General features: G+C 36.8%; 1 protein-coding gene and 1 long non-coding RNA gene across 2 annotated transcripts; both read left to right on the top strand.

Annotated features, from left to right (window-relative positions):
* Window positions 1-16,956: 16,956 nt before the first annotated feature.
* On the top strand, window positions 16,957-41,578 carry LOC131437201 (uncharacterized). Its single transcript, XM_058606381.1, has 2 exons — window positions 16,957-17,090; window positions 39,841-41,578. The coding sequence occupies exon 2, from the start codon at window positions 39,841-39,843 to the stop codon at window positions 40,921-40,923; it is 1,083 nt and encodes a 360-aa protein (XP_058462364.1). The 5' UTR covers window positions 16,957-17,090; the 3' UTR covers window positions 40,924-41,578.
* Window positions 41,579-48,165: 6,587 nt separating this feature from the next.
* Window positions 48,166-48,714, top strand: LOC131436567 (uncharacterized). Its single transcript, XR_009230646.1, has 2 exons — window positions 48,166-48,274; window positions 48,335-48,714. It is a non-coding gene; the product is annotated as an uncharacterized LOC131436567 (long non-coding RNA).
* The last annotated feature ends 15,699 nt before the right edge of the window (window positions 48,715-64,413 follow it).

Genomic DNA, 64,413 nt, shown 5'->3' with positions numbered 1-64,413 from the left:
GCATTAGCATCATCATCAGCATCAACCATCTGGAAATAAAACAAAGTCTTTTGTCTCTATAATCACTATTTGGTAAGGTATATTTTTTACTAGTTTTGCATTGCGTGTTGATATTGCGCAGCGAAAGCTGTAAAATTAACATTATCAATTGGATTACGATCCAATCTGATTATTTTCATAAAACCTTCATCTAGCATTCATTTCCGTTCATTTGGTAATCATTTTATTGCAATTAAACGACAGGTCGCGAAATAGAATACGGTTTGTATCCAAGGAGAACATGTGTTGAAACTTCGTGAACCGTGCCGTAACGAAACCGGCATTTTCCCCAACTCTGGTGTTAAAGAATTAAACGAGTTGATGTACAAACTTCTTCAATATTCCTTATCACCCATCACTAAACTTCTCAAAGATGCAAAATTCGTAATTTTCCAGTCTGATTGTTATCCTTAGTTAAAAATTACTGTAGGATTACTGGTGTCACTAATTTTCACGTCCCTCATTGGGATCAACGATTTTAGATGTAAATCTATCGGCACTCATGTTTGATTTTGCTCGTATGTGATTTTCTTCCAAAATGCTCAAAACTGACCGCATCGTACAGTACTTTGATCTTACAGGAATCAGTGATAATAGTAGTTCAAAATCACCACAGATTAGTATTGATTTTGATCGATGTGATTCAAAGATCACTGATCAACTGATCTTTAAAAAATTAGATCAGTGCTAATCTTTATTGGGAAATATCACAACTCGATAATATATGCATATTAAATTATTTTTCGTAATCAAAATTAATAAAAGTGTCAAAAATTATTTCAATTATCGATATTTTCAGGTTTAAAAGATAGATTAATATAATTAAAATGATTTATGTGATCAGTATATTTAATTCTAGATCGTATTTGAATAGTGTTTATGTATGACCACGTAAACAATTTTAAATAAATCTTGAGGTGATGTTGAGCAAGATCGCATCAGGATTATCAAGAAGTAGATAAAAAAAAAAACTTCAGAATGATTGAATAGTTACAGATATTTTCCCCCGCTTTTGAAAACCTAATTATTAACAATTGTGCCGTACGCCAAGGAAAGTAATTGAACAAGTCTAAGAAAACAAAATTGCCTAAAAATGTAGGATTAAATAATATAACAAAATTGTATGAATATTACTTGGCCGGAGAGTTAATTAGAACAAGTTGCTACACCTGTTCTCATGCGAATGGAGCACTCGAACTTCGTTCTTGGCTAAATGCGCTGAGAGCGAACGAAGCGTTGTACATCCATTTCTGCCGCGGTACTTAAAGGCGCGAACGTGTTTTTGAGAGCAGCCAATGCTCTTCGCCTGCACATGGTTGTCTTCTGAGAATGAGAACAAGTTTGTCTCGCAAATAAAAAGAGCGCGTATGGAAAAGGTCTGCCGCTACTCTGTGTAATATACAGTTCCCACCATTTAAAAACTAATCGCCATTTTAGTTTGGTTACCCAATTTTTTAATTCACGGTGTTCGGATTTCTGATCCACAATCGGAAAGCTTGATTCACACTTTCCTGCGCAAAATGGGCTTATTTCCACCTCTGCTTCATATGTTGCCTATAGGGGTACAAACAGCGAAAAAAATAAAATCTTAAATCAGCGTCTGACGCAAAGTAGAAAGTGAAGATAGACTTGCGATGCGGTGGTGTGTGTGTGTTTATCGTCGGGTGGGTGTCCATAGAGATAGGACTATAATTTGGTTCTTATAGTCAATTAGACTTTCTCTTCATGTGTTTTCGGTTTTTATGCAAAGTATTGATAAAACAATTTCCCAAGATAGCAGCTGGTTACGGGTTCGAATCTGCGGTAACATTTTCGCGGTTTTAATTACATAGCTGCATTCGCATGTCGTTTTTCCAATCTGTTTCCTTGTTAGATACTGATCAAATTTAAAACTAACTCAAAACGGCTCTTCGTCTTAACAAGGCTAAAACAAATCATTGAAGCCTAATATTGTTAAGATATAGTGCAGTAAATATGGCTCGAATATTATAACTACAGTAGAACTCACAGCAATATCATTTGATTTGAGAATTGTAGAACGTGAACATACTTTTTTAAGTTTTCATGTATGTATTTATATTATTTGTATGGTGCTTGGTAATTTTATAATTTGTTCTCAAAATATCTACCACCGTTTCGCACACAAGCGTCTGATTCTATTATTTGTCCCATTCTTTGAATATAGGCAAGCGCCTTGCTATAAAAATGTGGGTGGGTAATGTCAGAGGCCTAACTGGAGTACGTGAATACGGATAAAACTGACATGCTTTTCTACACATCGGAAAACACAGTCAGATGTTTTCATACAAAATGTAACGTTGATGTTTTCCAAATGAAAAGAGTAGCCGTGCTCAGTCCGTTCATCGTCTCTTCTGATGTCAATGGTCTGTCAGCCAGTGAATAAAAAATACACTTTCAAATTGATAAATGAATATTTTACAGAATCAAGAAAACATTTCAAGTAGTTCTCGTTTTCCAATGCCTACTTATTGCCTTCCCTTCATATAATCAGGAGCAGAAGGTTCAAAGTTCGGATAGAAAATTTAAGTTACGAATTTTGTGTGCAATTCATTCCTTATACAACACACTTTTGAAAATGATTAATTTCCATGGGAGAAGAACTATTACTTATGATTTAAATCCTTTTGATCATAATATCATGAACAACTATCATGACAACATGGGAAGTTAAAATAATTGGTGATGCTACTTTTGCTAGTATCAAAACAATGGATTCGAAACAACTTCGTGTGAGAATTTATCATTGCTTGTCGATTACAAAAAATCTGTGCAAGCTCAGCAAAGGCTTCAAAGGTGTTATCTAAATTCTGCTTTATCGCATCGTTTGTTATAGGTTGGCTGTATTTAAACGTAATCGTACGGACACCGATGATGGTGAGCAGTTAGTCCGACAAACACAAAAAGTCGACGAATTGCTTACGTCTAATGGTAAATTGAAATTGCAAGAGATTGCTGAGACCTTAAAGATATCGCAAGGCAGTGCACAGTGGGTAAAAAAAACAGAAAAATCGGGAACCATGGAAAAGGCAACAAACAAGAGTGTTTCTTATGTAAAAAACCTATTTAATCCACCTAGTGGTGTAATGATGCCTTTCTCATGTACATATAATATTGTGGTAATCTATTCAAAAATTTTCTCTTCGATTTTTGAAAGAAACCAAGTGATTGTTTATGCATAACATAAAGAATAAAACAGTGCTTTGATTGCGTAAGCCATCCTTAAGAGAACGAAATGGGTTCACTATTATATGCACTTCCGGCACCGCAACCCGAGAACCGGTATAATCGAAGTCGGTTCGTACGGCCACCAACTAACATGACACACAAACTCTTCTAGTACGCACCCTATAACTCCGGATTCGGAAGTCGGATCCGGATGCAATTCAGGAATTCCGTATGGGACCGGGAGACCTTTCATTTGAATCTGAGTTAGTGGAAATCGTTCAAACCATCGCTAAGAAAAGTGAGTGAGATCCATTTTGGTATATATGACCACTATTTCCGGTACTTCCGGAACCGGATACCGGGACCCAGGATAGCTTGAATCGGTTTGTTTAGTTGCCTACTGATAATGACTATCGGTTTGTGTTGTTTTGAGACCAGTTTAGAAAAATTTTCACGTTTTTTGTTTCGCCGGTTTAAGTGACGGTGTACAATATTGAACACACTTTACCCTATAATTCCGGAACCGGAAGTCGGATCCGGATGAAATTCAGGAATTCCGTATGGGACTACGAGACCTTTCATTTGAATCCTAGTTTGTCAAAATCGGTTCAGCCATCTCCGAGAAAACCTAGTGAGATTATTTGACACATACACACACACACACATACACACACACACACACACACACACACACACACACACACACATACACACACACACACACACACACACACACACACACACACACACACACACACACACACACACACACACACACACACACACACAGACATTGCTCAGCTCGATGAACTGAGTCGAATGGTATATGACACTTGGCCCTCCGGGCCAATTTTCACTAGTCGGTTTTTCAAGTGATTGCATAACCTTTCTATATGAGAAAGGCAAAAATCCAAGAAATTCAATGGAATGGTTTTTAATGGCCGCACGAATGCCCATCCTACTCGTTTTACCCCAAATGCCCAGCAGTTTTAGGGTTTTCTGTAGTATTTGTTCTGTAACTTGAAATGAAATTGAGTGCGGTCTACTGAAAAACCATTATTATATGCAAAAATGTCTGGAGAATCGAATGGAAGAGTGTACATTGGCCGCACAAAACGTTTTGGAGGCTATTTTACCCCATTTGTTTCATTTCATGATATCTTATTGTAAATCGTCCTTAAATCTCGGTAAAACTTATTGAAAGTTTACTAAATCTAGCTTTTCTTATGTAAAAAAGTCTGTAGAATCGAATGCCAGAACTTATACTGGCCGCACGAAACGTTTTGTTGGCTATTTTACCCCAATTCTTCCAATATATGAAATTTTCATCTAAATCACCCTTAAGTCTTAAGCGAACCACATTGAAAGCATACGAAAACTATCTTATATTATGTAAAAAAGTCTGGTGAATCGAATGGAAGAACCTACACTGGCCGCACGAAACGTTCTGGTGACAATTTAACCACATTTCTCCATTTCATGACATTTTATTGTAAATCGTCCTTAAATCTCTGTAAAATAGTCATCAAAACGTTTCGTGCGACCAGTGTAGGTTCTTTCATTCGAGTCTCCAGACTTTTTTACATAAGATAAGCTAGATTTAACAAACTTGCAAGCAGTATTACCAAGATTTAGGGACGATTTACAGTAAGGATCTCATGAAATGGAGGAATTGGGGTAAAATAGCCACCGAAAAGTTTCGTGCGGCCAGTGTGGGTTCTTTTAATCGATTCTCCAGATTTTTTTACATGAAAGTAGGCTATACCGCACTCGACTTCTTGTGAAGTTACAGAGTGAATGTTATAGGAAACCCCAAAACTGCTGTACATTTGGGGTAAAACGAGCAGGATCGATGGCAATGATGGTTAAACTGGACGAATTACACTTCGAATTGCTTTCTCATTTACCGTATAGTCCAGATCTAACCCCCCACTGACTGCTGGCTATTCGTTGATCCAAAAAAAGACGGGTGGGTAATGTCAGAGACATAGTTGGATGACGTGAATACGAATACAACTGACATGTTTTTCACACTTCTGAAAACTTTTCTTTAGTTTGAGTGAATTCTAACATATTTGTTATAAACACTTGGAGTATGTGATGCCAGAGACATTACCAAGAGGCTGACGTAGGACTGCATTCAAGGGGTGTATAGATATTGTTGATTTGATACCGTCTGACCGTTTAAGTTTTTGTTGTGCTGTCAAGGACCATTTGGTTTCGTAAGATTGCGTTTGTATTCTAGGAAGTAGGGCGTTAGCTTAGGACAGTTTTCAAAATATGTTTTTTACGTTACTTTTGGGGTCCGCAAAAAGCACTGTTAGTTACGTTTGTATTCTAGAAAGTAGAGCGCCATTCCAAATCATTTGTAAGTTTGAGCCTTAACCTAGAAGAAGTCATTACATACATTATAAAACAAGTTATACAATGTATCTATATGTTGAAGTAGTTGAAATAGCAGCGTATTCTATGGTCGACTTCTGAATATTAATGTAGTACCAACAGTTTCGTTGAGTATTGTAAAGAACCAGAAGATCTGCGTAAAGCTGTCATTATCGGAACACCTCGTAAAACCCATTCGATCCGAATGTAAGTGAATGCTATAAAATGTGAAAATAATGTCTTGCCTGCCTTGTATTCTTGATGTCTAGTATGTTTGGTTTATCTTGAGCTCAAAGCAACTCAGAAGACTTCTCGGTAGAAAAGATATGTGATCTGTCTATGCACGGTGATCCAATGCCGCACATAAAAATGTTTACTGGATAGGATCTTGAATTAATATTTTATTTCTACCGTGTAGGATTGAGAAGAAAATTATTTATTGTACTATTCCTCTCTATTTTATATTTGAATCTCAAGTTAACTGTAAAAATGCTGAATCGATTACCGTAGTATATTTTAATATCTTTTACTTGGTGGGCAGTAGAAAGAATAATATAACCTAAATGAGCACTCGACCAAAAAAGTTTGGGATCCACTGGTACAGTCCTTTTTATGAATATCAAAAGGACTTAAGAGTCGAAAGAGGTGAAGCTTACATGTACTTACATGTTCTCACAGGATCTAGCGATTTTGAATATTTTTCAATCGACATCCTTTCAAGAAGAAAGTAGTTTAGAACTGCAATACTTTTCCTCCTGGAGTTATCTCATATTGAAAAGAAATAGAGTTCAATAATTGAACTCAGAAGATGAAAAAAAACATTGGTTATTGCTTTCAAAACTTTTGTTTTGGAATTCCCGAGCTAGAAACACTTTATAGTCACCGGAAAAAGGATTGCATGTCGTAATTTAATTCTTAAATTACGTGGCATTGGCGTGAAGCCAATTTGTAGACCGCAATAAATTTTATGAGCCATGCAAAGCATGAATGAATCAGGTAAAGAAAAAAAAAGCTAATGGGGATCTTCCGGGACTGTAAAAGAAAAGGAAGTGCTAATGAGTGTTGAAGAAAGTGTGAAAATAACTGTATTAAGTTGTAGGTGTGGGAAATAGCTCAATCTTGCTCAGTATTCAGCAAGAGACTGATAGCTTTGATTGTGGCTAGAATGAAAAATGTGAAAATCCATTTCACACTACTGGGGTGATGCAGGATGTCAGGTCATTCGAAATTGCATCGTTAAACAACAATAAATGTACGCTTCGCAATCCGATAAAAACTGATGATGTCTTGATTTTGCTTCTATAAATAAACTCTCTTATGATGTGCGTTCTATTAATCTTTCATTTTTATTTGCTGTCAGATTGGTCGAGAATAATAAAATCGTATATTGCACTTCTACGACGGTCATTTATTTTGCGGTTGTGTTTTATCTTGCTGCGTTCAATCTTTTTTTCCCCCTTCTCTTGGCAACATACAAATTCCATGAAGGAGTTCAGTTGTATGATTACGGGCTTGATATACGTCATCATGGAGCGCATCCAAGAAAACAAATTCTGCACAAGACGAGAGATGGGCTGCAAAACCGGCTACACCGCTTTTATGTTGAGGTAAGGTTAGTGCTGTTCGAAAACATCCACCTCTCGACGTTTGTTCAGAATGTTGTAAGCTTGTTTAATAAAGACCATTTTCCTTCTTATCTATTTATTCTGTACGAGTTCTCAGTCAAGGTTTCTTCAGTACTAATTTGAAAAAAATGTTATTCTTATCGAAATTTGCCCCAAATGCGAGAAGGCCATATTTCAAATGTTCCGATACGCACGACGCATGAAAATGTTTTGTTTTATGTATTTTGTGATGCGCGATCAAACGTCTGTTCAGCTGATGGACCTCATTGGTATGGGCCAAAGGGCTCCAAAGGTACGTTCAAGTTCACAAAAGCTATTTATATCATCGGCTACAGTACCATCCATCGGTGATAATGCCATCGGTAGTAGCAGTGAGTTTCGAAATTCACGCATGCAAATGCATCGAATTTCAATATCAAGCTCAAACTGCAGCAAAACCCGGCCGGTTTGTCCAACATCAAAGCCAAACAGAACCGGTTTTGGGGCGAAAGCTATTATGGTCTCTATTGCATCAGGAGATCCAGAGGAGGAGGAGGAGAACGAGGAATATCTTCGTCCCATTAGGCAAAGGCTAAGGTTGTGGCGTGTGAAGAATCAATTGCTTGGCTGCAATGCACGGCACGGTTGTTGGAATGGTGCGAAGAAGGCATCTAAACTCGAATTCCTACAAAACCAGTTCACAGGTTCTGCGCTTCCCAGCAGAAGATCTTCTGCGGACAGGTTCGAGGAAGATGCTGGCAGTTGAGCATCGTGCTACAAAGACAGCAAAAACTACACTTCTAGTTAGGCTGCACAATTGCGTGTTTTGCTGGCTGGCGTACGAAATTCATACATACATTCCAACAATTGGTTTAATTTATCAATTAACGGTACATCTTGTATGGACATGAACTGATCTCGGGTTGTTTTTCTAATGTATTTTTTCCGCGGAATAAGGTTTTTTATCGAATGCATTGCAAAATTTTTACAAATTGTTTGTTTGTTTTGTTTTTATTTTTTTTGTAAATATAGAAATAGGTATAGAATTCGCTCAAACTTTGGAAAAAATTTCCGAGGCCCGGAGGGCCGAGTGTTATATACCAATCGATTCAGCTCGACGAACTGAGAAAATGTCCTTGTGTGTGTATGTGTGTGTCTGTATGTGTGTTGTCAACTAAGAGGTCGCGATCTCAGAAATGGCTGGACCGATTTTGATCAAACTAGTCGCAAATGAAAGGTCTCCCCGTCACCCTTAACGCTATTGAATGGTTTAGCGATCGGATGTTTGCTTTTAGAGTTATGCGAAGTTTTATGTATAAAATTTCAGTTTTTTGACAGTATCTGTCACAATTGACCTTTAAAACAGAATATGTTTTCGTACTTAGATTCCGCACGGTAACAGCTGTCCAACAAGCCATAGATTGTCAAAATCCGTCCATTTTTAACGGAGATATCGATATTTTTGTGAAAGCGACTTTTCGCGTTATTCCAGTAGTAGGAGTTTTACGCGCTTGATGATAGAGATGGTCGGGTATAGAAATTCTTATACCCGAACCCAACCCGTACCCGAGTGATCAGCAAAAAAATTTACCCGTACCCGACCCGTACCCGATTAAATATTACCTGTACCCGTACCCGACCCGAATGAGTAGTAAAAATTTTACCAAAATTCAGGATGGAAAAAATAAAGTGGTTTAGATAGCGAGCCGTATCAGGCTCTATTTGGTAAGTAAAATACATTAAAATGTTTGTTTACATTTAAACATATAAATACACTGTGAAGCATGAATAGATTTCCAATGTCTTTGGTACTTTCTACTCATTTACAAATGTCAACAAAAGGGAGTAATATCTACTCAAATTCTTCGAAAAGCATATTTACCCAAAATGTCGTAATACTTGTTGTATTCAATTTTGGGTAGGTATGGTTTTTACGAAACAGTGCTACTTTGGTCCAATTCTTTAGAACCACAAGTTAGCGTGCGCATTAGCTTGACACACAAATAAACATTCACATTCGAATCACTTGAAAAACCACGTAAAATGGTTATAAATGTCAAATTGAATATTATACGTGACGAAAATTAGTGTTATGCGAACATCCCCTAAAATGAATAGAGTATCATCGGTTCGTTTACGTGAATTGACCAAACATCAAATAAAGTACGCGAATTCCCGGTGTGAAAAATTCAATTTTGAAAATGATTAACAGTGAGTCCTTCAAGTGTAAGTAGTTTGAACATTCGTGAGAATTTTTTTTTGGCTACAATTTTTTACTACAAAGCAAAATGAATTATGATTTTGATTTAAATCAATCTGTCAAATATGCCCGTTTTGTAAGCCTCACAAAACCACACCCACGATGTTAATGGTAGCTGGTGGTTTTTACAGCCATTGAACTTCTGTGCCACCTCCGATGGAACCCTCAACGAGTGAACACGGTGAAAATTTGAGTATTTTGTGAGAACAAATTTTCACCCGTACTTTTGCGACTCCACGTTGTCACGCATCGAGATTTTCACTTGTAGTCCAGTGAAAAGAAACGAGAATTAACTGGCAATATAGCCCAACTTGCTGTGCCATTAATCGGTGTCATTTCAAGTGAGGTGACACAACCCAGAAGTGAAGAATAAGAAGAACTTCTCTAGATTTTCTGAAATAAATGTTCATGTTTTTATGGTTAGAATCCTAATGATTTATATGAAAATTTTGAAAATCTCCAACCAATATTTAAAATAACAGTTTTCGGGTATCTGAATGTGATATGAGTACTACACTACATTTTATATATGAATCAAATAATTTCACTGGATTGTGCATTAAACAGCTTTAAAATGGCAGTCCATTAAAACCTACGTGAAAAGTAGGGTCTGACCGCGGGTACGGGTCGGGTTTCGGGTAAAATACCTGAGACCCGACCATCTCTACTTGATGATAAAGCGATGCTGCGGAGCAAAGTGAAACACGATTTTCAGTACTGTTTTATGCAATTGTTTATTGGTACCTAAAAGACAATGCACAGCACCCTTTTTCATGACGTTTCGATTTTAGCACGGTTCGTTTTTGGCAACATAATCGTTCGAATATGACATATGTATTAGAAAGATGGCAGTATTTTCAAATTCAAAACAATATTCAATTATTGTATTGATTTATACTGCTTGCAACAATAATTGCTGGAAGAACACAACTTCTCACACCCTTATATCATTCGGAAAAGTTCGTCGAGAGAAGCAAATTTGTGTGTGAAAAATAATTTAAATAAATTTTCTCGGAGATGGCATAACTGATTTCTACAAACTTAGACTCATGTGACCATTCTTATGCTCCCATATAAGGTTTATGAATTTCATTTGAATCACACTTCTGGTTTCGGAACTACAGGATGATATTCGAAACGAAATTAAAATAGTGTAACTAATTGATTTCGTAGATGGCTGAACCGATCTGAGATTCAAATAAAATCTAAGAACCATCTAAAATTCAAATGAAAGGTCTTAAGATCCTATAAAACGTCTTGCTTTTTAGTCAAATCCAATTTTCAGTTTAGGGGATAGAGTGTCCATTTCACATAAATTAATCGGGTTAATCGGGTTTTTCAGATTTTTATAGTCAATAATTAAATAAACTTATTTCAGTTTTTGATTCGGAAGGTATCTAAAAATTTAATTCACTCTATGATTTCTCAAAGATGTCTACACTGATTTTCAAATATTTTTAATCAAATGTAAACTATACAGCTCATCAGGTGAATTTAACTGACTTCGGCTACGCCGATTTTCGAATTCCGATTCCAGTATCCAATCGTTTCTCAAAGCACAATCGTTTTCTCTAAAACCTGTTTTAATCCACCTAGTGGTGTAATGATGCCTTTCTCATATTATTCATATTCCCGAAATAAATATTTCGGTTATCAAAATACAATGTCTGAACAAAGGAAGAATTACATGGTTCATTCATGAGATTTCGTTTATTTTTACATCGTCTTGTATAGACACACGCTCTTTATATTATCATTTCTACACATATCCGCTATAATTTCGGAATTGAAAGCTTGATCGGGTTCATAAGACAAAGAGAAATTGTTTATGATTGATGAGACCTTGTCAACTTTTCGTCTTGATCAGCATCATAAGATAATCATATGAATCCATACAAATTCAGGAACTTTGAACTTGGTATGGGGCCATAACATCATTTATTTGAATCTGAGTTTGTGAAAATTAGGTTGGCAATCTTAAAGCAACAAAAATGACAATATATGTAACCCACACATGCAACAAATTGATTCGATTGGTATATGCCATTTGTCCCTACAGGCCTAGGGTCATAGGTCGATTTTCATGGTAACTGCATATAGCTTTTCTTTATGAAAAGGCTAAAAACTTCATGAATTTTGTATTGGACCTTAGGGCCCTTCAACCTCAGTATGTGAAAATCGGGTAAGCTATCTCCACGAAAATTGAATGAAATTATTTTCACAGTTTTGGCACATCATGTAATTCTGGAACCAGAAGTAGGATCAAAATGAAATTCTGGAACTTGGTATGGGACCACGAGACCTTTCATTTGAATCTAACCTTGTAAAATCGGTTCAACCATCTCAGAGTAATGTGAGTGACATTATTATCACATTTTTGATGTATTCTTTTCACATTTTTTTATGCATATCACTCTATATTTCCGGAATCAGAATTTGGATCTAAATGATATTCAGGAACTTCGTATAGGACCGTAAGACCTTTCATTTAAATCTAAGATTGTGAAAATCGGCTTACTAATCTCCGAGAAAAGTGAGTGACATTATTTCTACATTTTTATTGCATTATTTTCACATTTTTGGTACATATCACCCTGTAGCTTCGGAACCGGAAGTCGGATCCAAATGAAATTCAGGAACTTTGTATGGGGCTATGAGACCTTTCATTTGAATTTAAGTTTGTGAAAATTGGGTAAGCCATCTCCGAGAAAAGTGAGTGATGCTATTTGTCACACACACACACATACACACATACATACACAGACATTTGCTCAGTTCGTCGAGCTAAGTCGAATGGTATATGACATTCGGCCCTCCGGGCCTCGGTTCAAAAGTCGGTTTTTGCAGTGATTGTATAGCCTTTCTACATGAGAAAGGCAAAAAGGCCAAACCTAATTTCAAAAATGTGCTAAATCCACCTAGCAGTGAGATGATACCATTTTTTATCAATCCGCATATGTTTTTTTGCATGCATATTCTTCAGTGTTTTAGTTCTCATGACATTATTTCAATGAAGGTCGTTTTAAGTGGCAATTTGAGATTTTAATCACTCATTACTCTGTAATGTCGAAACTGCAAATCGGATAGAATTTGAATCTAAAAGTGTGACATTCGATTGAACATTCCATGATATGTCGAAGTAGATTCCACTTTAGAGTTTACGGTTCAGGAACCAGCATAACCCAAACCGATTCGTATGGCCATATGACGAATAAATTGCAATAGTTTTGAGTCCAACTTCAAAGCTTTTCAGGATTGTCATCTTCTATATATCTATATATTAGAAATTCATCACCCTGTGATTCCAGAATCTGATAAAATTCATTAATTTTGTATAGAACCAGAAATTCTTTAATTTGAATTTTCGTTTTTGAAATTTGATTTGGGTTTCTTTTAAGAAAACGATTGAGCTTTGGAAAACTATTCGATACTGGAACCGGAATTCGAAGGTCGGTTTAACCGAAATCAGTTAAATTCACCTGAGAGGCTGTATAGTTTATATTTGATTCAAACTGTTTGAAAAACAGTGTAGACATCTTTGAAAAATTGTAGTGCGAGTTAAATTTTTGGGTGCCTTTCGGAAAAGTGAATACGTTTAAAACTGAAATAAGTTTGTTTGGTTGTCGACTATTCAAATCAGCCCGATAAACCTGATTAATTTATGTGAAATGGACATTTTTATACTAATCACTCTGTATCTCCTAAACCGGAAGTTGGATCTGACTGAAAAGCAAGATGTTTAATGGAATCTTAAAACTTTTCATTTGAATCTTAGATGATTCTTAGATTTTATTTGAATCTTAGATCGGTTCAGCCATCTACGAGAAAAATGAGTTACACAGTTTTAATTTCGTTTCACATATCATCCTGTAGTTCCGGAACCAGATGTCGGAACCAAACATAATTCAGGAATCTTGTTTGGGAGTATAACTGTTCGGCTGAAAAGTTCGTATCGTTTAATAGAAACACACATTTTTTTGCCAAAATTCGTTTTTATTATTCAACATAATTGCCATCAGAGGCGATACAGCGATTATAGCGATCTTCCAACTTTTCGATACCATTTTTGTAGTACGATTTGTCCTTTGCCTCAAAATAGGCCTCAGTTTCAGCGATTACCTCTTCATTACTTCTAAATTTTTTTACCGGCGAGCATTCTCTTGAGATCTGAGAACAGGAAAAAGTCACTGGGAGACAAATCTGGAGAATACGGTGGATGAGGGAGCAATTTGAAGCCCAATTCGTTCAATTTCAGCATGGTTTTCATCGACTTGTGACACGGTGCATTGTCTTGATGAAACAAAACTATTTTCTTCTTCAAATGAGGCCGTTTTTTTTAAATTTCGTCCTTCAAACACTCTAATAACGCTATATAATAGTCACTGTTGATGGTTTTTCCCTTTTCAAGGTAGTCGATGAAAATTATACCATGCGAATCCCAAAATACAGACGCCATAACCTTACCGGCCGATTGTTGAGTCTTTCCACTCTTCGGTTTCGGTTCATCGCGTGCAGTCCACTCAGCTGACTGTCGATTGGACTCCGGAGTGAAGTGATGGAGCCATGTTTCGTCCATTGTTATATATCTACGAAAAAAATCGGTTTTATTTCGATATAACAGCTCCAAACACTGCTCAGAATCATCAATTCGTTGTTGTTTTTGATCGATTGTGAGCTCACGCGGCACCCATTTTGCACAAAGCTTTCTCATATCCAAATATTCGTGAATAATATGTTCAACACGTTCCTTTGATATCTTTAGGGTGTCAGCTATCTCGATCAACTTCACTTTACGGTCATTGAAAATCATTTTGTGGATTTTTTTCACGTTTTCATCGGTAACAGCCTCTTTTGGACGTCCACTGCGTTCATCGTCTTCGGTGCTCATATGACCAGTACGAAATTTTGCAAACCACTTACGAATTGTTGCTTCGCCCGGTGCAGAGTCTGGATAACACTCATGAAGCCATTTTTTGGTATCGGCGGCACTTTTTTTCATCAAAAAGTAGTGTTTCATCAACACACGAAATTCCTTTTTTTCCATTTTTTTTCACAATAACAAAAGTAGCTTCACTCAAAATGCAATATTTTACAAACTAATAATCAGACAGCTGTCAAATTTATACACGTATCTTTTGAAGGTTGGTACTAACTGAAAATGGTATGGATTTAATTCTAGTGGCGCCCTCTCATAGAAACGATACGAACTTTTCAGCCGATCTGTTACGACTTTTCATATGAATCTGAGTTTGTAGAAAACGGATGAGTCATCTCCGAAAAAATTGAGTGAAATTATTTGTCACACACGCATTTGCTGATCCTGACGAACTGATTCGAATGGTATATGGCTGTTATGTTCTTCCAGCATTTATTGCTGTAAGTAGTTTAAATCAATATAATTATGGAATTGATTTCAACTAAAAAATTCGGCCATCATCTTCAACTTCGAAAATTTTGACATAAAACTTCGTATAACTCAAATAATAAACATCTCAAAACCATTCAATAGCATTCTGGGTGACGGGGAGACCTTTCATTTGCGACTAGTTTGATTAAAATCGGTTCAGCCATCGCTGAGATCTCGACCTCTTAGTTGACAACACACATACATACACACACGGGTCGAAAAAAAGGTCCTGCTAACCCTTAGTTGGATAAACGTATACTGAAGGTGTTCGAGCAAAAGAAGGAGGTTTCAGTTCGGGATGTGACCAAAAAGTGGGAACTTCAAAGTCAAATGTTCTTTGTGCTAAAAAACGTTTGAATTTTCGAACCTATAAGAAGCAGACACAACCAAAACGAAGTCCGAAACAAGAAGCATCAATCAAGATGAGGGTTCGAAAGCTGTACAATACGATTCTTGCTGGAAATTTGAACTGCATAATCATGGACGACGAAACCTACGTGAAACTCGATTACAAATCCTTGCCGGGACCACAATATTATACGGTGCGAGAAGGTCAAGTGTTAAAACAGTCCGAGACATCGATTGAAGTCGAAAAATTTGGTAAGAAAGCTATGGCAAGCAATTTGTGGCTGCGGTAAGATTTCGAAACCCTTCATCAACACTGCTTCAATGAACAGCGAAATATACATCAAGGAATGTTGACAAAAACGACTTCTACCCATGATTCGAAGCCACAAGGATCCTGTTGTCTTCTGGCTAGATCTTGCTTCTTGCCACTACTCAAAATCAACGGTATACTACCAAAAATGTCACTTTCGTCACAAAAGACATGAATCCACCAAATTGTTCACAACTTCGACCAATTGAGGAATTTTGGGCATTAACGAAGGCACATCTTAGGAAACATGTCTCGGCAGTCGAAACCATTCAACAGTTCGAAAAAGATTGGAAAAAGTGTCAAAACTTGTCGCCAAGATGTCTGTACGGAATTTAATGAGGAACGTTCGCAAGAAGGTGCGCCAGCTAGTCAACAATGGCTAAGTAGCAAATGTTGAGAATATTATTCTGTTGTTGTAGTCTAATATTATCAGTATATCGAATAAAATTTGAATATCTAACACTTGTGAATTATTTACAGCGAAATAAAAGTGCATCCATACTTTCTGAGACAGTATTTATACTTAAGATATGTACCTTTCCTTAGGGGGTGCGTATTGCCGCATCTTCCGTCAAATAAATGTAATTTCGGTATGATTTTCTGATCGTTTCCACGTTTTCTCTCTCTCACTTTTCCCAAACCATATTGCACTCTCAATCTTCTGACATTACAATCAGCAAGAGTGATCGATCGATCATTCCTGACAATTAGATGGGTCTAAAAACAGTTCGAAAAATTTTCTAAGTAATTCTTATGCGGCGAATCGTAGTTAATGTGACGTATTATTTAATCGGTAATTGAATCGTGCCGTTTTTTTCGGGCTCCATCCAAATTGAATGCCATCATCAGAAGTATCGATAATTTAGTGAGTGTTCTGACGTCTTCCTGTTCCCATGGAAAGATCCTATCACCGTATGAGAAAAACACAGATGGGCTCATAAATCTTTTCGAAAGCCAATAGTGATATCGTCTATCCACCTGGTGAGGATCGAATCGGGTGAGAGATGTTAAGAAAGCTGCTGTACCCGTCCGGAAAGAAGAGCGATTGCGATAGCCATAAATGGTTGGTTGGTTGGTTGATCCAGGTTGGAAGCGTAGCATAAACTAGCATACGACAAGGCAAATTTCCAGTACCATCTGCGAGGATGGCAGAAAGAGAGACTACGGCTAGGAGAAGTGCATAGCGTTTTTGATGCAATTTTTATGCTTCTCTTTTGCGGTGCATACTTTTGTACTTTGTTTTGCTTCGGCTTATGCTGTTGTTGTTCTATCGGCTCGCAAAGAGGGGCTTTTGCCATCGATGGCTTGACATTGACGGGTGCAGGAACGAGACAGAATACCGATGCGGAGGTGGTTTGCGCAGGATCTACGGACTAGTACTGGCCGTAACACGGCTCGGTTGGTTTGCAACCGTCGTCCAATAGTCACTGGTAACGGAGGAAGCTTATAAAGGGTTTAGCTTCGATAGACACTTCCAGTCAGTGTCGGATAGACTCCGGATCTAGTCGCCGCGACGTTGGGAATTGCTAGGATAGTGAACGAAAGAGTGCTAAGGTAAGGCGGTTTATTGGTTTATGTGCTAGAAAAAGTGTTTCTACGGTAGATTTGGTTTTCAATATAAACGTAGCTTCCATCTGTGATGATGGTCTAGAACGATTTGTTACCAATATAAATGTTGCCAAATGTATGTCAGAGTTTTGCAGTGATTTCATTTTCTATGCAATAAAAAATTTTATATCAATCGAGTGAAAGCTTGTTTATGATGGGAACGCGTTTGTACCATTTTTGTCGAAATATCGAAAATATTCCTTTTTGTGTGATTTGCGAATTTACTCGGACTGTTGAATGTAGCATCAATGACTTTTCATGCTTAAAAGATGACCAATCGTGACCCTTATAATAATTCGTTTAGAATCTGCTTCAGTATTCTTAATAACAGTGTTGTGAAAATCATGATCAGAAAAAGTTCATTTCACTATCACTCGTGAAAAAATCAGTTCAAGAGATTTTCTAAAACAAAAATTCAGTAGACAAAAAGATCACTTTCGATATTTTCATTAGTGACACAAGCATCCACAAAACTCTGAACCTGGAAGTTCAATAGTGATTTTTCGAGTCAGCGAAACTTAATGACGATTTTTCACCCACAGAAATATCGCCAAAGAGATAATTGAAAGGGAGAAGAGTCTCTGATGATATTTCGATGCTAAATTGTGCCCACTATGCATCAGTTCGACACCGAACTGATTCTTACACGATTTGATTCTTATATTTTCATAAATAAAAATATATCTACTGAATAAATTCGTAACTGAGCCGGAACTGAGAAATAATAACTGCGATATTTTCGATGCACGTCTGGTGGTCATTATGAACATTTCATTTTTTACACATTCTAAACAGTGATTGTAGCGACGGAAGGCTGCTGTAATTCCAGCTGGCTATTTAGATTAAACACCATAAAACGCTATTTAGCATGATTTTGATTCGTACAATTAACAGGAGCGCAGCATTGTCAGCATATCTCGAACACATAGTGGGCTCAAAGTTTGAATTGGTGTAGCTGTAGTCTGCGCTCCTGTTTCTTAATCGTACGTTATTGATGATGATGATGGTCCCACCTCATACCCCTACAAAGGTGTGAGCAGAACGAGTTATCTAAATGATAATTAATATTTTGCACATATCTTAACCAGTAAACAAAACAAAACGATCTGATCAATCTAGCAGGTATTGATTCTTCTTCAAAAGAACGACTGACCACAAAATAACATTCAAATATTTCGGATTTACTATCCAGGGTTAATCAAGAAAATTTCCAACCCGGGAAGATCCTTGATCACATCAGGAATCGAACCCGATATCTTTACCAGTATCAGACAGTAATTCACCTGGCCCCTCCCGCCGGACCAGTTCATCGCTACACACATCAGCTACGATGGAGTAACGAGACTGCGGATGAGCAGAGCCAAGCCCAATTCCATCAACAACTGTCGATCCCAATTAATCTCCCGAATCAATTCCTTAAATTATTAATCAAACCTTGCGATCAAGGTCAAGAGCAAACTTAACACACTGAATGCTAAGGCTCTTCGGCCAGTCCTATTCGCTTTCCAAATAGTCACTACCTGCTTCGCGCGCGAGGCTCAAACGTTTGTAGACTGCTCATTATTTTTAACTCTCAAACAAACTAAAAATCCATCATCATCATACCGAACATAGTAACTTAATTCGTCTCACAATAATATATAAAAAGAAAAAGAAAATACAATCTTCGTAATACGTAAAAAAAATAAAAAATCTAAAAAATTTGAACTAACTAACTAAATATTTGCTTACAAAGCGGACTTTATGTGTGAAATACATAACCTTTTGAACTCCACCAATGTCGCCGCGCGTTTGATTTCTCTTGGCATCGAATTGAAAAAACTTATTCCCTTGTACAACAATGAGTTTTGCGATCTGGCTAACAGAAAGCTTGGTGTTCTAGCATCAGATGCGTTTCTAGTATTGTACCTATGCAAATCAGTTCCTCTTTCAATTCGATCACACAAATATCGAGGCAGCATGTCGTTTAATATCTTGAAAATAAATACCATGGTTAAGTAGTAAATTCTCTGTTTCACTGAAAGCCATTGTAATGCGTTCAGTAGAAAACCTGACGAGGTATATCTACTACATTTTAGAATTAATCGCATGATTTTATTTTGCAGTCGCTGTAATCTCAAGATTTGTGTGTTATTAGCAAGAAACAGAATGGATGGGCAAAAGTCAATGTGTGGTGAAATGACTGTTTTATACAAAAGAATCTTACTGTGGGTCGTTAAGTCATTTTTCAAACGACATAATACACCATACTTTTTGGCAATCTTCTTGATGACGTTATTGATATGAGATTTGAATGTTAACTTTTCATCAATTATGACTCCAAGATACTTCATTTCTCTAACGCGATCAATAGTTTCACCATCAATTTCCACATTGGCGTCATGACCGGTGCTAACAGAAGAAATAACCATATATTTAGTTTTCGCGACGTTTAGTTTCAGTTGCTTAAATTTTAACCATCGAACCAGCGAACTTAGATCCTCGTTTAAATGTGCAACAGCTTCATTGAAATCTTTAGCCGTAATGAACAGAACAGTATCATCAGCAAACAAATTTATATCACAGAAACGTAATACTCGCTTCATATCATTAATATACATAATAAATAGAATAGGACCTAACACACTTCCCTGAGGCACACCAAGTGAATTACCGAGGGAACTAGACACTACATCGTTAAAAACAGTCTTTTGAGATCTACCACATAAATAGTTTTCAAACCATTCATGTGCCATTCCCCCGATGCCAAAACGCCGCAATGTCTGCAACAATAAAGGTCTTGAAATTGTTTCAAAGGCTCTCTTCAGATCCAAGAACACAGCAAAAATACTCTCTTTGGCTTCGATTTTCTCCTTCCATTTTGCCAATACTAGGTTCAAAGCGGTTTCACAAGAGTGACCCTTATGATATCCCGATTGTTCCGGTATTAGCAAACTGTTAGAGTTCAAATAGTTAATCAGCTGATCTTTAACAACAAGTTCCAGAATTTTTTCCAGTGTGTGCAGCATGTTAATGGGACGGTACTCCTCGGCTTTATCCGTTCCAGTAACCTTGGGGATAGGAACCACCAGAGATTCTTTCCACACTTCTGGCACGTGCCCCGTGTACAACGATTCATTTACCAAATCCAGTAGATCGTGTCCGATAACATGAAAGCAATCCTGTATCACCTTTGAGTTTACATTGTCAATACCAGTCGATTTTCCCAAATTGAAACAAATATTTTTCAATTGTTCAAAAGTGATTGGTTGAAATTCATCAAGTCTACAATAGTTATTCATCGGCTGTGTTATTTCAACAGGTTCACCAACCAATTCAATACTTTGATTGATCTGCTGAACACTATTTATGAAATAACTGTTAAACTTTTCAGATACAATTTGTTCTGTGTGCTCTTCTATACCGTTAAAAGTTATGGTTTTCGATGCACTATGTGTAGGCTTGATCAACTGTTTGAGAATTTTCCATAACTCTCTGCTGTTTTGTTGATTTTGATTGATCTTCCTCTGTATGTATTCACATCTAGTCTTCTTCAGGGCCCGTGAATAAATATTTCGTGCTTGTGTATATCTACTCCAGTGACTATCATTGTTAGTTCTACAGAATCTCTTGTACTGCTTATCCCTCTCCCGTTTTAACCGTAAGAGGTCTATTGAGTACCAACTACTCGAGCTGTTCAAACTAACATACTTTTCAGTTACTAATTCATTAGTACACTTTTTTAATATGTCAGTAAGAATAGATGCCCTGTGATCCAAATTTCCAGTCAACTGTGTACAACCCAAGCTTCTTGATACAAGTCGAGATAGGGTTTGCTTTGAATAGTTTTTCCAACACTTGATTTTCACCGTATCTTCCTCATTTCTAGAGCTACTCATTACGGAAATTGCAATTGTTTCATGATCTGAAATCTTGCAATCGGATTCCACATTTGAATAAACACCGTCGAAATTGGAATACACGTGATCTATCAATGTTTTACTGTATCTCGAAATTCTTGTAAATTCATTCACAGTTTGCTTCAAATTGAAGAATTCTGCTAACTGTTTCAATCGAGTCGAACCTTGATCACTGAGCCAATCGATATTAAAATCTCCAGTAATAATATTTAGTTTACCAAAATCTACGAAATTCTCCCACCAGTTTTCTAGAATTTCCAGAAACTGGCGATCGCTTGAACTTGGAGAGTGGTAAACAACTCCATAATTTCCCATCTGCATGCCTCTTTCAACTGATATACCCAAGAACCAATTATTTCCAACTGCTTCGTTTGATTGAATGCTGAATTTAATTGATCCTCTGGCGTAAATTGCAACTCCACCCGTGTGCCTGGAATGGGACAAACAAAAAGCAACAGTGTAACCCGGAACACTGAACTGATCGAAAGCGTCAGAATCAACAATATGTGTTTCTGAGAGCAAAACCAATGAAGGATGTCTATCCTCTATAAGATGACGCAATGCGACATAATTAGAAGACAAACCGGCCATGTTCCAATACAAAATATCTGAATGCCTCTCACTGATTAGATGCTATTCCATTGACATAATGTTGTTCTTTTTCGTTTCAAGCAATCTCAGATATACAGGACACTGCTTACTAAATGCTGGATGGTGAATGTCTAAATTCAATTTCCTTTCTTTGTTCATTTTCAGATAATTAACGCATTTGAATTCAGTTGAAGAACTCTCAGATGTTTTATGTGCGGAATTACATTTGGAACAATTTTCACTGTTCAAACATTCGGTGCTCTTGTGACCAAACTCACCACACCTGAAACAGCGCAATACGTTAAACGATTCGAAAACCGAACACCTATCCCAGCCGACGCAAACCTTGCCGGCTGCCATCAAGCTGGAATAAGTATTCTTATTAACCTCAATTATAACACTATATTTGTTATATTTGAAGCGTGGATTCTCAAAGTCAGCAACAACTTTTACATCTTCAATCGAAATTTCCTGATTTTGACTTTTCAATAGGTCAATAAATACATCAGAGGAATATCGATCACTCATCCCCACTATTTTCAGTTTTGGTTTCCCGGGCTTGGGTATAACAGCATTGTATTCAGTTCCTAAATTACTTTCAATGTTTTCTTTCACTGATTGAATGTCCTCTCCTGCTGCGCACTCAACAATAATCGAGCCATCTTTACCATTTTTAAAATTACTAATTTTATGTGTTCTTGGATCTAACTTACCCTTCAAAACCTTTCTCGTGTCATCGCTCGTTTGCGAAGACTCGACAGGTTTGATCATAATAACCGAGCGAGTCTTACGATTTCTATTGCTTTTCGTTCTTTTTCTAGAAAATTTCCCAGATAGAACGTCCGCGTATGACTTTTTGTTGTTTCTATCAAATACTTCGTCGTTACCTTCATTAACAATATTATTATCAAGCGGTTCATCATCAGTATTTGAAATAACTTTTCTCTTTCGTCTGGGATTTCCATCCGACTCCGAATGAGTCTTCCTATTTGCAACAATTTTCTTTCTATTCATTACAACCAAATCATTATTATTTTGCTGATTATTCAAAATCAACAAACTTTTCAAATCGTCCATCTTTCTGGCCACACTGTTTTCTAAGCAGGCCATTTTGCTCTCCAGAGCATCATTGGAAGATCTGATCAGTCTATCGATTCCCTTTTCTATCGCGATATTAATGTGTGCCTCGATGCTCTCCCGCACACCAGCAAACGAATCAGTGATGGATTTGAATTTTTCCATCTCCTTCTTCACATCACTAATGAGCGAAAGAACATCATCCTTTGGCATCACATCAGCCATCGCGGCACCTTCCAAGCAATCAGCACATTTAAACAAAAGCGCCGGTGTATCTGAAACCCAACCGGCCATGGCTCTCGTAAGCCCAGTACAGCGCTGGTGATAGCCATTCTCGCAAACTGAACATGCAATTCTAATATCCGATATGGTTATTTTTTCATTACACTTCACACATTCACCCATCATTCATGCATAAACCAAACCGGCCCGACACACAGCTGGGGGAGAAATCAAAGCAAAGTGAACCATGCAAAAACAATAGACAATGCATTCAATATACCATTATTCAAACTAAATCGGCTAATATCTTTTTATCAGCTGCAAAACACGATTGGTAATTGTTTCTATTGCTGTTTTTATTAACATTCTAACAATTATTGGGTAGTGTCGAATAAATTTCAAATACATCACCACTATTATTGATTCATTTATCCACCACTGTACGCGCACTTTCAGAAAAGTTCAATATTTGTTCATCGGCGAATTTATTCATTACGTATTCTGCATTGAGTTGAGAGACAATGGCTAAGAAAATTTAGTTCCCAAAAATCTTCTGTTCGAGAATCATTTTAGATATATTCAATTTTTTCTAAAATATCATCGAGCATAATGTTCGCTAGTAAACTTTTCACAATTGATTTTTTGCCATGTGAAATGCAATGCAATGAGTTTTCTGATCGATGATTTTGTTTTCTGAAAATCACTTCTGAAAAATTTCAGTTGCGATTTTCGAAATTTTGATTTTTCCGAACACTGCCTACCATTCAAATTCGCCGCTTCTTGAAAAGTAATAATTATTTCCCGTAAAATCTAAACTATTTGCTATTGACTGAACCAAGTTTATATGATTTTTATGTAATAAAACTTGAACTTAAGGGGCGGGTAGGGACTAACACTTTTGAAAAATCATTTATTGTTTTCTATCTATTTTCTGATAGTAAAATATTTCAAGAATATTCTGTGAAATTTTGAAGCCTATCGGAACAAAACTTAGCAAGTTATGGGCCTTTATCGTTTCCGATCTCATACTACGAAGAAATAAGAGCTGCGCACACAGGCCCCAGATTTCGGCTTCGATTGACTTAAAAACTCGATTAAACATTCTCGAAATGTTTCATTATAACAAAATACAAAAGAAAAAATATGTCTTTTTGAGAATGTTAGAGCCTACGTGCTCCCTTGAGCAATAAATTGTTTCTATTGATTTTATGGACAAAAAAACTTAAACGCTTTTTTCTCGAAAGCAGGATTTGAAAGTCCGTGTCCATCGTCATTCAAAACCACTGCACCATTTTTTTCAAATTTTGCACACACTTTCTACATATAAAAAACTAGACCCCAACATTTTCCTTTTCATTGTTTGTTACTTCGGGAAAGTTTAACAGCTACAAAATGGCGAATTTTTATGTGAAAAATCGCAATTTTCACTTTGAACAACCACCAAAAATTTAAAAAATAAAAAAAAAATCAAACAGAAACGTTGGGGTCTAAAAAAACTTCTTCTCTAACTATGCTGCTTTGATTTGTTCACTTCTGATAAGTCTGCGCTGAGATACAGTGGACACAGCAAATCATGATTTTTAAGAAGCGTCCTCAAAAATGACTTATTTCTCGATATTTATTTTGTTGTTGAGTTCAGATAAAAGTTCGCAAAAATGATGATTTGTTTCATCATTTAGACCCTAACCCCCCTCCCCTCCCCAAGAAACGGAGTTCGCATTGTTCAATTGCATCCAACATAATGCGGTTATCAATAAAAGTTTTGATTTCTATCAATACAAAACAAGAAACACACTTTAAAACTGATAAATACTAACAGCGTCATCCAAATATCAAAATATTATTAATCCGAGAACGATCGAAAAATTTCTATGTGTAATTGTTAATAATATTAGTGATACGCGGACTGAAATTCTAGGTAGATTTTAAATAAAACCTGGCCGACAGTAGACGTACGTATCGGTACGTGCTGGTAAGAAAGAAGAAAACACCACCGCCTTTGCGAACGAAGCACACAGCGTACTTTGTACAATAACGTATAACGTGTACGGGAGAACGAAAAGAGATCGAAAACTTACAACGTTTTCAAAACACAACCGAATTCATCGGCTACAAATGAATATATTGAAGATAATAACAAAAATGAAAATCCAATAACAAAGCATGTTTCATTATGCTGCTTGAAAAGTATTACTGCCCATTTAGCGTGAATTTCTTATACAGCAGTAACAGGAGCATAGGTTTTCGTATGATTTCATTTTCGTTTAATTGACTCTATCGACACAGTGCATGGGAGCTTTAATTCAAACAAAGTCTTTGTCTATCTAATAAACATTTGAATGGAATAGTTTTTCGCTGAATTTATTATATGTTGGTCGTAATGTCTCCGAGAAAGATACCCCGTGAAAAAAACAACGAGTTTTGTCGGTTACGTCACTTATATCATCATATCTCCAGAACCAAAAGTCACAGCCACTTGATCTTCGAACTTGATCAATGACCCGACAATAGCTTTTAAACGAGCCTAAGATTGTTGAAATCGGTTCAGCCATCTCAGAGAAAATTGAGCGATAAAATTATCTTCGAAAAGTGCACACTCACACACAGACATTTTCCGATCTCGACGAACGGAGTCGAATGGTATTTAAAACTATGGGTATCCGAGGCTGCGTTCGAAAGTCGGTTTTTCTAGCAATTCTAATACATTTCTATAGAGAAAGGCAAAACGCTAAGTGATTGTATTGCGTCAAGTGTAGAGACCAATTCTATTGTTTTTCATAATACCAACCAGTGCATCTCTTTAGAAAATTTGTTCGCGAAAAAAAATTAAGGCAGAAGTGAACCAAAATAAAAAAAATATCTTGTCTCTTGAAATCAAAAAGGATCGAAACAAATTCTATTTCTTTAGAATGAACGGAAGCATCTTCTGGAAAGAGCGTTCTGCATCGATCCAAACAAGTGATAGTTGAACAGTACCAAATCTGGATTAGGCGGCGGGTGATGACAAATTGTTCATTTTGTACTACTACCAAGTCAGTTTTTGACCGACTCTGCAATATTCGTCGTGATGATATGGTGATGGAAGCTTACGAGCTCGTATCTGTTACCACATTTTCTGCTCATTTTTCTTCAATGTCCGTTTCAAATGAAATCATTGGGTTCGTTACAATGAATCTCTGACAGTTTGAAAACTCGGACATAGTCCCTAGTATACAGAGACAGAATGGTCTAAAACGCTAAAATTATCACTTTTCAACTGTTTGAACACCAATTCGATACATCGAATAATATTCGATTATTTACAAATTTCATAATGCATAGTTGTGGTCATTCCAAAAAATAATTCTTCAAAGGACGACGTTCTAACTTTGCATTATATTGGCCATTTTAAACCAGATTAATCTTAAAATGATGTAAAAAAAACTTCCTTTACCTTATCTGAGTAATTTCATCTGATTCAAATATATATAAAATCAAAGAATTATGGCAATTTATTTGCATCATCATTCTCAAGTTTGAGCAGTTGGCAGTTCTATGACCATTGTTTATTTGGAATCAAGAAAAAAAAACTTTGTTTCAGTGTGGAAATGCAAAAACACAATTATACTAATCCTTTAAATTGATGGTTCACAAAATTTTCATTCAAAAAGTCATTTAGGGCACCAATAAATACGGTGCGCTCTAGTTACGAACGTTTCATTCCCAGCCTCGACCATCGGTCTAATGAGTCATCTTTTGGCTACTGTCGCACCGAAACAAAAAGTTTGTCTGTTCAGAAAAATTAATAAACTAATTTGGCATAAATGCAACTCTTAAGCATATTGTGAGCTATAATTGGATAAATGCAGAAATTTCTGATGGCTTCTGTGCATTGAAAACGGAAGTGAATCGAACCAGTTCTAGAAATAAACATTGCCTCATTGCTGAGGTTGCTGCATTTTCTCTACCTGTGCTAATCGACAATGACACAGACCAAAATGCATTCTATGCTGTTCTATCAGATTACTTAATTGGCGTTTGCTTTCCCCGAGCTTGAAAACGAACACAGCTCGAGATAGCAGTCCGTCAGCATTCAGTTGGCTCACAGAAGTCCTGGCGCCCATCCAACTATCCAGTCGCCACAAACCGATGCCACTGAGTAAACTAACTAGAAAACGCATAAAACGGATGAACCCTTGAACGACCGCTGCGTTCGTGGAAGGTCGTATTTAGAATGATTAATGTAATTAGGATTTTTTGTTTTGACGTACGAAGCATACTCGAAAAGAGTGGACCGTTTTGTCATAAAAAATATAATAATAGGAGATAGATTTATTAGCAATTAAATGTGCTACAAATCTAATTTACTAAGCCTTTTTCTGTACCACTGCATAAAAGCTCGCCGCTTACTAGTTGCACCAGCTTTGAACGGCGTCACAATTTATAGGACAATGTGACACTCACTAATGTCACAGAATTCTAGATGCTCTTAAGAATGCTTAAAATGAAGACTTTAGCAAAACAGCTGATTATTGATTATCGGTTTAACCGTGGCTAAGAAATTGAAGTGAGTTCCATTTTTGGAATTTCTTTTTACTATTATCGGTGCCTTTGGAATCAGAAACCGTGGACTAGGAGTCTCAAAGTAGGTTTACATACCCACTAACTAACAAGATGAATTAACTAGTCAGTTTTATACACATTCGCATCTCGTTTCGCCATCATTTGTGAAAAAATGCTCATGAAATTGAACATTTTTACTTATCACGCTGTAATACCTGAATCGAAAGTCATATCCGGATCGATTTTCTGGGATTTTTTTTCAGAGTTTCAAGACTTCAAGACTTATTTGCATCTTAGTTTGTGAAAAGTTTGTGAAACCTTGTAACTCCGGATCGGAAGTTGGATGAAGATGAAATTCAATAGCAGGTTCAGGAAGCTCTAAAGAAATTTGAGTGATATTATTTGTCGCATGCACACAGACATTTTGTGATCTCGGCAACCTGCTAACTGGAATGGTTTATGACACTCGGCGTTCCGGGCCTCGATTGTAGGGTAGGTTTTCACGGCGATTGTATAGCTTTCCTATATGAGAAACGAAAACATTGGAATTCCTATTTGAAACACCTTCAAACTTTGCATTTTCATCAAGTGTCTTGCAGAAGTATTATTTTCATACCAGTACACACTGAAAAAAAAAATTAATTCATTTCAAAAGAAGCCAACCAAAATAGTAGAAGTGAAAAAACGTATCTTTATTTTTCAATGGTCCTCTTTTAAATTTGGTGTTAATACTATTACATGATGTTTTTGCGATTAGTGTCGTTTAAAATCCCGGGATCGCGGTTCAATACAAAGGACACTGGTCTCATACGTCAGTTGTCGTATGTTCGAACATCGACCTGGAATGATTCCTTGTGTCAGTAGCAGAGCTAATAAAAGTTATTTTCATTAACTCAAAACAGACGAAAATGCAAAAAATAACTGTCACTCTCAGCTCTGCTTGTAAATGTTTATAACAAGATTCACGTCCAGTAAACGACAAAAGTGGAATAGTAGTTTGAATATTGTGTACTTTATTTCATTTACCCCTTCAGGCATTTTGATTTTTAGTGAAAATTGTATTCTGTGCAGTATCAATATTGACAGAAATCTATTTTCACCTGTTGGTGCTCGTATCTATAGTAGTGTTAGTTCCCTAAGAGGTTCTGAAGCATAATTACTTCGATTTATCATATTTTAGACACTGTTTGTTGAACTTTTCTGATTTTCATTATATTGAAGAAAGAATGAAAATTGAGATGCAACTGATTCTTCTTGCATACATTACTTTGGTTTCGTCTTGTCGTAGGGGACGAGTGGCGTTGGCATTGATATTCTCTTTTGTAACAGTGAGAGACGAAAATGCTTCCTGTTTTTTTGTTAATTTTGGAGGCGATCATTCACCAATGAAACGGCGAAAAAACGAAGCTATGAGGCTGTTGCATTGTATTCTTTCATTAGAAATACTGTTCTGTACGCTGTACATCGGAAACGAAGCCTGATGGAACAGAAGGTCTAGAAAAGGAATGTAATACCAAGGCTTTGCTTTGCTTTTTGAAAATTTGAAAGATACAAATTAAACAATTCACAGATTTTTGCCCAAGTTCGCCGAAACCAGATCAAAAGCAATAAATTTGAAATTACTGACCTTCTTTTTACGAGTAGCCGTTTTTGAGGTTCATGGAAATAATATTTTAAGAAATCAGATTATTGTTGAATTTTGCTGTTTTAAGAGGAGCGCTTCACGAAAAGCGGTTAATTTTCTCAATTTCAGTGTACCGAAACGGCAGAGAGCATTCATAGGTTGATCCAAAATGAAGTGGCAAAACTTTAGAAGACCGATATTCTGAGACCCGACTCGATGTAACAGCTTATTCAGCATGCGACACCTCTGGGAATATCAAATAATATGTATATATAAGAGTCAACTTACAGATTGCATAAAAAGCAAACAAAATTTTGAGCATTATTGTCTACAAGTAAGCTTTTCAGGATCAGTCAGAGAAATACTATATAGACGATCTTAGTAGACGAAAATTTCGCACGATTTGATCCAACCGCTGTGAAATACTACGTAACTGTTAACTAAGTCTTAAAACTTAGATCAAATTACCTGAAATTCCGCGTCGAATGCGCCCTCTATAACAATATTTGCATCTAATTTCGCATTTCGTAGTATTAAGGCGTAACATGTTTATAACTGATAAAAGTCTGGTCTCGTTAGTAGGTTAAATTACAAAATTTTTAAAAAAGTTTCCGAAAGAAAAATAATTCGTATATGATATGTAGATTGGGATTTGACTACGCAAGTCAGTTTAACACAAACTTGCTAATGCACTGACGAATTGAAGACGACACATTAAAATAAGAATGTTACTTGATTTTTTCGCACCTTTTTTCATACTTTCCCCGGATATACTGGCTATCTGAAACTTTGTAAAAAGGCGTTATAGTTCCATAGATTCCTAATATATTCAATTGGAGCCCAATTCCCGTTTACGGAGATACACGGTGATGAGTATTTAAAATTTAGAATCGTCCTACACACTTTGTTCTGCTGAATCTTACAGCCAAGTACAGGGTAATCATCTTGGCAAAGATAAAATTGCTGAGAAACTCGGTTATTACCCAAATCATCAGTAAAAAGATTACTATTTGTTCGGCATAACCTTAACTGAATGTTTGGAAAAAAGCAACGAAGTAATAATTATGAATTACTAAGGCTTCAGCAGTTTAAAGTAAAAAAAGGTTGTTTTTTTTCCTTAAATTATAAATATCCAACTGGGGATAAACCAGAGGTGGAAATAAGCCCATTTTGCGCACGAAAATGTGAATCAAGATGTCCGATTGTGAATCAAAATACCGAACACCGTGAATTTAGAAATTGGGCAACCAAACTAAAATTGAATGTTGTTGTCGCTCATTTAAATCACGATGTAAAAATCTAAAATTAAATAAATCCTAAATGGAACTGGTATCGATCAATTTACACAAACTTACAGCTTTTTTACGGTTCAAAACGAAGTTATTATGAATTGAATTTTTCAAGATTTTATTCCTATTCTGCAATTCTAGAATTAGGAGACTTTTACCCTAATGGTTATTTACTTCTCCGGATCAGAAAAACTTAACCAAATGAAATGAAAACTGGCTTATAATTGAACACAAAGAGGTTATAAATCTTCAAAACTGGTCTCACACATACTTTTCAAATTACCTTCTATGTCGAATATATGAACATAATCAGGAATACGTTAAAAAATGTGGCGAGATTGTTTTTTATGCTCATTTAATAGAACGTATTGCTAAGAATCTACGAATAGTTTAGGCATCATTTTTTCCAATTTATGCTTCTCATTAGAAAACGATACCCATATGTAGAAGATCCTGCAGTAGAATTCTTGAACTTTACAGGCAGTGAAACTGTTAACTTCGAAGATAGAAAAATCAAGATCAACAAATCATCAAATCATAATCACTAGCGAAGATAATCGTTTGTGATCTTTCCCAATAAAGATCATTCCTGATTTATTTTGTTGAGAACAGTTGATAAGTGATCTTTGAATAACATTGATCAAAATCAATACTGATCTTCCGTCACACAAAATCGGTAGTGATTTTAGGCTACTATTATCAGTGATTCCTGTAAGATCAAAGCACTGGACGATTCGATCAGCTTTGAGCATTGTGGAAGAAAATATGAGCAAGATCAAAGATGAGTGCCGATTGATTTACGTCTAAAATCGTTGATCCCAATGAGGGGTGTGAAAGTTAGTGACAAAAGTAATCATACAGGAATTTTTAACTATGGATAATGCGTGTCAGTGAGACTTTTAAAATCGTGGAAAATTGTCAATTTTGTATCTTTGGGAAGTTTAGTGATGGGTGATAAGGAATATTTAAGGAGCACGTACATCAATGATTTTTGTCAATTTATATGCGTTAGGGTGCTCCAATTGGAGAAAATTGTAACTTTAATTTGTAACTTTAAGGAATGCTCCTTTAACAGTGCTTATCATCAGAGTTGGGAAAAACTCGGCTCCGATACCGCACAATTTACAAAGTTTCAACAAATGTTCTAGTTTGTTACAAACCGTGTGTAATTTCACAACCTGTTGTTCAATTCGCAATAAAATGAATACTAGTAGAAGGGATATGAATGCTAGATGAAGGTTTTATGGAAATGATCAGTTTGGTTCGTAATCACATTGATAATGTTAATTTTACACTTTTCACTGCGCAATAGCAATACGCAATGCAAAATTAGTAAAATAATATACCACATCAAATAGTGGTTATAGCGATAAAAGACTTTATTTTATTTCCAGCTGGTTGATGCTGATAATGATGCTCATGCACTATGTAGATTAGACTCAATAAAACTAAACCCCATTTTTACATGAATTTGATTTAAAGAAGTAACAGGAGCATTTGGTGCAGCGTTAAATGGAGTGTGTCAATTGGCGTAGCAAAATCCTGCACTCCTGTTTCTTCTGTGTATGATATTCAAGCTAAATAGGGTAATATTATTCAGCTGGATAGCATGCTTTGTGATTGGACATGTTTTCCTCATCATTATAATTATTATTTATCATTAATTGAGCGGTAATCAGTTTTGACGTTTACGTCACGTATACCATTACATCACCAGAACCGTTAGTGACAGCCATTTGATCCTCAAACCTGTTTAATAAACACAGAGTAGCAAAATTGATCTTATCGAAAATCATTCGTTTCAAAATTCATTATAATATCTACAATAAATATGTGATATGAAAGGACAATACTGTCTATTTTTATTTACTGTGAATCAAAAAATTTGCTTATTTCCACCCCTGGGATAAACTTTTCTTTTTATTTTCGCATGAACATTGCATTACATTATTCATGTTTCGAGAACGTACAATCATCAAATATGCAATACGGACTAAAAAACCGATTTTCGGATTAAGACTAAACACCGATTGTCGAATGTTGGTTGACAGGCCGTTGAAATTTTTCAACCCATTCTTTCGATTTCCAGACCGTGGGAGCAGGTTATGGTAGGCGCCGTCTATAAATAATCAACAAGTTAGTAGTTATTATACTAACCGAAATCACACGTGTTCCTTCTGGGCTAATTCTAAAAATATTTAGTCAGAAAATAACTGCGTAGTGCCAAGTGGAAATGTAAATTGCAAATGACAGTTGTTTTGCCGAATCGCGGTAAAAGATAACACATCTTTTGAAGTTTCGGCAAAATCATTAGCTGATTTCGGAATAATTGTTAATCACTAGTGAGTTCAGTAAAAAAAAATTGCCAAATTTCGGCAAAAATATGTACTTTGCGTAAAATCAGTAAATCCACCAAACGAATCTCGGAAGACATAATAATGTTTACTGAACAATCAGCAAAATTGTGTGATTATTTTTTTACCATACCGAACTCGAAAATTGCTTTCAAGTGTAATCAGCTAAACTGAGCTCGTTCCTAAACCCTGACCTCGATAGTTACTGTGCAAACGAATTAACTTTCGCCTCTGTTTCTGGTTCCAGAAGTATCGTAAAGGTTGCTTTTTTGAGCATGATCCCCTACAAAAAGGTACACTCTTAGAAAAAAAACGAAATTTACGATTGACGTAAATTCAAGCATGCCGAAATTTCTTCGGTGATGACTCAACATTACATCTATCAACATGTAAAAATAAATTTTGCGTCTGTATCGATGTAAGCTTCAGCTAAATGAACTGTAAAGTTAATGATATGACTTATCTTTACATGCTTTGAATTGTGAATGTAAGTGAAACGCAACGCTTCTCCTATTTGCATCTATAAAGGTGTAAATTCTTCTAAGTGTGTACTACAATGTCAAAATCCAACGTAAAAAGCACACACAGAAAAACTTGAATTTTAAAAATGACTCAATCCCTCATACGATGTAATTCATAAAGATCTAATTTGTCAAATTTCGAAACATTTCATTTGTAATGACTTAATGTTAAATTAGCATGAATTTTACTGGTTTCGACTGCTAGAAGGTTATGAATTTATATCTACATTTTACCAGCCAAGCAAATGTGTGCTTTTGTGGCTCAGTCGCTTAACAAACGTACTTCGTGATCTCGGTGATTCTCGGTTCAAGTCGCGCGGCGATCGCTATCAGTATTCATTTTGTTTTGTTTCAATCAATTTCATGGCATGGAATTTTAAACACAATTTTAAATGTTCGTAAATTTGCGTGAACTGCGATGCTCCATTAATGTGCATCGAATAAGATGTAAAATCACAGGGTTTTTTATTTCGAAGTGCGCGTTGACGTTTAAACGCCATTATAATGAAGGGGTCCACAACCGAAGAGATTGAATAACGTTTAATATGATCTCACACGGTGCGTATGCATTAAGATTGAGATTTGTTTTTGTGAATTCAATAATTACAGGTATGAAAGTCCTAAAAATATGAGAGATATGCTGTATGAGGATATACAGACAAACCAATTTCAATCGAAACAAGATGGAATCATTTGTGTTATTCCCGCTGTAATGGGCGCCAACGGGCTAAACAATCCCCGGGCAGAATTTCTTCCGATCCTCCGTTCGGCATCCACAGACAGACGACCGGACGCGAATTTCGCGTTCGAAACCGAACAAGTTTAGTACGAGCTTGGGGCAAGGTCACTTGGTTTCCTCTCTGCGTTCCACCAAACTACGGATTATATTCTATATTTGTACAAAGCAAATGGTAGCAACAGAGCTTACATTCAACTTCTGCCATGTAATGTTCTGTTGGACCCAAGCCAACCAGCAGCTCCGACTAAAAAAAAAGATGCAAGAGTTGGGCACTCGGACAACGCCAGACTTCGGTCTGCTCTCGGTTGGCGACTGCGAAGCCACATTATACTGGTTTACTGTGTATGTGTGTTTCGGAATCATGAAACTCGTGTGGGCATCGTGGCCACTAGTCTGAAGGTTGAATACGATGGATTTGAAATATTTCGCTGCGTTTGGTGCAACAGGGCAGCGGAAGTTTTATTCGCATTCAGATTTTTCCCCGCTCGAGAATGATGGCATGCGAAATAATATTTGATTTATATTGCGGTAGAAGCTGTAATGATGCAGTTATTTTCTGGTTGTACATTGCATCATTGCTAAGCATAATTGAATATTATTTCCGCTGACGCTTGCTGTTGCTAATATGCTTAAAAAATAAAGTTTGGTACTATCTGAAATTGATTGGAAAACTATAATCTCACTTGTATTTCATGAAGTTGTAGATGAAATTCATAAATCCAACACGTAGGAGCTAGGAATATTTCCAGTGATTGGACGCAGTGGGCTTACGGTCATTTTTTGTGCTAATAAAACAAAGTATCTTTAGTATTGTCTTCGACTAGAGGGACCTATCGCACAGACTATTACCATACTACTGTGGGCAAAAAATAGTAAGACTTTGTTCATAACTTTTTGTTCATTCTTCCCTCCTCAAAGTAATCTCCCCCGGCCACAATACACTTGAGCCAACGTTTGTTAAAGTCAATTTCCGGAATAGCCTTCAATGCGCGTAGAGACTCAGGTCTGATGTTTACAATTGACTAAAAACGGTTTCCCCGAAGGGGGCCGTTTGAGTTTGCAGAATAGCCAGAAGTCACACGGAGCTAAATCAGGCGAATACGGTGGTTGCGGAACGATATTGGTAGTCGGAGAACATTGCTCCACAGACGTTAACGCGACGCTGTTTTTCGAAAAATTGATTATTGATGTTAATATTGATTAATATTGATGGCCGTCCTGGACTTGGTTCGTCGTCAACGCGCTCTCGACCCTCTTTGAACAACTTGTTCTAATAAAAAATATGTGTTACGACATACAATTATCACCGAACGAAAACGAAAACGTACGAATCACGACTCGTGTCTATTAATTTTGTCATTTTTGATACTATTAATTAGCTATCTGCGTGCAGATTAAAACTGTAGGTTTTTTTATACGATTTACTATCGTTATAATGCACAGTACAAAAAACTTTTAATAGACCTCATACTACTGAAAACATTATAGATATTGCTGTGAAATTCTAAAAACAACTGTTCATCGAAAAGAAACAGTTTCCTGTTTTCTATTTGTTCGAACGTAATCTAGAAAATTCTATATGGTTTATGTGGGGTAGGAAAGGCGCAAAAATTTGAAAAAAAAAGTGCGTCATCCACAATATTGACACCAGTGCAGCAAAATTTCATTTTCAATCGAATAATATAAGATGAAAATGAAATTTATGGCCACTGACCGTCAGCATATCCCTACTAATTCATTTGACTTTTGTTTTTGTTTGTTTTTCATTTATTATCTTGAATCAATTCGAATGTTTACATGAACCTCGTTTGAAGACCGCTCTCACACTATTGAAAGAGATATTTTGTTACTTCAAGAGACCAAGTGACGATGGTAAAACTGAGCTTCGATTGGAAGAGTAACGAGTGAAGAACTGAATTCTGCCCGTTCGGTACGTCAGCGAACGTTGTGTGTGTCAGAGTGTGAAGTTTACTGCAGTAGGGCGATCGTCAATGTGGTCCATATTCAGTATCAATTGAATTGAATGATGTTTTACTGCATTGATTGACACTGTAACACAAATTCCGAGAACGAAGTATGAATTGTCCAGTTATTTGCACTTTTATATAATAAGTACTCTATTGTTCAAAGAACTTAGTGTTGAAAAATCCTCCATGGCGGGGGTTAAAACTAAACGGGGGTTCGTAAATTGAGGTAGTTCGTAAAAAAAATTCACGTTATTTTGAATTTACTTCGTAAAAAAGGAAGGAAGCTCCGTTGTCCTTTGGTATAGTTGTCTCCTTGTCCGGTTTATCACATGGCTTACTGTAGTGAACAGCTTTTTGGCAATATTGACATATGGCCATCATAGGTAACAAGTGATTTGCACGGAATTCTTGTATCTTGACCGAAAATCACATAAAAAGGTATAGCCTTCTTCAAGTGTATGCGTAATAAACGTACGCCATTTAGAATACAGGGGAAAATTCTCCCACTTTTCTTTTTCGATAGAGAGAATCTCTATCTGACTGACTTGGATGAGATGTGAAAGCGAACTGTTAAACTTCAACTTGTTATGATTGTTTCGAAATTATTTATATAGCACAATATTTAAACACAGGCTAATGGAAGATTATTCAACATTAAGTTTCATTAACAATAGAGTATATATCATATAAAATTGCTAATAACTTGACAATTCATACTTACTCAGGATTTATTTTACAGTGTCAATATTTCTGAAACAACACCTGTTATAATACACCTAGTTGTGCAATGATGCCTTTCTCATATTACTCATACCATCATAAATATTATTATGGAGTTCTAAAAACAACTGTTCATTGAATGGAAACAGGAAAGTTCCGGAACTGGAAGTATTATCCACAACGAATTCAGGGATTCCTAAGCCTTTTCCTTTCAATATATAAATTTGTGAAAATCGATTTGGCCATCTAGAAGAAAATCTACCGAAACCTAATTTTGAGGACCGAAATAACCGAAGATGGTTCGTATAACCTGCAATAAAATAAATAGAACAGTTTTGAACATAATTGAAAAGAAATTTTCCCTGTTTTTGCTTCGTCATTTCCGGTAGCGGTATGAAATTTTTAACGCTTAGCTTAGTAGTTCCGGAACCGGAAATCGGATCCAGATGAGAATTTTGTTTGAGATTATAACATCTTCTACTTAAACCTAAGTTCATGAAAATCGGCCAAGCCATCTCTGAGAAAATAGTCTGAGTTTCCGTTTGGAGTATTTAAACACTATTTTCGATGCTTCCGGAATCGGAAATCGGGAACCAGGACAGTTGAAATTATTTTGATAGGCCGTTTAGTAATAATGACTAACAATTGGAATAGTTTCGAGCCCAGTTTAGAATGTTTAACGGTTTTCTGCTATACATTTTTTAATACTATTCAGTTTAGAATGTTTAACGGTTTTTTGCTATACATTTTTTAATACTATTCACTCCGCAATTTCATAAGGCTTTTAATTTGAATCTAAGTTTGTTAGAATCGGTCACACTCTATCTAAGGTAGGTGTTGGTTTTTGTATTCTTTAGAGCGTGTACGAAATTGAACAAAGCTCGCTGTGTGCATTGTTTGTAAAGGCGATTTGTGTTTTCTTCTTCCGTGCCAGCTCGTACCGGTGCGTACTGGTTTTGTATCGTCATTTAATATGGCGGTTTGAAAGTCACCGAAAGTCAGATCCGGATGAAATTTCACAGTAGTTTTTGAGACAATGTGAGCTTCAATTCAAATCAAGATTTATGAAAATCGGTTCAAGAATCGTTGAGAAATCGAAATGAGTTGTAGTTTTGGAGTATTTTGTTTACTATCTTCGGTGCTTCCTGAATAGTAAATGCGAAACTATTAGTGCCAAATCATGTTTATATATCTATAAATCAATAAGTTTTACAAACTAGAAGAATTTATCAGTCAGTTTTATGGGATTTGTACTTGTGTTTCCCATAGTTTATGAAAAAACACATGAAATTGAAAATTATCCTCTTATGGTACTCTAGTTCCGAGACCAAAAGTCGGATTCTAGCATTTTTTTAATAATTTTAAGAATTCGTTAGTGAAAATGCTCAAACCATTTCCGAGAGAAACGAGTGCATAGTTTATACTTCATTTTCACATATTACTATAACGGATTCGGATTCAAATGAAATTCAATATCAGGCTATGGGACTATAAGGCCTTCCATTTACATCTAAGATTGTGGAAATCGGTTCAGCCCTCTCCGATAAAAGTGAGTGCATAGTTCTGTTACATGCATACACACATACACACGCAGAAATTTGCTCAGTTCATCGAGCTCAATCGAATAGTATATGACATTCGGCCCTCCGGGCCTCGGTTGAAAAGTCAGTTTTCATAGTCTTGCTATATGAGAAAGGCAAAACACTCCCACAAAAAGAAATTTTTATACCTATCAATTTGGAACTAAAAACCGTTTCCGGATGAAATTTGGTGGTGTTATATGGGGCAATAAGACCTTTTATTTGAACCTACACTAGTAAAAATTGGATGAGCGGTCTCTGAAAAAATTTATTGCACGTTTTTAGTTCATTTTACACATTTTATTCCGTAACTTTTGAACCAGAAGTCGGATCCAGATGAAATTAAACAGAAACGTTTAGGACTGTAAGGCCGATAATTTGAATCTTAGTTGAAGAAAATCGGTTGAACGGTCTCTGAGAAAATCGAGTTCACTTTTTCTTCATTTTCATGCACATTTTACCCCGTTACTCCCGAACCGGAAGTCCAATGCGGGTAAAATTGAATAGGATGGAGAACTTATGGGACCAAGGGACTTTTTATTTGAATCTAAGTTTGTGGTAATCGGTCTAGCCATTTTTGAGAAAATCTAGTGCACATTTTTGTTACAAACACACACTGATATTTGACCTGTTCGCCGGGTTGAGTCTAATGGTATATGACATTTTGCCCTCCGGGTCTCCGTTGTAAAGTCGGTTTTCACAGTGATTGTATAGCCTTTCTATATGAGAAAGGTAAAAAGGTCGACGGATCGGAAGATTGAAGGATATTCCTTCAAAACGTAGGCCTTTAACGCAAAATAAATATATTGTAAAGCAACAATTGACCAAAAAATCATCTTCCATTAAAAAACCAAATCCTACTTCTCAGTTTCAGAGTCATTCCTGAGGAGCGAAGCTGTAATCGTTTATATTTTGTTAAAATCGATTACGGCTCCGTAGATAAACTTAATTACAAACGGTCAAGTGTTTTCAACTTTTTTGCTTTTTTCATAAAAGGTTTAGTATTTGGATAATTGATCAGAAACGCTCCGCGCGCAATTCGCTGAGTTTCAAGTTCAAGTTTAAGTTCAGGAGCACGCTCCGAGAAGCATTGGCCGTAAACCAAGCAGTAGAAGTTACAACTAGAGGAAACATAACTAAAGATTACAGTGAGTAGCAGTGATAATTGTGCTTTTAGTTTTTGGTTGTAGTTTTGATGTGTGACTCAACAATTCGTCTCACAAAAAAAATTATCAGAATCATTTAGAACATATTATAACATTTTTTAACTTTTCATAGTTTCGACGATACGTACTACAAGTGGTCAATGTTCACTGTGCATCACTGTAAATCTTTTCTGTTGAAATCTCGTTTCTTTCGCCTGCCGCCGTCTCCTCGTCCATTACCGTTTATTGCACTTTGCACGCACTTGCAGAACTGCAGCCAGCTGTTTATAGCTTGGTGCGAAGCAGCATTTACAATAAACTCGTTATGTTGCTGTTGCCGTTTATCTTCATTCTCGGTTCAGCAACCGAGTTCCATTTTAATTTTATCCGCACTAATTGATTTCTTTTCATTCTTTTCACCTCCAGATGGGAAGTTTTGCGTCATTGATCCTACTGTTAGCAGCTTTCGCGGGATGTCACTCGGCACCCGCCAGCACCATCATCCAGCCGGCTCAGTACTACTTGCTGCAGCCTCAGCCTCAGACTCTCAAAATTCAACCGCATCTGATTCAACCAATCCAGCAGCTCAAACTTCAACCCAAACAGCAACTGATCTACTACTACCCATCGATCCCGCTGGGAAGCCAAATCAACGATAAGCCTCTTCAGCTTATCACCCTCAAAGAGGAGGAGACACCGTGGTGGCAGGGATTCGTCAACTTTTTCCAGCCACCGAATTCGGAAAAACCGCCAGAGTCACCTGAATCCGCAACGGAAGCTCCGGCCGAAGCCGAAACGATGATGAAACAACAGACGTTCATGATTCCGGCCGACGCCGAACAGATTCCGTCGAAAGCCGGCGTCCAGTACGGTCCACAACTGCAAGGACACCGTTATTACATTCTGTCCGGATCGCCTCAGTTCTATGGAAATTTCGATGCCCTTCAGAATCCTCTGAGTCCGATCTTTAGCCTGCAACCACTGCAAGCCATCCATGCGCGTGCCAATTCGGGTATTTTGGCCGAAGGAGAACAGCAACGGCTGCAACCTCAGATCGTAACATCAGTTGCTCCTATTGCACCTGTTCCGGCGTTGGTTCCGGCTCAGTTGAAGAATGACCTGCTAGAATCCCATCCAGACAAAGTTCCTGTGGGAGATCGCACCTGGGCACGTTCTTTGGATGACGAACCAGCACCGGAATCGCAACCGCAGGAATTGCCACAGTTGCAAGGTCGCTCTAATTTGGATGAACCAAGCGAACAAAATCTTCCAAAGTCCGAGCTAGTGGAAGACGATCCGAAAGATGAAGAGGAATCTTCTCGAGCAGCCAAGGATCCCTCGGTTGCAGCAGTTAAACCAGGAGCGCTGGCAATTGCCGGTGGTGGTGGCATAGCCGCCGCTGCTCCGACCGGAACCGCTATTGTTGGCAAAAATGGGCTGGCTTTGGCTTCACCATCGGCCACTTCCGTTGCTGGTGGTTTCTTCGATGATGAGGATAAAAAGAACTAAAGCTGAAACCGCAAGTTTCAGCCACTAACAGTGACAGACCCCGCCTACTGTGAACTTGCATTTGGTACTAGATCAATTAGTGATAAATTTTGCATTAAAATTGCATTAGTGAGCAGCAGAAATCTCAACAATGGTGCTGGTAGCAAAAGCTTATCGGATGATCTCCTCGGATGAATCAAAAGAGTGAGAACATTTTTTCTTAGTGGAAAGTAAATCTAAAAAAAACAAGGATATTTTGTATACGTAAATAGAAACATGACCTGGTTTACTCGTTCGCCCAGAGTCGATAGTTGGACTGACAATCCCACCTCAAAGAGAGCGGGAATTACTACATTTAGACATAATGCCGTCCCGGATTCAAAATCTTAGCGCAAGAATGTAATTTTAGGTGATTCAAAAGCAACTATTAGATAATTCATCGTTCACTAGAATTAGAAACACTTGTATCATTTATCATAAATCATCGCATCACGCACTGCAGCTAGCTAAAAGATTGAGCTGAAGGTTTTCAGAGCCACTGCCATGGATTGAAAAATGTTCTCAAAATCACAGCTCAATCGGAGGGAACTCATATCCATAGAAAAGCATGCACTTCATCATAACAAAAATGTGTTTAAAGAAAAATACTAAAAAAAGCAATAAAATAAACGTATGAAAAACAAATGAGATTTTAACTTTATTTATCATTCCGCATTTGAATATTGTTGAATTGATTTTCATATTTGTCACTCATTTTCAATTGAATTTTGAAGCATTTCAATAAGAAAATAAATGTTTCAACTACCATCTTGGTAGCCCATGGGTCCCCGGTTCGGTGCGTTTCGCCTTCGGTTCATCATATTTCAATAAATGTTATGTTATCAAAACTGAACAGTTACCATAGTAGAAACTGAACGAATTCTTCAATGTTCCAACTCTGTTTCATTATAATAATATATTTTCGTTTGGAATTTTTACTTTGTCATGTGTGTGTAACACACCCATATTTGTTTTTACACGTGGAATGTAAAAACTTTTAATGTATCCCATTACCCATTTGTACTTCGTACTGTAAATTTATTATTATTTACTAGTTTTACTAATTTTACTAATTTTACTAGTTTTACTAGTTTTCCTAGTTATCCTAGTTTTACTAGTTTTACTAGTTTTACTAGTTTTACTACTCGGTTTATTCTCGTTTTTACTAGTTTTACTAGTTTTACTAGTTTTACTAGTTTTACTAGTTTTACTAGATTTACTAGTTTTACTAGTTTTACTAGTTTTACTAGTTTTACTAGTTTTACTAGTTTTACTAGTTTTACTAGTTTTACTAGTTTTACTAGTTTTACTAGTTGTACTAGTTTTACTAGTTTTACTAGTTTTACTAGTTTTACTAGTTTTACTAGTTTTACTAGTTTTACTAGTTTTACTAGTTTTACTAGTTTTACTAGTTTTACTAGTTTTACTAGTTTTACTAGTTTTACTAGTTTTACTAGTTTTACTAGTTTTACTAGTTTTACTAGTTTTACTAGTTTTACTAGTTTTACTAGTTTTACTAGTTTTACTAGTTTTACTAGTTTTACTAGTTTTACTAGTTTTACTAGTTTTACTAGTTTTACTAGTTGTACTAGTTTTACTAGTTGTACTAGTTTTACTAGTTGTACTAGTTTTACTAGTTTTACTAGTTTTACTAGTTTTACTAGTTTTACTAGTTTTACTAGTTTTACTAGTTTTACTAGTTTTACTAGTTTTACTAGTTTTACTAGTTTTACTAGTTTTACTAGTTTTACTAGTTTTACTAGTTTTACTAGTTTTACTAGTTTTACTAGTTTTACTAGTTTTACTAGTTTTACTAGTTTTACTAGTTTTACTAGTTTTACTAGTTTTACTAGTTTTACTAGTTTTATTAGTTTTACTAGTTTTACTAGTTTTACTAGTTTTACTAGTTTTACTAGTTTTACTAGTTTTACTAGTTTTACTAGTTTTACTACTTTTACTACTTTTACTACTTTTACTACTTTTACTACTTTTACTAGTTTTACTAGTTTTACTAGTTTTACTAGTTTTACTAGTTTCACTAGTTTTACTACTTTTACTACTTTTACTACTTTTACCACTTTTACTACTTTTACTACTTTTACTACTTTTACTACTTTTACTACTTTTACTACTTTTACTACTTTTACTACTTTTACTACTTTTACTACTTTTACTACTTTTACTACTTTTACTACTTTTACTACTTTTACTACTTTTACTACTTTTACTACTTTTACTACTTTTACTACTTTTACTATTTTTACTACTTTTACTACTTTCACTACTTTTACTACTTTTACTACTTTTACTACTTTTACTACTTTTACTACTTTTACTACTTTTACTACTTTTACTACTTTTACTACTTTTACTACTTTTACTACTTTTACTACTTTTACTACTTTTACTACTTTTACTACTTTTACTACTTTTACTACTTTTACTACATTTACTACTTTTACTACTTTTACTACTTTTACTACTTTTACTACTTTTACTATTGTTATCAAGTTTACAACTTTTACTACTTTTACTGATTTTGATACTGTTACTACTTGTACTACTTTTAATATTTTTACTATTGTTATTAGTTCACAGGTTTCACTTATTTAACTCGTTTTACAATGTCAACTAGTTTGACTAATTTACCATTTTTTGCTTGTTTTTCTTATTCAGTTCGTCTCACTCGTTTTGCTCATTCTAGTCAATCGAACTCGACGAACTCGTTCAATTTGCTGTACTTCCGTTTGATTTACTCATTTTACTGGTTTTATTCATTTAACTCGATTCATTCGTTCTATTCTTTCCTCGATTTACTTTTCACTAATTTTAGATAGTACTCTTTTTATTCATTTAGGGGTTAGCCAAATTTTGTGCTAGGGCACATAACCGTTTTCATTATTTTTACGTTTCGTCTTTGACTCATCAGTGCAGAGCAGTTCAAATTGAACTGCTTAGTGCTAAACTCGGCAGTTCAATTTGAACCGCTAAGCAGACGTAAAGTTTCTGCTACTTACAGAACACTTTTTGTTTTGCAACGAAGTACAATGTCTTTTCTGACGTGCCGAACGAAAACGTGTTTTCGACTATTTCTGGCCGATGCAGGTATGGTCATTTAGGGGTTAGCCAAATTTTGTGCTAGGGCACATAACCGTTTTCATTATTTTTACGTTTCGTCTTTGACTCATCAGTGCAGAGCAGTTCAAATTGAACTGCTTAGTGCTAAACTCGGCAGTTCAATTTGAACCGCTAAGCAGACGTAAAGTTTCTGCTACTTACAGAACACTTTTTGTTTTGCAACGAAGTGCAATGTCTTTTCTGACGTGCCGAACGAAAACGTGTTTTCGACTATTTCTGGCCGATGCAGGTATGGTCATTTAGGGGTTAGCCAAATTTTGTGCTAGGGCACATAACCGTTTTCATTATTTTTACGTTTCGTCTTTGACTCATCAGTGCAGAGCAGTTCAAATTGAACTACTTAGTGCTAAACTCGGCAGTTCAATTTGAACCGCTAAGCAGACGTAAAGTTTCTGCTACTTACAGAACACTTTTTGTTTTGCAACGAAGTGCAATGTCTTTTCTGACGTGCCGAACGAAAACGTGTTTTCGACTATTTCTGGCCGATGCAGGTATGGTCATTTAGGGGTTAGCCAAATTTTGTGCTAGGGCACATAACCGTTTTCATTATTTTTACGTTTCGTCTTTGACTCATCAGTGCAGAGCAGTTCAAATTGAACTGCTTAGTGCTAAACTCGGCAGTTCAATTTGAACCGCTAAGCAGACGTAAAGTTTCTGCTACTTACAGAACACTTTTTGTTTTGCAACGAAGTGCAATGTCTTTTCTGACGTGCCGAACGAAAACGTGTTTTCGACTATTTCTGGCCGATGCTTAGCTTAGTCTGCTTAGCGGTTCAAATTGAACTGCCGAGTTTAGCACTAAGCAGTTCAATTTGAACTGCTCTGCACTGATGAGTCAAAGACGAAACGTAAAAATAATGAAAACGGTTATGTGCCCTAGCACAAAATTTGGCTAACCCCTAAATGACCATACCTGCATCGGCCAGAAATAGTCGAAAACACGTTTTCGTTCGGCACGTCAGAAAAGACATTGCACTTCGTTGCAAAACAAAAAGTGTTCTGTAAGTAGCAGAAACTTTACGTCTGCTTAGCGGTTCAAATTGAACTGCCGAGTTTAGCACTAAGCAGTTCAATTTGAACTGCTCTGCACTGATGAGTCAAAGACGAAACGTAAAAACTCTTTTTATTGTTTACTCTTGACTGGTTTTAACTTTACTCGGATTATTTGTTGTTCTAGTTATACTCTCTACACGTTCTATTTATTACTCGTTTTACTATTTACTCAGTTAACTCTTCAGTCGTTTCACTCCCTACTCGTTTTACTCTTTACCTACTTGTTTTCTTACTCGTTTAACCCTCTATTCGTGTTACTTTCTTCTCGTTATACTCTATATCGTTTTACTATATTGTCGATTAGCACTTCACTTGTATAACTTATTACTCGTTTTACTCACTTACTTGCTATTCTTGCTTAACTCTTCACTCGTTCAACTCTTTGCTAGCTTTACTCTTTGTTTTTTTCATTCTTTGTATCGGTTTATTCTTTCGCTCGTTCACTAACTTATCACTCACATTACTTCTTTCTCGCTATACTTGCTTAATTCTTGACTCGTTTCACTCTTTGCTCGTTTTATTCTTTGCTCGTTTTACTCCATCTTCGTTTCACTCTTCTGCTCGTATTTTTCTTTACTAGATTTACTAATTTCAAAGAGTACTCGATTTATTCTTGACTTGTTTTACGCTATACTCCTATTATTCGTATTACTCACTACTTGTTTTACTCTTTGCACGCATTATTCAATAACTGCTTTTAGCTCTTTACTCATTTTTTTATTCGTTTAACCCTTAACTAGTATAATTTTTTTTGCTTTACACATTTTATTCTCTACTCGTTTTAATCTTTACTCGTTCTAGTCCTAACTCAATTTATATCTAACTCGTTTACTTTTTTTATGGTAGTACTGTTAATTCGGATTCCTCTGTACTCTTTTAGTGTACTTGTTTTACTCTCAATTTTTTTTAACTACAACGGAGATAAGTGCATTAACTATAAACTCTTGTAACGCATGGACTCTATTTTTTTTCACTTTATTTATAAATAATAAGTGTTTGAAATTTATTCTTTATATTTTTCGTCTTATACCATTTTTGACTTACTTTCTATTAGCTTTAGAGTTTTTTTTAACAAAGCTTAGAGAATAGATAATGAAGAAAAACATGTAACAGACGAGTAAAGTCGTAGTAGTCGTTCTTTTGTTTAATCTTTTCTTCATTATATATTCTCATAGCACTACTCTTCATTTTTCTTGCTATATTTTACACTCCGCCAAATTATTTTCTGTAATTTTCTCTCCACTTCACGGTTACTTCCGCTTCATTACTTACTCTTTTTTTATTTGCTCTCTATTGAACGTACTTTACTCTCTATTCGTATGACCCGGTACGGTTTATTTTTAGGCTTTTTAGTCTCATTTAGTTATTCTGCAGTGTTTACTGTTTTCGTTTCGTTACTTTTTAGTTTGTTTACGCTTTCGTCTTGACACTCTGTAGCATGTGTTTCCGCGTAGTTCTTCCATTTTTTCGTTTTATGTTTGCTCTTCGCTAAAACTATTGAGGCTCTTACTCTTTAGACTCTGCCTTTAACGCAATATACTTCATAGTTTTAAAAATGACAAGTGCATTTTCATTTTGTACTTTTCGCTCTCTGAAACATAACCTTTTTTATTCAAACAAAGAGTCTGATATAATAAATTAAGAACCAGTAGCATAAATCAAGTTATTTAAGTTATTGTTTATAGTCATAGGAAATTTCACTTCTTTTTTTTCGCGCTAGGCTGTAAGATACATTGAGGTACAATTTACTATCAAGATCATGAAAATTGCTCCAATGTAGTAATACAGACCTAAAATGATCATCAGGATTTTGACCCGATCAGAAGGAAATAATTACTGCCTACCTTATTGTGCCCTTGTTCCTGACTAACTAAAGAACTTAAGATGAGGTTGAATTAGGAACTAAATTGACGGTTTCGAGAAATATTTTTCTTTTGTTGATGCATACCAAATGAATGACACAAAATAAAACGATGAATAACTGTTTCACTAAGGTTGAACATTTTATAATCTAAAATTTAAATGAATATCTCAAAAAATTCGAGTTTTTGTTGCTTTTATCAAAATTTTATAACGATTTATTAAATACATTATTCCTATATCTGATAGTAAAATGAACTATTACTAAGATATTAGTCTGCTAGTGCTTTTAATTTTGGGAGAACTAAAAACAAGCCTTTTAAGAACCATACTTTCAATAGTTTTCCAATACTACTTTAGTGGTACTAAAATCTTTGCAACTTGGAATTACAGTATCTTTTCAGTTAGCAGTTTCATCGAAGAAAATTTCTTAACTTCTGAAGCATTTTGAAAAATGTGTCAAAAGTATATTGCCTGCACTCGCATGCTAGTCTATTCTTAGTGGAAGTGCAGTATTGATTGCGGCATGGAGTTGCGAATTTGGAGAGTGTAATATTCTCACATTTCAAATCAAAAACCCGGAATCAAACCCTTTTAAATTAATTTATTACCAGCCAACACATTTTTTTTTCACAGATGTTCATGATTGTTAAATCGCACATGATGCCCTTTGAGGTTGCTATCAGCCTCGCGCACATTCAACTGGCTCGGACCATATCCGAACAGATAATAGTAGGAGAAGACTTCACGCGTCACTCCCGCCATGTACTGGTTGACGGCAATCAGAGGAGCCGCACTTATAAGGTTGGATCCTATTTCCAACAGCATGTCCAGTGCCTTTTGGTGCCGTTCGTCATCGGAAAGCTGAAGCTCGTTGTCGTCTTGGCGCAGCTGCTGTTGTTTTTCCAGCGGAACAATTTCGGGCTTCGATTTTCCGGATTGTTCTACCAGGGCACAGGTCAAATCTGCTATCAGGATAAGAGCAACTAAAATGGCGAGTTTCATAGCTACGAACATTGATGCTACTCGAAAGTGAATGATGATTTGGTCAGCAGCAGAGATCAACATTAACTGAGCGCAACTGACTTCGGCGGAGATTGGAAGTGGGTTTACCAAAGTAGAATTTTTCGATTCCTTTCACTTCGATGCAATGTGTTGTCTGTTTTGAAACTTTCTGCGTGTTGTGGAGGGGAGTTCATTCTTGAACTTTCATCGACTTTCAAGAAAGAAATTTCAAGTAGATCAGGCCGCTCATTTCATTTTGAACTGCTGACAAACGAAGGTATGTCCAAGTCATCCGTTGGAAATGGGTTTCAACTCACATTTTCATTTTGATTTACAGAAACAACCACAATGATCGCAAATTTCCTGGTAATTATTCTACTACTGTCTGTTTGTCTAGTAGCCGGCCAGGAAGAACGTTCGGACTTTGCCAAAATGGTCGGCCTTAAAGAGATAAACTCAAAAGAAAACATAACAAACCATGTCGTGGCACGATTGACCAAAGCGATGGCAGCAGCTGAAAGGGATTTCGCTCCAGCTGCGCTAATAAACATCCTCATCCAGGCTTCCTTCACGTTGGGAGAAATGAATGCCAACAGCCCATCGTGGAGCTTATTTGACCAGTTCGATGCGTTCTTTTACGTGGCCGAGCTTCTTCCCCAGCAGTATCAGATGAACTACGTGAAACGATATTGAACGGAATAAAAAGTGCCCGTGAAATAGTTGCTTCTGCTGGAAGACTCGTTTGAAAGAACTCCCTGACTTTGAACTTGGATTGTTAGGAAGCGAGCGGTAGTTGATCGTTTGTTAAATGCCTTTAGATGGATGCGATTTATTGGGGAACTGCCAATTAAACGAATTTTAAAGAAAAGATGTTCAACTTACGTTCAAAAACAGTGCTCAAAAATCAATGGAATTTAATTTCATTTCCCAAAGAATACTGAACCAATTTTCATAAACTTAAAAAAATAAAATAAAAATGGTCTCTTCAACTGATGAATTTTATCACGATCCGAGTTCTGATTCCGGAATTATGCGGTAATAAGTGTTAAAAATTGACAGGCTGTTATAGTTAAGCGATAACTCAATAGAAGGACAACATCTTAAACATTGATCTTTAAACTCTTTCACTTTAATATACAGACTAATTTCGGATATACCAGTTGTGATAAAACCCCGTTTTACCTCACCTACTGGTGTAATGATGTCTTTCTAATATCACTCATATTCTCATCAATGGTATAGATTACTGTGGTATTTTTTTAAATACCTTTATTCGGCACTTGAAAGTAATCAGAAAAGTTTGTTGGGACTTCAACTAGCGTAACCTACAAGTTGAAACAGTTCTCATATCGGATAAGCCATACCTAAGGAAATAAAGTGAGTTCCACTATTTTAGGTATTTCCGGTGCCGGAATCCGGGGACCGGTATAGTCGAAGTCAGCTCGTATGACCATCAACTGGCATGACCTTCAAATTTAATTGCGTTACTTGCATCGTCGATCTAAACGACACTTTGAAATTTTTCACCTCAACTCGGTGTAATTCTAGAATCGAAAGTCAAGGCTTTCGTTCGAATTAAAATTTGTGAGCCGGCGAATATAACGGAATATGATCACACTTTTATGATAAAATTTTCAGTTGTGTGACATAATCTCAAATAGTTCAAAACTAAACTCTTCTGAAATGTTTGGTATAAACGAGTATCAAAGAGGATAATTCATAAGGCGCGTTTGCCTTTCTCGTATTTTGAAAGCTCTTAGCTCAGTGATCTGTGGAAGGATTTATATAATCTAACTACCAATAGAATCGAAAATTTTCAACTTGAACGTGTATTGCAACAACATTGAAGTTTTCCAATAGTACACTATTGAAAAACCTGTTTGATTTGACGCATGACAGCACCAGCCAATCAGAACGCGAGATGTCTGCTTCTGTACGAGAGCATCCATATAAAAGTTGACTGGTTCATTTTCCTACCATTTGCTGAGCTAATGTTCCCGAAACAAGACACACGAGAGCAACATCGAGGACCTGTCGTCTCACTGTTTCCCGTTCTGCGAACAGGAAAGGAATTTTTGCAAAGGGGCTGTCCGTACACCGCTGCCAGTAGCAGGTATGAAATGAAATGTGATGTGAGAAATAGCGTTATTTAAGTTAAAGCAACTACTCTGAACGCACGAGACATTCAAAGCACTTTTCAGGCAATTCAAAGCACTTTTGAGTGTTAAAAGTTATCATAAATAACTAGTAGAATTTTATCGCTTTCCTACCATTTTCTGAGTAAATTTTGCCCTTGTTTCGGCAATACACAAGAAGTTAAAATACAGTCGGTGTTGAACAGTCGTTCGCACCGCACGCGTATAGCTCTTGGCTCCTGGAATTTTTTTCTGGCTACCTAGAGTTTCATTGATTCAAGGCTTCAGTCTTTTTCAAGGCTACCTGAATCACTAACTAAGTGACTAAGTGATACAAAGAGTGATATTAGAGTGACTAAGTGATACAAAGAGTGATATTAGAGTGACTAAGAAATTAATCAGCCTTTTTTAAGGCTAGCTAGGAGTCTAATCGAAGACTAATTTAGCCTAGTTAATTTAATTCAAAATTTCATTAATTTCAAAAATGCCTGCGTCCAACCGGAAAGGCAACAAGCCTAAGGCTAAAAATAATTCAATACGGAATAAATCACAATCCGTTATTCAACATTTTTCTAATAACATTCACGATCTTATAGAATCTGAATGTAAAAATAAAAGACAACGGACGGATTTCCCTTCCGTTGATCCTATGCCGTCTAACAATATTTACGAGATTCTTCCTGAATCCGATTGTAGCGACATAGAAGAAAATTCTTCAAAAATTCCCAAAATGGACGCTTGTCGTTCTGGGAAGAAACATCAATCTATGCCACCAGTGACGGTGATGATTTCCGACTTCAAAGCATTCCGTACTGAGCTTTCTACTTTTCTCCCGGAAGTAAAAGTCTCATTTCAAATCGGACGAAGAGGAGAATGTCGAGTCTTGGTGGATGGATTGGAAGATTACGAACGTCTTATTCGATATTTGTCCGAAAAACTTCATAAATTTTATTCATATGATATAAAATCAGACAGACCCTTCAAGGCTGTCTTGAAAGGATTATCAAATGATCAAAGTATTGATGATATTAAAAATGAACTAAAAGAATTGCTTGGTTTTGCCCCTTCCCAAGTAATACTTATGAAAAAAAGAGCGAATGGTACTTCTAAACCACGCTCTGGAATTTCCCATGAACTTTACCTAATACACTTCAATCGAAGTGATGTAAACAATTTGAAAACTTTAGAAAAAGTACGTTTCATTTCCCACATTAAAATTCATTGGGAACATTATAAACGGCATAATCGTATTGCTAACTTAACGCAATGTCGTCGTTGCCAAGGCTTCGGTCATGGAACCAAAAATTGTCATATGGATATACGGTGTTTGAATTGTGGTAAATCGCATTCGAAAGACGTTTGTCCAATGAATGAAACCACTGATAAATTTTCATGTTCAAATTGCAATGGAAATCATAAATCCAATTATTTGAAATGTCCTGTCAGGGAAAAAATTTTAAACGCTCGTTCGCTTAGACAACAAGTCAAATCAACGACCTTAAATTTACAGAATATACCTGAAAATTCTTCTAAGGCACCTGCCAATTCGTCTTCTAACGAAAACAATTTATTGACAGGTAGATCGACCTCGTCATCATCTTCTTCTAATGTCAGTTATGCTGGTATATTAGGTAGAAATCTATCTCCTATTTCTTCTAATGTAAATAATCAAAACACAGGACCGCCTTGCAGTTCTTCTTCTAACGAAAACAATTTATTAATAGGTAGACCGGCCAAATCATCTTCTTCTAATGGCAGTCTACCTACAAATATTCCTTCAATGCCATTCGCTTCTTTAAATGAAGTCGATTTAGGCGATATAACTGAAAATAAAATGATCTACCTACAAGATCAACTTTTTCAAATGATCATCCAAATGAATTCGACTTCATCACTTTTTGAAGCATTTCAAATCGGATGGAAATTTGCAAATAATATTATAATGAATTTAAAATTTAACAGTGATGTTAAATAATTATTTGAATATTTTAAATTGGAATGCTCGATCTTTGAAATCGAGTGAAGATGAATTTTATAATTTTCTCAAAGTTCACAAAATTCATATTGCCATTGTGACAGAAACTTTTCTTAAACCAAATGTAAAATTGAAAAGTAATCCACATTATGTGGTTCATCGATTTGACAGGTTTACTGGAATTGGTGGTGGAGTTGCCATTTTTGTCCAACGGCAAATTAAACATCGAATTTTACCTTCTTTCAATACTAAAGTTATTGAAAGCTTGGGAATCGAAGTTGAAACCATTCATGGAATTTATTTCATCGCTGGAGCATATTTGCCATTCCAATGCACCGGCGAACAATTAAATTTCTTTAAAGGCGATTTGCAAAAACTTACAAGATATCGATCGAAATTTTTCGTAATAGGGGACTTAAATGCTAAGCATGTCCAGTGGAATTGTAGGCAAAATAACAGTAATGGTAAAATACTTCATAATCAACTCTCAGCTGGTTACTTTACAGTTCTTCATCCCAGTAATCCTACTTGTTTCTCTTCCGTGAAAAACCCGTCTACAATTGATCTGGTTCTAACAGATCAAAGTCACATTTGTAGTGAACCGATTACTCATGCTGATTTTGACTCAGATCATCTTCCTGTAACATTCAGACTTTCCAACGAAGCTATAATTAATCCAATTAGTTCTATTTTCAACTATCATAGAGCTAATTGGTTGGATTACAGATCTCACATTGAAAATCATGTGGATCATGAAACTATTTTAGAAAATTCTGCGGACATCGACACAGCAATTGATAATTTGAATCATTATATTATCGAAGCTAGAAATCTTTCAGTTCCCAAAGCTCAAACTAAATTAAATTCTCCTATCATCGATGACAATCTTCAACTGCTCATTCGGTTGAAGAATGTTCGTCGACGACAATATCAACGTTCTCGTGATCCTGCTATGAAAAACATAGTTAAGGATTTACAAAATAAAATTAAACATAGATTTACTCTTTTGCGAAATGAAAATTTCGCTAAAGAAGTTGAACAAATTAAACCATATTCTAAACCTTTCTGGAAACTTTCTAAGGTTCTTAAGAAACCTCAGAAACCAATTCCTGCTCTCAAGGAAGGAAATCAAATACTTCTTACAAATGGTGAAAAAGCTCAAAAACTTGCTCAGCAGTTCGAGAGTGTCCACAATTTTAATTTAAACGTTGTGAGTCCTATTGAAAATGAAGTCTCACTGAAGTATGATCATATTTCAACCCAAGTGTTATCACACGATGACATTATTGAGACGAATTTTGATGAAATTAAATCAATTATTAGGAAACTCAAAAACATGAAGGCTCCTGGTAATGATGGAATTTTTAATATTCTTATTAAAAATCTTCCCGATGTTGCCTTGAGACTCCTGGTTAAAATTTTCAACAAGTGTTTTTCATTAGCTTACTTCCCAAAAAGATGGAAAAACGCTAAAGTATTTCCTATCCTAAAACCTGATAAAAACCCAGCAGAAACATCAAGTTATCGCCCAATTAGTTTACTTTCTTCTATCAGTAAACTTTTTGAAAAAATTATCTTGTTAAGAATGATGACTCATATAAATGAGAATTCAATTTTTTTACCAGAGCAGTTTGGATTTCGTCATGAACATTCAACTACTCATCAACTTGTCAGAGTAACGAACATGATAAAATCAAATAAATCTTCTGGGTTATCCACTGGAGTTGCTTTTCTAGACATAGAAAAAGCATTCGACAGTGTTTGGCACAAAGGTTTAATAGCAAAAATGTCTGATTTCCAGTTTCCTATTTATTTGATCAAAATGATTCAAAATTATTTAACTGATCGTACTCTTCAGGTTAGCTATCAGAATTGTAAATCTGAATTGCTACCCGTACGAGCCGGTGTTCCGCAGGGTTCGAGTGTAGCTCCAATCTTGTATAATATTTTCACTTCTGATCTTCCAAATCTACCCGTTGGTTGTCAGAAATCGCTATTCTGTGACGACACAAGTCTGTTAGCCACAGGTAGAAATCTAAGAGTGATCTGCAGTCGCCTACAAAGAAGTTTAAATATTTTCAGTGATTATCTGTCAAAATGGAAAATTAAACCAAATGCAGCAAAAACGCAATTAATTATCTTTCCTCACAAGCCAAGAGCTTCTTTTCTAAAACCAAACAATAATCACATTCTCAAATTGAATGGCTTGGAATTGACATGGTCTGATCAAGCTAAATACTTAGGTTTAACGTATGACAAAAAACTCACTTTCAAGGATCACATTGAAGGAATCCAGGCAAAGTGTAATAAATATATTAAATGTTTATATCCTCTTATAAACAGAAATTCTAAGCTCTGTCTAAAAAACAAATTGTTAATTTATAAACAAATTTTCAGACCAGCCATGCTTTATGCGGTACCAATTTGGTCAAGCTGTTGTTCCACCAGGAAGAAAACGCTTCAAAGGATTCAGAATAAAATTCTGAAAATGATTCTGAAGCGTCCTCCCTGGTTTAGTACAAATGAGTTACACAGACTCACAAATATAGAACCATTAGATGTAATGTCACATAATATTATAAGCAAATTCCGACAAAAATCGATGCAATCTTCAATTGAATCGATTCGCTCTCTGTATTAGTTAGTAAGTTAGTATATAAGTTCCTTTTCCCCATTACACAATACAAGTAGGTTTAGAATTTTCCCTACACAAAAATCTCAGAATTGCGGAAGCAAATGATGTCTTCATGGTAATAACCAAATCATATATATATATATAACAGGGCTGAAAAGTCACCACTTGTGGCTGAACACCCAATTTAAATCTTAATAATTTAATTTTAACTCATATTCCAATAAATAGTTATTAAAAAAAAAAAAAAAAAAAAAAGAAGTTAAAATAATTTGCACCGTCACTAACACATTCAATTACGAGCGCAATGTGAAGGTGGAAGTGATGATGTTGAACACATCTTTATACTAGTATACAAATATGCCGTGCGAAACAGAGTTGCCACGTATACAGATCAAAATGTATTTTTGTCGTGAATTCTTTAGTATGCGGCCGAAAACAAAAATGAACAAATTGTCAGCACAAAGGTTTCCACTTGATTTGCGCATTCTACTTTCCAGGCGTATCAGAACTGGCTTAACTTAAAGCAATCTTAAATATATCTTTATCACAGTGATATGGTCGTCCTGAAAAGGACGGGTTTTTTTCAACTCCTCGTCGTTACGGATGGCCAGCTGCAGATGGCAAGGGATGATTTTCGTTTTCTTGTTGTCACGGGCAGCGTTACCGGTCAATTCCAACACTTCAGCAGTCAAGTACTCCATCACTGCCACCAGATAGATCGGTGCACCGGCACCGACACGTTCGGCGTAGTTTCCCTTCCGGATGGATTCTACCAACTGGGAACTGCAGACCAGCACGGTTCGAGCGGGACTTTGCCTTGTCCTTAACTGTTCCTGCTGTGTGCGTGTTTCTGCGTAAAAATTCCACAAGATGCTGTGAACAGCTAGACAACCAATTCAGTATTACTGGCTGCCGCTCTACTAACTCTCTCTTTTATATCGTCTCACTGTTTCCCGTTCTGCGAACAGGAAAGGATTTTTTGCAAAGTAGCTGTCCGTACATCGCTGCCAGTAGCAGGTATAAAATGAAATGTGATGTGAGAAATAGCGTCATTTAAGTTAAAGCAGCTACTCTGAACGTACGAGACACCGTCAACACGATGGCACCGAAAACCGGTAGAAAGGCAGATTTTCATCAAGATGGAAATTAAAATAATTTGTACCGTCACTAACACATTCTATTACGAACGGCAATGCGAAAGCGAAAGTGATGATGTTGAACACATCTTTATACTAGTATGGGGTCGTGTGAAAAATGCCATGCGAAACAGGGTTGCCATATATACAGGTTAATCTGTATTATTATTATTATTATTATTATTATTATTATTATTATTATTATTATTATTATTATTATTATTATTATTATTATTATTATTATTTTTATTATTATTATTAATATTATCATTATTATTATTTTTATTTTTATCATTATTATTACTATCATTAATATAATTAAAATGACTCTTGCATACCGAAGATCGTCTATACGTTTCAGACCAGGCCATTGCAATTGTCTCGTACTGAAATTTCGAGAAGAATCAGATATCTTCGAACTTCATAGCTTCAATAAAAATAAACTACAAATTTGTTGTACCTAGCTTCCTATATTAGCAAATTAAAAAGGATCTGTTTCAAGTTTGGAATATATAGTTGTAGAATAGTAGCTGTTTAATGTAACTAATCTGTACTTTAATGTAGGATCATCGCTTCAAACTCTATTAGTGAAAAAGGGGAAAGCTTGCACAATTCATACAGTCAATCAACTAACTCTATAGTGATTCGAAAAAGTGATGGGAGCGTGCCAGTTTTTTCGTATTCACGATATCCAGTTATGTCTCTGACATTACCCATCCGCCTATGGTACGTGAAAAGTTTCGCGTTTACAATAAAAAGAAACTTCTTTCAACAGCCTATACTGTACAATCTAATAAAGATACAAAAATTCGTCCAAGACATGAAATGTGCTTCTTTTCTTAAGCTTTCATATAAGCGATTCCATAAAACAACCTTTATAATTTATTTTATGAAAATAGTGCAAAATTAATAAACAAATATAAAAAAATTCAATCTTGTGCCTAATATTTTTTCTCTTCTTAGTTGAAAAAAGAAGCCTTAGCATTGCCGTTTCAACCTTCCGAGTGAACGGACGTGCTTTGTGCTTACTGCGAAAGCGTTGAAAACCAGTGCCGTGTGTGATAAAGTGACCGGACGATCAAAACTAGATTGCTATTGTGTAATAGACAATAGTGCTTTTTCCTGTGAGAGGTTTTATGCACATTATATACTGAAGCAGTGTATTGTTGTGAGCGGACGATCGAAACAGTACCGTTAGCCGGTGATTGTTCGATCGATCAAAACAGGCCCAGCGGTGTACGTGATATCACTGTGCGGATTACAAAAGAGTGTGCTTTTTCCTCTCGGAGGTTTTTTGCACACCATCGCAGCGGCGATACGCCGATCGACGAGGGCTAGGCCTTGGTGGCCCCCGTTGGATTTAAGTTAAGTATCATTATTTAGTTTTTTTTTTCCTTCCTGCATTCGACTGTTCTATTTCTCCCCGATTCACTTATTTCTGTGCGGAGGTAGCTCCGCAACATGTCTAGTGTAAATTCTGACCCCCCCGTTCCCGATGATCAAATGGAGACTTCCCTTGACTATAAAAAGTCTCGCATAAAGAGCTATCAGGATGGGCTCGCACTACCGGCCGGTCCTTATGCGGTCTATTTCCGGACCAAATCGAAAGAAAAAAAATTAAATATTTTAAAAATATCGCGGGACCTGTCCTCGCGATACAATACTATAAAAAGTTTTGATAAGATACGTCCAGACAAGCTCAGGGTCCTGTTTACCAGTTCAAAACAGGCTAATGAGCTCGTTCAAAATGATCCTTTTACGCGGGAGTACCGCGTCTACGTGCCAGCTCGTGAAGTCGAAATCGACGGTGTGGTCACCGATTCGAGTTTGACTTGCGAGGACGTTCTTAAGTACGGGGCGGGTTGTTTTAAAGACCCCTAACTTAAGAATGTCAAGATACTGGATTGCAAGCGATTGCATTCAGTATCGATCGCCGGGGATGGAACAAAGTCCTATCCCCAATCAGACTCTTATCGTGTGACCTTCGCCGGTTCTGCTTTGCCCAACTACATCCTCTTGGACCGGGTTCGTTTGCCTGTTCGCCTATTCGTACCCCGAGTAATGAACTGTACTAATTGCAAACAACTGGGGCATACAGCTACCCATTGCAGCAATAAGCCACGTTGTGCTAACTGTGGCGAGGCTCATGCGGACGGCTCTTGCGGTAAGGATGCTGAAAAGTGTCTCTACTGTAAGGAGGGTCCGCATGACCTCTCTGATTGTCCCGCTTACAAACTGCGAGGTGATCGAATGAAGCGTTCCCTAAAGGAGCACTCCAAGCGTTCTTTCGCAGAGATGCTTAAAAGTGCCACCCCTCCTAAACAGACAACGAACCCATATGCCTGCTTGTCAACTGACGAGAGCGATTCTGACGACCCTTTGGAAGGTCCATCTTCGGCGGTCCCTCATAGCTGTAGGAAAAGAATAAATAAATCCTCTCATAAGCTACCTAGTAAGGGTTCGAAGGTGTCTTCCGAAGGGCTTCGAAAAGTTACAGCTAACGGGAATCGGGACACAACACCGAAGCAAAAAGCTCCTGGTCTCGGAAAACTCAATTCCGAGATGGAATTCCCACGACTTCCCGGGACTACAAAATCCCCAAGCGTCCCAGAAAATCTACCAGAGAACCAACTAGGTGCTGGACTTATCAAGTTCTCTGATGTTGTGGACTGGATTTTTACAACTTTCAATATTTCAGACCCTCTTAGAAGCATTTTAATTGCTTTCATGCCAACAGTAAAAACATATTTGAAGCAGTTGACTGCAAATTGGCCCCTTCTCTCAGCGATTGTATCCTTCGATGGCTAAATCATCCACCGAGGTCACGGATCTAATCACTGTTTTACAGTGGAATTGCAGAAGTATCATCCCAAAAATAGATTCTTTTAAATTTCTAGTAAATAATCTGAAATGTGACGCATTTGCATTGTGCGAAACTTGGCTAACTTCTGAAATATCCTTAAACTTCCACGATTTTAACATTATTCGCCTGGATCGAGATGTTCCCTATGGAGGAGTACTTTTAGGGATCAAAAAGTGCTATTCTTTTTATCGAATTAACCTCCCCTCGATACCAGGTATTGAAGTTGTCGCATGTCATGTTACAATCAAAGGTAAGGACCTTTGTATTGCTTCCATCTACATTCCCCCTAGAGCCTTGGTTGGGCATCGGCGGCTCAGTAATATCATAGAGCTCCTTCCCGCACCGACGTTGGTTTTAGGAGACTTTAACTCACACGGTACGGGATGGGGCTGTCTTCACGACGATAACAGATCAGCTATGATCCATGATATTTGCGACAACTTCAATATGACAATCTTGAATACGGGAGAAATGACACGGATTCCTGCACCACCAGCAAGACCAAGTGCGCTGGATTTATCCCTTTGCTCGACATCGCTACGGTTGGATTGCACGTGGGAGGTAATTCCTGATCCCCACGGTAGTGATCATCTACCGATCGTAATATCAATCACCAGCGGCTTAAAACCATCGAAGACAATCAATGTTTCGTATGACCTCACACGAAATATTGATTGGAATAGCTATGCGACCTCGATATCTGAGAAACTTGAAAGAACTCTACAACTTCCTCCGGAGGAAGAGTACACGTTTTTGGCTGGCTTGATTCTCGATACTGCGATTCAAGCTCAGACGAAACGTGTACCCGGCGCAAAAACTAACATCCGTCCTCCCAACCCGTGGTGGGACAAAGAGTGCACAAATTTAAACGCGGAGAGAGCCTCCGCGTATAAAAAATTCAGAAAAAATGGAACACCTGATAATTACCGGAATTACGCGGCGTTAGACGTTAAAACTAAGAACTTGATTAGAGCCAAGAAACGCGGTTACTGGCGTCGGTTTATAGACGGCTTAACGAAAGAAACATCTATGAGCACTCTTTGGAACACAGCCCGACGAATGCGCAACCATAACACCACGAATGAAAGCGAGGAATACTCCAACCGCTGGATATTCGATTTCGCTAAAAAAGTATGCCCAGACTCTGTTCCGGAACAGAAGATCACCCGCGCCGCGACACCAAATACAAACGAATCACCGTTTTCGATGGTAGAGCTTTCACTTGCACTTTTGTCATGTAACAATAAAGCCCCGGGATTAGACAGAATAAAATTCAACTTGTTGAAAAATCTGCCTGACCCCGCCAAAAGGCGCTTGCTGAATTTATTCAACAAGTTCCTCACGGGTAATATTGTCCCACACGACTGGAGACAAGTCAGAGTTATCGCCATCCAAAAACCAGGGAAACCAGCCTCCGATCACAATTCGTATCGGCCGATTGCTATGCTTTCCTGTATCCGGAAATTGTTCGAAAAAATGATTCTGTTTCGTCTAGACAATTGGGTCGAAACTAATGGTTTACTTTCAGATACACAATTTGGTTTCCGCAGGGGCAAAGGAACGAACGATTGTCTTGCGTTGCTCTCAACAGAAATTCAAATGGCATTTGCTCGTAAAGAACAAATGGCGTCAGTTTTCCTAGACATTAAGGGGGCTTTTGACTCAGTTTCTATAAATATCCTATCTGAGAAGTTGCATCAGCATGGTCTTTCGCCAGTTTTGAACAACTTTTTACATAATCTATTGTCTGAGAAACACATGTACTTTGCGCATGGTGATTTGTCGACAATACGATTCAGCTACATGGGTCTTCCTCAGGGCTCATGCTTAAGCCCCCTTTTATACAATTTTTACGTAAGTAATATCGATGAATGTATCAACACATCTTGCACGCTAAGACAACTTGCCGACGACAGCGTTGTGTCTATTATAGGACCCAAAGCTGCCGATCTCCAAGGACCATTACAAGATACTCTCGACAACTTATCATCATGGGCTCTTCAAATGGGTATCGAGTTCTCTACGGAGAAAACTGAGCTGGTTGTATTTTCGAGGAAGCGAGAACCAGCACAATTACAGCTTCAACTAGGGGGTGAAACCATAGCTCAGGCCTTCACATTTAAATATCTCGGGGTCTGGTTCGACTCCAAAGGCACCTGGGGATGTCACATTAGGTATCTGAAACAAAAATGCCAGCAGAGAATCAACTTTCTTCGTACAATAACCGGATCATGGTGGGGTGCCCACCCAGGAGACTTGATCAGGTTGTATCAAACAACGATATTGTCCGTGATGGAATACGGATGCTTTTGCTTCCGATCAGTGGCGAACACTCATTTCATCAAGCTGGAAAGAATTCAGTATCGTTGTTTGCGTATTGCCTTGGGTTGCATGCAATCGACTCATACGATGAGCCTCGAAGTGCTGGCAGGCGTTCTTCCACTGAAAAACCGGTTCTGGGATCTCTCATATCGTTTGCTCATTCGATGCGACATTTTGAATCCTCTGGTGATTGAAAACTTCGAAAGGTTAGTTGAGCTTAACTCTCAAACCCGTTTTATGTCCTTGTATTTTGATTACATGGCTCAGAATATTAATCCTTCTTCGTTTGTTTCCAACCGTGCTCATTTCTTGGATACTTCTGATTCTACTGTGTTTTTCGACACATCCATGAGAGAAGAAATTCGTGGAATTCCGGATCACGTGTGCCCTCAAGTGGCCCCAAATATTTTTTATAATAAATTTAGAACAGTCAACTGTGAAAAGGTGTTTTACACTGACGGATCAAACATCAACGAGTCCACAGGCTTCGGCATCTTCAATCAAAACATCACCGCTTCTTACAAACTCAGTGATCCGGCTTCAGTTTACGTCGCAGAATTAGCTGCTATTCAGTACACCCTCGAGATCATTGAAACCATGCCCAAAGACCATTACTTCATTGTCACGGACAGTCTAAGTTCAATAGAAGCTCTCCGGGCAATGAAGCCAGGAAAGTATCCCCCATATTTCTTGGGGAAAATACGGGAACATTTGAGAACTTTATCTGAACGGTCTTATTTAATATCGTTAGTCTGGGTCCCTTCGCATTGTTCCATTCCGGGCAATGAAAAGGCAGACTTATTGGCTAAAGTGGGCGCATTGGAAGGTGATATTTATGAAAGACCAATTTGCTTCAATGAATTTTTCAGTATTTCTCGTCAGAAAACTCTCGAAAGTTGGCAAACTTCATGGACTAATGACGAACTGGGACGATGGCTACACTCCATTATCCCTAAGGTATCGACGAAACCTTGGTTCAAGGGGATGAACATGAGTCGTGATTTCATTCGCGTTATGTCACGGCTCATGTCAAATCACTATACATTCAACGCACATCTCCGGCGTATCGGGATCGTGGAGAACGGGCTCTGCACCTGTGGCGACGGTTATCAGGACATCGAGCATGTCGTGTGGTCGTGCGTAGAGTATCGTGACGCCAGGTCGAAGCTACTGGAATCCCTCAGGGCCCGAGGTAGACCGCCTGAGGTGCCGGTTCGGGATGTGTTGGCGAGTCGGGATAGTTCATATATGCTTCTCATATACCAGTACCTCAAACACATTGATATACAAGTGTAATGTGTTATTCCTCGCTCAGAAAATATAATCTCCACCTACAGGTTCGACACTAACATCCGCCCGATTCTCTCGATCCCCGTCCCTGTTCACCATCTTCATTGGAATTAACAAGATCTTTTTTTTTGTCACTAACTTTTTCGTTCCCCTTTCCCTGTTTTTTCACCATCTCGATGGCAACTAATTAGATCTCTGTCGTTTTCAAACATTTTGTTCCCACACCCCTTTTTTACCCCGTTTCCCACAATATTTACTTCTTTTTTTCATTCTCTTCCGTAACATCACCATCACCGGAAGACCGCTCCAGTCAATGACCAGCATGCGGGCCACCCGCCGGGCCTTCGTAGCCTGGGGGTGTTTCCCGCGGACCCTCACGGACCGAAGAATGCGGCCAACATAGAAAATTACCATCGCCATCTGGAATCATCTCATCCTAAATTCAATTCACCGGCCACTACCGATCGCCAGATACTATATTACATAATGATACTACTCTAGTTTTAAGTTAGACGATAATTAAGATTAGTAAATACCCTTGGCATCTTAGAGCTTAAGCAGTGTGCCTTAATATTATATTATATTATTGAATAAAAAAAAAAAGAAGCCTTAGGGATTTAACTCAATCTTGCAGCGCAACTCGCTCGGATACGCTCAAATATGCTTAACTTGTCGACACATGTCGCGCCACTGATCGAATCCTAACTTTGACATTTTAGATCGCGGTGTAAAAATGAATTCGAAAATCATAAACATTCGTTGCGTTGAATTTCTTCATCCCTTCTTGAGAAATTTTTGCAAGCAAATGATGTTTTGTGTGCACCGTGTGAAATTGTTTGACTTTAATTATTTTTTCAGAGGAAAATTGTTTTTCTGTAAAATATGATCACGGATGGAAAACTAAATTCGAATGTATTGATTCTTTAATGAATAGTACAAAGACTTTTGTAGTAATCTTGTATTTTATTCCCTGCTGCAAATATTTGTATGGAAGAAGATATAAATTTACAACATACTTCTGTCTGTATACACCATTACATAAAATTAGTGATGGGCGAGCGCTCACGAGCCGTTCATTTGACCCGACTCGTAGCAATGAGCGAACGAACCACGGCTCTTCGAAATTGAACCGCGGCTCTCAAGCAGAGTTGCCATTTTAAAATCTGCGTTTCAACTTCGAAAATCTGTGTGCCTGTGTACGCCAAAATTTGATTGCGTTGTTGGTTAAACGATGATGTTTTCTAATGAAGCAGTTAAAAATACATAGGAACATTTATCCAGCAGTAAATTTTCAAAGAATTCTGTCGTAATATGAGAAGAAAAATAGATTTCAACTAATTTATTTCAATATTCCGTTTCCTCGCACACGGACACCTCTAGTTGTGAAACACAATTTTAGATCGCCCATACCGCTCATGCATTTCCGTGGCTCTCACATTCACTCTCTCGAACCGCTTTTCCACATTGACGTTTAATGAAAAAGAGCCGATGAGCCGTTCAATTGAACCGGCTCTTACGAAAGAGCGTTCGGTTCAGAGCCGCTCATTGAAATGAGCCGTAATGCCCATCACTACATAAAATGGAAGAGTTTTCACTTCTACACAGATAAAAATATTTACATCTACTTTTATGTATATATTTGATGCAGGCAATTGAATATAAAGTTACTTTTCAGATCTTCACTATTCAATACACTTTAAAAGCAAAACTAAGCGTGAATTAAAATATGTTGAAAAATCTAGGCATTCTAATTTACTTTTACATCGATGATGGTTTTCAATCAAATTTTTGATTCAATTGATGTCTATTTCAAAGTATCATAGAATTACGAGTCGTGTAAATTTCATTATTTTTGTCTGTGTATGGATCACTTAGAATAACGGTTTAAAAATTTTAAAAATTCATCATCTTATAATACCGGAGCCGGGAGTGGGATTCGGGTAGCGTTTCAGACTATTTCCGATACTTCTGGAACCCGAAACTGGAAACCGGTGTAACTGAAGTCAGTTTATTTGGTCATCTGTCAGGATTCATAAGATAGATAAATGTGTTACCTAATT

The sequence above is a fragment of the Malaya genurostris genome, chromosome 3, assembly GCF_030247185.1.
Source record: "Malaya genurostris strain Urasoe2022 chromosome 3, Malgen_1.1, whole genome shotgun sequence".
Taxonomy (NCBI): Eukaryota; Metazoa; Arthropoda; class Insecta; order Diptera; family Culicidae; genus Malaya; species Malaya genurostris.
The sequence above is the reverse complement of the archived record's forward strand: the minus strand, read 5'-3'. Positions and strand labels throughout refer to the sequence as shown.

Coding starts and splice junctions, on each gene's coding strand:
- LOC131437201 (XM_058606381.1), top strand. CDS start 39,841: ATGGGAAGTTTTGCGTCATTGATCCTACTGTTAGCAGCTTTCGCGGGA.